Raw genomic sequence first — 71,886 nt, 5'->3', positions numbered from 1 at the left:
TATCCTCAGATGAAATCCGGAAAGAAGCTTTCTGAGAAACTTCTTAGTGTTCTGTTAATTCATCTCACAGAGTTACATGTGTATTTCGAGGATCTCTTTGCTAGCCTTCTTTCTGTGGAATCTGAGAACAGATATTTTGGATCTCTTTGAAGACTATAGGGACAAAGGAAATATCCTCTGATAAAAAATAGAAAGAAGCTTACTGAGAAACTTCTTCCTGTACTGTGAAATCATCTCACAGAGTTACAACTTTCCCCTCAAGAAGACTTTCGCTAAGACAGTTCTTGTGGAATTGGCAAAGTGATATTTGGAAGCCCATAGAGGGCTATGGTGAAAAAGGAAATATCCTCAGATGAAATCTGGAAAGAAGGTTTCTGAGAAACTGCTTAGTGTTCTGTTAATTCATCTCACAGAATTACATGTGTATTTCGAGGATCTCTTAGCTAGCCTTATTTCTGTGGAATCTGAGAACAGATATTTCGGATCCCTTTGAAGACTATAGGGCCAAAGGAAATATCCTCCGATAACAAAGAGAAAGAAGCTTTCTGAGAAACTTCTTTGTGTTCTGTGAAATCATCTCACAGAGTTACCGCTTTCCCCTCAAGAAGGCTTTCGCTAAGACAGTTCTTGTGGAATTGACAAAGTGATATTTGGAACCCCTAGAGGGCTATGGTGAAAAAGGAAATATCCCCAGATGAAATCTGGAAAGAATCTTTCTGAGAAACTGCTTAGTGTTCTGTTAATTCATCTCACAGAGTTACATATGTATTTCGAGGATCTCTTTGCTAGCCTTCTTTCTGTGGAATCTGAGAACAGATATTTTGGTTCCCTTTGAAGATTGTACGGCCAAAGGAAATATCCTCCGATAACAAAGAGAAAGAAGCTTTCTGAGAAACTTCTTTGTGTTCAGTGAAATCATCTCACAGAGTTACAGCTTTCCCCTCAAGAAGCCTTTAGATGAGGCAGTTCTTGTGGAATTGGAAAAGTGATATTTGGAAGCCAATAGAGAGCTATGGTGAGAAAGTAGATATCCTCAGATGAAATCTGGAAAGAAGCTTTCTGAGAAACTGCTTAGTGTTCTGTGAATTCATCTCACAGAGTTACATGTGTATTTCGAGGATCTCTTTGCTAGCCTTCTTTCTGTGGAATCTGAGAACAGATATTTCGGATCCCTTTGAAGACTATAGGGCCAAAGGAAATATCCTCCGATAACAAAGAGAAAGAAGCTTTCTGAGAAACTTCTTTGTGTTCTGTGAAATCATCTCACAGAGTTACCGCTTTCCCCTCAAGAAGGCTTTCGCTAAGACAGTTCTTGTGGAATTGGCAAAGTGATATTTGGAAGCCCATAGAGGGCTATGGTGAAAAAGGAAATATCCTCAGATGAAATCTGGAAAGAAGCTTTCTGAGAAACTGCTTAGTGTTCTGTTAATTCATCTCACAGGGTTACATGTGTATTTCGAGGATCTCTTTGCTAGCCTTATTTCTATGAAATCTGAGAAGAGATATTGCGGTTCCCTTTGAAGACTATAGGTCAAAGGAAATATCCTCCGATACCAAAGAGAAAGAAGCTTTCTGAGAAACTTCTTTGTGTTCTGTAAAATCATCTCACAGAGTTACAGCTTTCCCCTCAAGAAGCCTTTCGTTAAGACAGTTCTTGAGGAAATGGCAAAGCGATATCTGGAAGCCCTTAGAGGGCTGTGGTGAAAAAGGAAATATCCTCAGATGAAATCCGGAAAGAAGCTTTCTGAGAAACTTCTTAGTGTTCTGTTAATTCATCTCACAGAGTTACATGTGTATTTCGTGGATCTCTTTGCTAGCCTTCTTTCTGTGGAATCTGAGAACAGATATTTTGGATCTCTTTGAAGACTATAGGGCCAAAGGAAATATCCTCTGATAAAAAAGAGAAAGAAGCTTACTGAGAAACTTCTTCCTGTTCTGTGAAATCATCTCACAGAGTTACAACTTTCACCTCAAGAAGCCTTTCGCTAAGACAGTTCTTGTGGAATTGGCAAAGTGATATTTGGAAGCCCATGGAGGGCTATGGTGAAAAAGGAAATATCCTCAGATGAAATCTGGAAAGAAGCTTTCTGAGAAACTGCTTAGTGTTCTGTTAATTCATCTCACAGAGTTACATGTGTATTTCGAGGATCTCTTTGCTAGCCTTCTTTCTGTGGAATCTGAGAACAGATATTTCGGATCCCTTTGAAGACTATAGGGCCAAAGGAAATATCCTCCGATAACAAAGAGAAAGAAGCTTTCTGAAAAACTTCTTTGTGTTCTGTGAAATCATCTCACAGAGTTACCGCTTTCCCCTCAAGAAGGCTTTCGCTAAGACAGTTCTTGTGGAATTGGCAAAGTGATATTTGGAAGCCCATAGAGGGCTATGGTGAAAAAGGAAATATCCTCAGATGAAATCTGGAAAGAAGCTTTCTGAGAAACTGCTTAGTGTTCTGTTAATTCATCTCACAGAGTTACATGTGTATTTCGAGGATCTCTTTGCTAGCCTTATTTCTATGAAATCTGAGAAGAGATATTGCGGTTCCCTTTGAAGACTATAGGGCCAAAGGAAATATCCTCCGATAACAAAGAGAAAGAAGCTTTCTGAGAAACTTCTTTGTGTTCTGTGAAATCATCTCACAGAGTTACAGCTTTCCCCTCAAGAAGCCTTTCGCTAAGACAGTTCTTGTGGAATTGGCAAAGTGATATTTGGAAGCCCATAGACGGCTATGCTGAAAAAGGAAATATCCTCAGATGAAATCTGGAAAGAAGGTTTCTGAGAAACTGCTTAGTGTTCTGCTAATTCATCTCACAGAATTACATGTGTATTTCGAGGATCTCTTTGCTAGCCTTATTTCTGTGGAATCTGAGAACAGATATTTCGGATCCCTTTGAAGACTATAGGGCCAAAGGAAATATCCTCCGACAACAAAGAGAAAGAAGCTTTCTGAGAAACTTCTTTGTGTTCTGTGAAATCATCTCACAGAGTTACAGCTTTCCCCTCAAGAAGCCTTTCGTTAAGACAGTTCTTGAGGAAATGGCAAAGCGATATGTGGAAGCCCATAGAGGGCTGTGGTGAAAAAGGAAATATCCTCAGATGAAATCCGGAAAGAAGCTTTCTGAGAAACTTCTTAGTGTTCTGTTAATTCATCTCACAGAGTTACATGTGTATTTCGTGGATCTCTTTGCTAGCCTTCTTTCTGTGGAATCTGAGAACAGATATTTTGGATCTCTTTGAAGACTATAGGGCCAAAGGAAATATCCTCTGATAACAAAGATAAAGAAGCTTTCTGAGAAACTTCTTTCTGTTCTGTGAAATCATCTCACAGAGTTACAACTTTCCCCTCAAGAAGACTTTCGCTAAGACAGTTCTTGTGGAATTGGCAAAGTGATATTTGGAAGCCCATAGAGGGCTATGGTGAAAAAGGAAATATCCTCAGATGAAATCTGGAAAGAAGCTTTCTGAGAAACTGCTTAGTGTTCTGTTAATTCATCTCACAGAGTTACATGTGTATTTCGAGGATCTCTTTGCTAGCCTTATTTCTATGAAATCTGAGAAGAGATATTGCGGTTCCCTTTGAAGACTATAGGGCCAAAGGAAATATCCTCCGATAACAAAGAGAAAGAAGCTTTCTGAGAAACTTCTTTGTGTTCTGTGAAATCATCTCACAGAGTTACAGCTTTCCCCTCAAGAAGCCTTTCGCTAAGACAGTTCTTGAGGAAATGGCAAAGCGATATGTGGAAGCCCATAGAGGCCTGTGGTGAAAAAGGAAATATCCTCAGATGAAATCCGGAAAGAAGCTTTCTGAGAAACTTCTTAGTGTTCTGTTAATTCATCTCACAGAGTTACATGTGTATTTCGTGGATCTCTTTGCTAGCCTTCTTTCTGTGGAATCTGAGAACAGATATTTTGGTTGCCTTTGAAGATTGTACGGCCAAAGGAAATATCCTCCGATAAAAAAGAGAAAGAAGCTTTCTGAGAAACTTCTTTGTGTTCAGTGAAATCATCTCACAGAGTTACAGCTTTCCCCTCAAGAAGCCTTTCGCTGAGACAGTTCTTGTGGAATTGGAAAAGTGATATTTGGAAGCCAAAATAGAGCTATGATGAGAAAGTAAATATCCTCAGATGAAATCTGGAAAGAAGCTTTCTGAGAAACTGCTTAGTGTTCTGTTAATTCATCTCACAGAGTTACATGTGTATTTCGAGGATCTCTTTGCTAGCCTTCTTTCTGTGGAATCTGAGAACAGATATTTCGGATCCCTTTGATGACTATAGGGCCAAAGGAAATATCCTCCGATAACAAAGAGAAAGAAGCTTTCTGAGAAACTACTTTGTGTTCTGTGAAATCATCTCACAGACTTACAGCTTTCACCTCAAGAAGCCTTTCGCTAAGACAGTTCTTGTGGAATTGGCAAAGTGATATTTGGAAGCCCATGAAGGTCTATGCTGAAAAAGGAAATATCCTCAGATGAAATCTGGAAAGAAGCTTTCTGAGAAACTACTCAGTGTTCTGTGAAATCATGTCACAGAGTTACAGCTTTCCCCTCAAGAAGCCTTTCGCTGAGACAGTTCTTGTGGAATTGGAAAAGTGATATTTGGAAGCCAATAGAGAGCTATGGTGAGAAAGTAAATATCCTCAGATGAAATCTGGAAAGAAGCTTTCTGAGAAACTGCTTAGTGTTCTGTTAATTCATCTCACAGAGTTACATGTGTATTTCGAGGATCTCTTTGCTAGCCTTCTTTCTGTGGAATCTGAGAACAGATATTTCGGATCCCTTTGATGACTATAGGGCCAAAGAAATATCCTCTGATAAAAAAGAGAAAGAAGCTTACTGAGAAACTTCTTCCTGTTCTGTGAAATCATCTCACAGAGTTACAAATTTCCCCTTAAGAAGACTTTCGCTACGACAGTTCTTGTGGAATTGGCAAAGTGATATTTGGAAGCCCATAGAGGGCTATGGTGAAAAAGGAAATATCCTCAGATGAAATCTGGAAAGAAGGTTTCTGAGAAACTGCTTAGTGTTTTGTTAATTCATCTCACAGAATTACATGTGTACTTCTAGGATCTCTTAGCTAGCCTTATTTCTGTGGAATCTGAGAACAGATATTTCGGATCCCTTTGAAGACTATAGGGACAAAGGAAATATCCTCCGATAACAAAGAGAAAGAAGCTTTCTGAGAAACTTCTTTGTGTTCTGTGAAATCATCTCACAGAGTTACAGCTTTCCCCTCAAAGAGCCTTTCGTTAAGACAGTTCTTGAGGAAATGGCAAAGCGATATCTGGAAGCCCATGGAGGGCTGTGGTGAAAAAGGAAATATCCTCAGATGAAATCCGGAAAGAAGCTTTCTGAGAAACTGCTTAGTGTTCTGTATATTCATCTCACAGAGTTACATGTGTATTTCGAGGATCTCTTTGCTAGCCTTCTTTCTGTGGAATCTGAGAACAGATATTTCGGATTCCTTTGATGACTATAGGGCCAAAGGAAATATCCTCCGATAACAAAGAGAAAGAAGCTTTCTGAGAAACTTCTTTGTGTTCTGTGAAATCATCTCACAGACTTACAGCTTTCACCTCAAGAAGCCTTTCGCTAAGACAGTTCTTGTGGAATTGGTAAAGTGATATTTGGAAGCCCATGGAGGGCTATGGTGAAAAAGGAAATATCCTCAGATGAAATCTGGAAAGAAGCTTTCTGAGAAACTGCTTAGTGTTCTGTTAATTCATCTCACAGAGTTACATGTGTATTTCGAAGATCTCTTTGCTAGCCTTCTTTCTGTGGAATCTGAGAACAGATGTTTCGGATCCCTTTGAAGACTATAGGGCCAACGGAAATATCCTCCGATAACAAAGAGAAAGAAGCTTTCTGAGAAACTTCTTTGTGTTCTCTGAAATCATCTCACAGAGTTACAGCTTTCCAATCAAGAAGCCTTTCGCTAAGACAGTTCTTGTGGAATTGGTAAAGTGATATTTGGAACCCCTAGAGGGCTATGGTGAAAAAGCAAATATCTTCAGATGAAATCTGGAAAGAAGCTTTCTGAGAAACTGCTTAGTGTTCTGTTAATTCATCTCACAGAGTTACATGTGTATTTCGAGGATCTCTTTGCTAGCCTTCTTTCTGTGGAATCTGAGAACAGATATTTCGGATCCCTTTGAAGACTATAGGGCCAAAGGAAATATCCTCCGATAACAAAGAGAAAGAAGCTTTCTGAAAAACTTCTTTGTGTTCTGTGAAATCATCTCACAGAGTTACCGCTTTCCCCTCAAGAAGGCTTTCGCTAAGACAGTTCTTGTGGAATTGGCAAAGTGATATTTGGAAGCCCATAGAGGGCTATGGTGAAAAAGGAAATATCCTCAGATGAAATCTGGAAAGAAGCTTTCTGAGAAACTGCTTAGTGTTCTGTTAATTCATCTCACAGAGTTACATGTGTATTTCGAGGATCTCTTTGCTAGCCTTATTTCTATGAAATCTGAGAAGAGATATTGCGGTTCCCTTTGAAGACTATAGGGCCAAAGGAAATATCCTCCGATAACAAAGAGAAAGAAGCTTTCTGAGAAACTTCTTTGTGTTCTGTGAAATCATCTCACAGAGTTACAGCTTTCCCCTCAAGAAGCCTTTCGCTAAGACAGTTCTTGTGGAATTGGAAAAGTGATATTTGGAAGCCCATAGAGGGCTATGCTGAAAAAGGAAATATCCTCAGATGAAATCTGGAAAGAAGGTTTCTGAGAAACTGCTTAGTGTTCTGCTAATTCATCTCACAGAATTACATGTGTATTTCGAGGATCTCTTTGCTAGCCTTATTTCTGTGGAATCTGAGAACAGATATTTCGGATCACTTTGAAGACTATAGGGCCAAAGGAAATATCCTCCGACAACAAAGAGAAAGAAGCTTTCTGAGAAACTTCTTTGTGTTCTGTGAAATCATCTCACAGAGTTACAGTTTTCCCCTCAAGAAGCCTTTCGCTAAGACAGTTCTTGAGGAAATGGCAAAGCGATATGTGGAAGCCCATAGAGGGCTGTGGTGAAAAAGGAAATATCCTCAGATGACATCCGGAAAGAAGCTTTCTGAGAAGCTGCTTAGTGTTCTGTTAATTCATCTCACAGAGTTACATGTGTATTTCGTGGATCTCTTTGCTAGCCTTCTTTCTGTGGAATCTGAGAACAGATATTTTGGATCTCTTTGAAGACTATAGGGCCAAAGGAAATATCCTCTGATAACAAAGAGAAAGAAGCTTTCTGAGAAACTTCTTTCTGTTCTGTGAAATCATCTCACAGAGTTACAACTTTCCCCTCAAGAAGACTTTCGCTAAGACAGTTCTTGTGGAATTGGCAAAGTGATATTTGGAAGCCCATAGAGGGCTATGGTGAAAAAGGAAATATCCTCAGATGAAATCTGGAAAGAAGGTTTCTGAGAAACTGCTTTTGTTCTGTTAATTCATCTCACAGAATTACATGTGCATTTCGAGGATCTCTTAGCTAGCCTTATTTCTGTGGAATCTGAGAACAGATATTTCGGATCCCTTTGAAGACTATAGGGCCAAAGTAAATATCCTCCGATAACAAAGAGAAAGAAGCTTTCTGAGAAACTTCTTTGTGTTCTGTGAAATCATCTCACAGAGTTACAGCTTTCCCCTCAAGAAGCCTTTAGCTGATACAGTTCTTGTGGAATTGGAAAAGTGATATTTGGAAGCCAATAGAGAGCTATGGTGAGAAAGTAGATATCCTCAGATGAAATCTGGAAAGAAGCTTTCTGAGAAACTGCTTAGTGTTCTGTAAATTCATCTCACAGAGTTACATGTGTATTTCGAGGATCTCTTTGCTAGCCTTCTTTCTGTGGAATCTGAGAACAGATATTTTGGTTCCCTTTGAAGATTGTACGGCCAAAGGAAATATCCTCCGATAACAAAGAGAAAGAAGCTTTCTGAGAAACTTCTTTGTGTTCAGTGAAATCATCTCACAGAGTTACAGCTTTCCCCTCAAGAAGCCTTTAGCTGAGACAGTTCTTGTGGAATTGGAAAAGTGATATTTGGAAGCCAATAGAGAGCTATGGTGAGAAAGTAGATATCCTCAGATGAAATCTGGAAAGAAGCTTTCTGAGAAACTGCTTAGTGTTCTGTAAATTCATCTCACAGAGTTACATGTGTATTTCGAGGATCTCTTTGCTAGCCTTCTTTCTGTGGAATCTGAGAACAGATATTTCGGATTCCTTTGATGACTATAGGGCCAAAGGAAATATCCTCCGATAACAAAGAGAAAGAAGCTTTCTGAGAAACTTCTTTGTGTTCTGTGAAATCATCTCACAGACTTACAGCTTTCACCTCAAGAAGCCTTTCGCTAAGACAGTTCTTGTGGAATTGGCAAAGTGATATTTGGAAGCCCATGGAGGGCTATGGTGAAAAAGGAAATATCCTCAGATGAAATCTGGAAAGAAGCTTTCTGAGAAACTGCTTAGTGTTCTGTTAATTCATCTCACAGAGTTACATGTGTATTTCGAAGATCTCTTTGCTAGCCTTCTTTCTGTGGAATCTGAGAACAGATGTTTCGGATCCCTTTGAAGACTATAGGGCCAAAGGAAATATCCTCCGACAACAAAGAGAAAGAAGCTTTCTGAGAATCTTCTTTGTGTTCTGTGAAATCATCTCACAGAGTTACAGCTTTCCCCTCAAGAAGCCTTTCGCTAAGACAGTTCTTGTGGAATTGGTAAAGTGATATTTGCAAGCCCTTAGAGGGCTACGGTGAAAAAGCAAATATCCTCAGATGAAATCTGGAAAGAAGCTTTCTGAGAAACTGCTTAGTGTTCTGTGAATTCATCTCACAGAGTTACATGTGTATTTCGAGGATCTCTTTGCTAGCCTTCTTTCTGTGGAATCTGAGAACAGATATTTCGGATCCCTTTGAAGACTATAGGGCCAAAGGAAATATCCTCCGATAACAAAGAGAAAGAAGCTTTCTGAGAAACTTCTTTGTGTTCTGTGAAATCATCTCACAGAGTTACCGCTTTCCCCTCAAGAAGGCTTTCGCTAAGACAGTTCTTGTGGAATTGGCAAAGTGATATTTGGAAGCCCATAGAGGGCTATGGTGAAAAAGGAAATATCCTCAGATGAAATCTGGAAAGAAGCTTTCTGAGAAACTGCTTAGTGTTCTGTTAATTCATCTCACAGGGTTACATGTGTATTTCGAGGATCTCTTTGCTAGCCTTATTTCTATGAAATCTGAGTAGAGATATTGCGGTTCCCTTTGAAGACTTTAGGTCAAAGGAAATATCCTCCGATACCAAAGAGAAAGAAGCTTTCTGAGAAACTTCTTTGTGTTCTGTGAAATCATCTCACAGAGTTACAGCTTTCCCCTCAAGAAGCCTTTCGTTAAGACAGTTCTTGAGGAAATGGCAAAGCGATATCTGGAAGCCCATGGAGGGCTGTGGTGAAAAAGGAAATATCCTCAGATGAAATCCGGAAAGAAGCTTTCTGAGAAACTTCTTAGTGTTCTGTTAATTCATCTCACAGAGTTACATGTGTATTTCGTGGATCTCTTTGCTAGCCTTCTTTCTGTGGAATCTGAGAACAGATATTTTGGATCTCTTTGAAGACTATAGGGCCAAAGGAAATATCCTCTGATAAAAAAGAGAAAGAAGCTTACTGAGAAACTTCCTCCTGTTCTGTGAAATCATCTCACAGATTTACAAATTTCCCCTCAAGAAGACTTTCGCTAAGACAGTTCTTGTGGAATTGGCAAAGTGATATTTGGAAGCCCATAGAGGGCTATGGTGAAAAAGGAAATATCCTCAGATGAAATCTGGAAAGAAGGTTTCTGAGAAAATGCTTAGTGTTCTGTTAATTCATCTCACAGAATTACATGTGTATTTCGAGGGTCTCTTAGCTAGCCTTATTTCTGTGGAATCTGAGAACAGATATTTCGGATCCCTTTGAAGACTATAGGGCCAAAGGAAATATCCTCCGATAACAAAGTGAAAGAAGCTTTCTGAGAAACTTCTTTGTGTTCTGTGAAATCATCTCACAGAGTTACCGCTTTCCCCTCAAGAAGGCTTTCGCTAAGACAGTTCTTGTGGAATTGGCAAAGTGATATTTGGAACCCCTAGAGGGCTATGGTGAAAAAGGAAATATCCCCAGATGAAATCTGGAAAGAATCTTTCTGAGAAACTGCTTAGTGTTCTGTTAATTCATCTCACAGAGTTAAATATGTATTTCGAGGATCTCTGCTAGCCTTCTTTCTGTGGAATCTGAGAACAGATATTTTGGTTCCCTTTGAAGATTGTACGGCCAAAGGAAATATCCTCCGATAACAAAGAGAAAAAAGCTTTCTGAGAAACTTCTTTGTGTTCTGTGAAATCATCTCACAGACTTACAGCTTTCACCTCAAGAAGCCTTTTGCTAAGACAATTCTTGTGGAATTGGCAAAGTGATATTTGGAAGCCCATGGAGGGCTATGGTGAAAAAGGAAATATCCTCAGATGAAATCTGGAAAGAAGCTTTCTGAGAAACTGCTTAGTGTTCTGTTAATTCATCTCACAGAGTTACATGTGTATTTCGAAGATCTCTTTGCTAGCCTTCTTTCTGTGGAATCTGAGAACAGATGTTTCGGATCCCTTTGAAGAATATAGGGCCAACGGAAATATCCTCCGATAACAAAGAGAAAGAAGCTTTCTGAGAAACTTCTTTGTGTTCTCTGAAATAATCTCACAGAGTTACAGCTTTCCAATCAAGAAGCCTTTCGCTAAGACAGTTCTTGTGGAATTGGTAAAGTGATATTTGGAACCCCTAGAGGGCTATGGTGAAAAAGCAAATATCTTCAGATGAAATCTGGAAAGAAGCTTTCTGAGAAACTGCTTAGTGTTCTGTGAATTCATCTCACAGAGTTACATGTGTATTTCGAGGATCTCTTTGCTAGCCTTCTTTCTGTGGAATCTGAGAACAGATATTTCGGATCCCTTTGAAGACTATAGGGCCAAAGGAAATATCCTCCGATAACAAAGAGAAAGAAGCTTTCTGAAAAACTTCTTTGTGTTCTGTGAAATCATCTCACAGAGTTACCGCTTCCCCCTCAAGAAGGCTTTCGCTAAGACAGTTCTTGTGGAATTGGCAAAGTGATATTTGGAAGCCCATAGAGGGCTATGCTGAAAAAGGAAATATCCTCAGATGAAATCTGGAAAGAAGGTTTCTGAGAAACTGCTTAGTGTTCTGCTAATTCATCTCACAGAATTACATGTCTATTTCGAGGATCTCTTTGCTAGCCTTATTTCTGTGGAATCTGAGAACAGATATTTCGGATCCCTTTGAAGACTATAGGGCCAAAGGAAATATCCTCCGACAACAAAGAGAAAGAAGCTTTCTGAGAAACTTCTTTGTGTTCTGTGAAATCATCTCAGAGAGTTACAGCTTTCTCCTCAAGAAACCTTTCGCTAAGACAGTTCTTGAGGAAATGGCAAAGCGATATCTGGAAGCCCATAGAGGGCTGTGGTGAAAAAGGAAATATCCTCAGATGAAATCCGGAAAGAAGCTTTCTGAGAAACTTCTTAGTGTTCTGTTAATTCATCTCACAGAGTTACATGTGTATTTCGTGGATCTCTTTGCTAGCCTTCTTTCTGTGGAATCTCAGTACAGATATTTTGGATCTCTTTGAAGACTATAGGGCCAAAGGAAATATCCTCTGATAACAAAGAGAAAGAAGCTTTCCGAGAAACTTCTTTCTGTTCTGTGAAATCATCTCACAGAGTTACAAATTTCCCCTCAAGAAGACTTTCGCTAAGACAGTTCTTGTGGAATTGGCAAAGTGATATTTGGAAGCCCGTAGAGGGCTGTGGTGAAAAAGGAAACATCCTCAGATGAAATCTGGAAAGAAGCTTTCTGAGAAACTGCTTAGTGTTCTGTTAATTCATCTCACAGAGTTACATGTGTATTTCGAGGATCTCTTTGTTAGCCTTATTTCTGTGGAATCTGAGAACAGATATTTCGGATACCTTTGAAGGCTATAGGGCCAAAGCAAATCTCCTCTGATAGCAAAGAGAAAGAAGCTTTCTGAGAAACTTCTTTGTGTTCTGTGAAATCATCTCACAGAGTTACAGCTTTCCCCTCAAGAAGGCTTTCGCTAATACAGTTCTTGTGGAATTGGAAAAGTGATATTTGCAACCCATAGAGAGCTATGGTGAGAAAGGAAATATCCTCAGATGAAATCTGGAAAGAAGCTTTCTGAGAAACTGCTTAGTGTTTTCTTAATTCGTCTCACAGAGTGACATGTGTATTTCGAGGATCTCTTTGCTAGCCTTCTTTCTGTGGAATCTGAGAACAGATATTTCGGATCCCTTTGAAGACTATAGGGTCAAAGGAAATATCCTCCGATAACAAAGAGAAAGCTTTCTGAGAAACTTCTTTGTGTTCTGTGAAATCATCTCACAGAGTTACAGCTTTCCAATCAAGAAGCCTGTCGCTAAGACAGTTCTTGTGGAATTGGTAAAGTGATATTTGGAAGCCCTTAGAGGGCTATGGTGAAAAAGCAAATATCCTCAGATGAAATCTGTAAAGAAGCTTTCTGAGAAACTGCTTAGTGTTCTGTTAATTCATCTCACAGAGTTACATGTGTATTTCGAGGATCTCTTTGCTAGCCTTCTTTCTGTGGAATCTGAGAACAGATATTTCGGATCCCTTTGAAGACTATAGGGCCAAAGGAAATATCCTCCGATAACAAAGAGAAAGAAGCTTTCTGAGAAACTTCTTTGTGTTCTGTGAAATCATCTCACAGAGTTACCGCTTTCCCCTCAAGAAGCCTTTCGCTAAGACAGTTCTTGTGGAATTGGCAAAGTGATATTTGGAAGCCCATAGAGGGCTATGGTGAAAAAGGAAATATCCTCAGATGAAATCTGGAAAGAAGCTTTCGGAGAAACTGCTTAGTGTTCTGTTAATTCATCTCACAGAATTACATGTGTATTTCGAGGATCTCTTTGCTAGCCTTCTTTCTGTGGTATCTGAGAACAGATATTTCGGATCCCTTTGAAGACTATAGGGCCAAAGGAAATATCCTCCGATAACAAAGAGAAAGAAGCTTTCTGAGAAACTTCTTTGTGTTCTGTGAAATCATCTCACAGAGTTACCGCTTTCCCCTCAAGAAGGCTTTCGCTAAGACAGTTCTTGTGGAATTGGCAAAGTGATATTTGGAACCCCTAGAGGGCTATGGTGAAAAAGGAAATATCCCCCGATGAAATCTGGAAAGAAGCTTTCTGAGAAACTGCTTAGTGTTCTGTTAATTCATCTCACAGAGTTACATATGTATTTCGAGGATCTCTTTGCTAGCCTTCTTTCTGTGGAATATGAGAACAGATATTTTGGTTCCCTTTGAAGATTGTACGGCCAAAGGAAATATCCTCCGATAACAAAGAGAAAGAAGCTTTCTGAGAAACTTCTTTGTGTTCAGTGAAATCATCTCACAGAGTTACAGCTTTCCCCTCAAGAAGCCTTTCGCTGAGACAGTTCTTGTGGAATTGGAAAAGTGATATTTGGAAGCCAATAGAGAGCTATTGTGAGAAAGTAGATATCCTCAGATGAAATCTGGAAAGAAGCTGTCTGAGAAACTGCTTAGTGTTGTGTAAATTCATCTCACAGAGTTACATGTGTATTTCGAGGATCTCTTTGCTAGCCTTCTTTCTGTGGAATCTGAGAACAGATATTTCGGATTCCTTTCATGACTATAGGGCCAAAGGAAATATCCTCCGATAACAAAGAGAAAGAAGCTTTCTGAGAAACTTCTTTGTGTTCTGTGAAATCATCTCACAGACTTACAGCTTTCACCTCAAGAAGCCTTTCGCTAAGACAGTTCTTGTGTAATTGGCAAAGTGATATTTGAAGCCCATGGAGGGCTATGGTGAAAAAGGAAATATCCTCAGATGAAATCTGGAAAGAAGCTTTCTGAGAAACTGCTTAGTGTTCTGTTAATTCATCTCACAGAGTTACATGTGTATTTCGAAGATCTCTGTGCTAGCCTTCTTTCTGTGGAATCTGAGAACACATATTTCGGATCCCTTTGAAGACTATAGGGCCAAAGGAAATATCCTCCGATAACAAAGAGAAAGAAGCTTTCTGAGAAACTTCTTTGTGTTCTCTGAAATCATCTCACAGAGTTACAGCTTTCCAATCAAGAAGCCTTTCGCTAAGACAGTTCTTGTGGAATTGGTAAAGTGATATTTGGAACCCCTAGAGGGCTATGGTGAAAAAGCAAATATCTTCAGATGAAATCTGGAAAGAAGCTTTCTGAGAAACTGCTTAGTGTTCTGTTAATTCATCTCACAGAGTTACATGTGTATTTCGAGGATCTCTTTGCTAGCCTTCTCTCTGTGGAATCTGAGAACAGATATTTCGGATCCCTTTGAAGACTATAGGGCCAAAGGAAATATCCTCCGATAACAAAGAGAAAGAAGCTTTCTGAAAAACTTCTTTGTGTTCTGTGAAATCATCTCACATAGTTACCGCTTTCCCCTCAAGAAGGCTTTCGCTAAGACAGTTCTTGTGGAATTGGCAAAGTGATATTTGGAAGCCCATAGAGGGCTATGCTGAAAAAGGACATATGCTCAGATGAAATCTGGAAAGAAGGTTTCTGAGAAACTGCTTAGTGTTCTGCTAATTCATCTCACAGAATTACATGTGTATTTCGAGGATCTCTTTGCTAGCCTTATTTCTGTGGAATCTGAGAACAGATATTTCGGATCCCTTTGAAGACTATAGGGTCAAAGGAAATATCCTCCGACAACAAAGAGAAAGAAGCTTTCTGAGAAACTTCTTTGTGTTCTGTGAAATCATCTCAGAGAGTTACAGCTTTCCCCTCAAGAAGCCTTTCGCTAAGACAGTTCTTGAGGAAATGGCAAAGCGATATCTGGAAGCCCATAGAGGGCTGTGGTGAAAAAGGAAATATCCTCAGATGAAATCAGGAAAGAAGCTTTCTGAGAAACTTCTTAGTGTTCTGTTAATTCATCTCACACAGTTACATGTGTATTTCGTGGATCTCTTTGCTAGCCTTCTTTCTGTGGAATCTCAGTACAGATATTTTGGATCTCTTTGAAGACTATAGGGCCAAAGGAAATATCCTCTGATAACAAAGAGAAAGAAGCTTTCTGAGAAACTTCTTTCTGTTCTGTGAAATCATCTCACAGAGTTACAAATTTCCCCTCAAGAAGACTTTCGCTAAGACAGTTCTTGTGGAATTGGCAAAGTGATATTTGGAAGCCCGTAGAGGGCTGTGGTGAAAAAGGAAATATCCTCAGATGAAATCAGGAAAGAAGCTTTCTGAGAAACTGCTTAGTGTTCTGTTAATTCATCTCACAGAGTTACATGTGTATTTCGAGGATCTCTTTGTTAGCCTTATTTCTGTGGAATCTGAGAACAGATATTTCGGATCCCTTTGAAGTCTATAGGGCCAAAGCAAATCTCCTCTGATAGCAAAGAGAAAGAAGCTTTCTGAGAAACTTCTTTGTGTTCTGTGAAATCATCTCACAGAGTTACAGCTTTCCCCTCAAGAAGGCTTTCGCTAATACAGTTCTTGTGGAATTGGAAAAGTGATATTTGCAACCCATAGAGAGCTATGGTGAGAAAGGAAATATCCTCAGATGAAATCTGGAAAGAAGCTTTCTGAGAAACTGCTTAGTGTTTTCTTATTTCGTCTCACAGAGTGACATGTGTATTTCGAGGATCTCTTTGCTAGCCTTCTTTCTGTGGAATCTGAGAACAGATATTTCGGATCCATTTGAAGACTATAGGGTCAAAGGAAATATCCTCCGATAACAAAGAGAAAGCTTTCTGAGAAACTTCTTTGTGTTCTGTGAAATCATCTCACAGAGTTACAGCTTTCCAATCAAGAAGCCTTTCGCTAAGACAGTTCTTGTGGAATTGGTAAAGTGATATTTGGAAGCCCTTAGAGGGCTATGGTGAAAAAGCAAATATCCTCAGATGAAATCTGGAAAGAAGCTTTCTGAGAAACTGCTTAGTGTTCTGTGAATTCATCTCACAGAGTTACATGTGTATTTCGAGGATCTCTTTGCTAGCCTTCTTTCTGTGGAATCTGAGAACAGATATTTCGGATCCCTTTGAAGACTATAGGGCCAAAGGAAATATCCTCCGATACCAAAGAGAAAGAAGCTTTCTGAGAAACTTCTTTGTGTTCTGTGAAATCATCTCACAGAGTTACAGCTTTCCCCTCAAGAAGCCTTTCGTTAAGACAGTTCTTGAGGAAATGGCAAAGCGATATCTGGAAGCCCATAGAGGGCTGTGGTGAAAAAGGAAATATCCTCAGATGAAATCCGGAAAGAAGCTTTCTGAGAAACTTCTTAGTGTTCTGTTAATTCATCTCACAGAGTTACATGTGTATTTCGTGGATCTCTTTGCTAGCCTTCTTTCTGTGGAATCTGAGAACAGATATTTTGGATCTCTTTGAAGACTATAGGGCCAAAGGAAATATCCTCTGATAACAAAGAGAAAGAAGCTTACTGAGAAACTTCGTCCTGTTCTGTGAAATCATCTCACAGAGTTACAACTTTCCCCTCAAGAAGACTTTCGCTAAGACAGTTCTTGTGGAATTGGCAAAGTGATATTTGGAACCCCTAGAGGGCTATGGTGAAAAAGCAAATATCTTCAGATGAAATCTGGAAAGAAGCTTTCTGTGAAACTGCTTAGTGTTCTGTTAATTCATCTCACAGAGTTACATGTGTATTTCGTGTATCTCTTTGCTAGCCTTCTTTCTGTGGAATCTGAGAACAGATATTTTGGATCTCTTTGAAGACTATAGGGCCAAAGGAAATATCCTCCGATAACAAAGAGAAAGAAGCTTTCTGAGAAACTTCTTTGTGTTCTGTGAAATCATCTCACAGAGTTACCACTTTCCCCTCAAGAAGACTTTCGCTAAGACAGTTCTTGTGGAATTGGCAAAGTGATATTTGGAACCCCTAGAGGGCTATGGTGAAAAAGGAAATATCCTCAGATGAAATCTGGAAAGAATCTTTCTGAAAAACTGCTTAGTGTTCTGTTAATTCATCTCACAGAGTTACATATGTATTTCGAAGATCTCCTTGCTAGCCTTCTTTCTGTGGAATCTGAGAACAGATATTTTGGTTGCCTTTGAAGATTGTACGGCCAAAGGAAATATCCTCCGATAACAAAGAGAAAGAAGCTTTCTGAGAAACTTCTTTGTGTTCAGTGAAATCATCTCACAGAGTTACAGCTTTCCCCTCAAGAAGCCTTTCGCTGAGACAGTTCTTGTGGAATTGGAAAAGTGATATTTGGAAGCCAAAAGAGAGCTATGGTGAGAAAGTAAATATCCTCAGATGAAATCTGGAAAGAAGCTTTCTGAGAAACTGCTTAGTGTTCTGTAAATTCCTCTCACAGAGTTACATGTGTATTTCGAGGATCTCTTTGCTAGCCTTCTTTCTGTGGAATCTGAGAACAGATATTTCGGATCCCTTTGATGACTATAGGGCCAAAAGGAAATATCCTCCGATAACAAAGAGAAAGAAGCTTTCTGAGAAACTACTTTGTGTTCTGTGAAATCATCTCACAGACTTACAGCTTTCACCTCAAGAAGCCTTTCGCTAAGACAGTTCTTGTGGAATTGGCAAAGTGATATTTGGAAGCCCATGGAGGTCTATGCTGAAAAAGGAAATATCCTCAGATGAAATCTGGAAAGAAGCTTTCTGAGAAACTACTCAGTGTTCTGTGAATTCATCTCACAGAGTTACATGTGTATTTCGAGGATCTCTTTGCTAGCCTTCTTTCTGTGGAATCTGTGAACAGATATTTCGGATCCCTTTGAGGACTATAGGGTCAAAGGAAATATCCTCCGATAACAAAGAGAAAGAAGCTTTCTGAGAAACTTCTTTGTGTTCTGTGAAATCATCTCACAGAGTTACCGCTTTCCCCTCAAGAAGGCTTTCGCTAAGACAGTTCTTGTGGAATTGGCAAAGTGATATTTGGAAGCCCATAGAGGGCTATGGTGAAAAAGGAAATATCCTCAGATGAAATCTGGAAAGAAGCTTTCTGAGAAACTGCTTAGTGTTCTGTTAATTCATCTCACAGAGTTACATATGTATTTCGAGGATCTCTTTGCTAGCCTTCTTTCTGTGGAATCTGAGAACAGATATTTTGGTTCCCTTTGAAGATTGTACGGCCAAAGGAAATATCCTCCGATAACAAAGAGAAAGAACCTTTCTGAGAAACTTCTTTGTGTTCAGTGAAATTATCTCACAGAGTTACAGCTTTCCCCTCAAGAAGCCTTTCGCTGAGACACTTCTTGTGCAATTGGAAAAGTGATATTTGGAAGCCATTAGAGAGCTATGGTGAGAAAGTAAATATCCTCAGATGAAATATGGAAAGAAGCTTTCTGAGAAACTGCTTAGTGTTCTGTAAATTCATCTCACAGAGTTACATGTGTATTTCGAGGATCTCTTTGCTAGCCTTCTTTCTGTGGAATCTGAGAACAGATATTTCGGATCCCTTTGATGACTATAGGGCCAAAGGAATTATCCTCCGACAACAAAGAGAAAGAAGCTTTCTGAGAAACTTCTTTGTGTTCTGTGAAATCATCTCACAGACTTACAGCTTTCACCTCAAGAAGCCTTTCGCTAAGACAGTTCTTGTGGAATTGGCAAAGTGATATTTGGAAGCCCATGGAGGGCTATGGTGAAAAAGGAAATATCCTCAGATGAAATCTGGAAAGAAGCTTTCTGAGAAACTGCTCAGTGTTCTGTTAATTCATCTCACAGAGTTACATGTGTATTTCGAGGATCTCTTTGCCAGCCTTCTTTCTGTGGAATCTGAGAACATATATTTCGGATACCTTTGAAGACTATAGGGCCAAAGGAAATATCCTCCGATAACAAAAAGAAAGAAGCTTTCTGAGAAAATGCTTTGTGTTCTGTGAAATCATCTCACAGAGTTACAGCTTTCCAATCAAGAAGCCTTTCGCTAAGACAGTTCTTGTGGAATTGGTAAAGTGATATTTGGAAGCCCTTAGAGGGCTATGGTGAAAAAGCAAATATCCTCAGATAAAATCGGGAAAGAAGCTTTTGGAGAAACTGCTTAGTGTTCTGTGAATTCATCTCACAGAGTTACATGTGCATTTCGAGGATCTCTTTGCTAGCCTTCTTTCTGTGGAATCTGAGAACAGATATTTCGGATCCCTTTGAAGACTATAGGGCCAAAGGAAATATCCTCCGATAACAAAGAGAAAGAAGCTTTCTGAGAAACTTCTTTGTGTTCTGTGAAATCATCTCACAGAGTTACCGCTTTCCCCTCAAGAAGGCTTTCGCTAAGACAGTTCTTGTGGAATTGGCAAAGTGATATTTGGAAGCCCTTAGAGGGCTATGGTGAAAAAGGAAATATCCTCAGATGAAATCTGGAAAGAAGCTTTCTGAGAAACTGCTTAGTGTTCTGTTAATTCATCTCACAGAGTTACATGTGTATTTCGAGGATCTCTTTGCTAGCCTTATTTCTATGAAATCTGAGAAGAGATATTGCGGTTCCCTTTGAAGACTATAGGGCCAAAGGAAATATCCTCCGATAACAAAGAGAAAGAAGCTTTCTGAGAAACTTCTTTGTGTTGTGTGAAATCATCTCACAGAGTTACCGCTTTCCCCTCAAGAAGGCTTTCGCTAAGACAGTTCTTGTGGAATTGGCAAAGTGATATTTGGAAGCCCATAGAGGGCTATGGTGAAAAAGGAAATATCCTCAGATGAAATCTGGAAAGAAGCTTTCTGAGAAACTGCTTAGTGTTCTGTTAATTCATCTCACAGAGTTACATATGTATTTCGAGGATCTCTTTGCTAGCCTTCTTTCTGTGGAATCTGAGAACAGATATTTTGGTTCCCTTTGAAGATTGTACGGCCAAAGGAAATATCCTCCGATAACAAAGAGAAAGAAGCTTTCTGAGAAACTTCTTTGTGTTCAGTGAAATCATCTCACAGAGTTACAGCTTTCCCCTCAAGAAGCCTTTCGGTGAGACACTTCTTGTGGAATTGGAAAAGTGATATTTGGAAGCCATTAGAGAGCTATGGTGAGAAAGTAAATATCCTCAGATGAAATATGGAAAGAAGCTTTCTGAGAAACTGCTTAGTGTTCTGTAAATTCATCTCACAGAGTTACATGTGTATTTCGAGGATCTCTTTGCTAGCCTTCTTTCTGTGGAATCTGAGAACAGATATTTCGGATCCCTTTGATGACTATAGGGCCAAAGGAATTATCCTCCGACAACAAAGAGAAAGAAGCTTTCTGAGAAACTTCTTTGTGTTCTGTGAAATCATCTCACAGACTTACAGCTTTCACCTCAAGAAGCCTTTCGCTAAGACAGTTCTTGTGGAATTGGCAAAGTGATATTTGGAAGCCCATGGAGGGCTATGGTGAAAAAGGAAATATCCTCAGATGAAATCTGGAAAGAAGCTTTCTGAGAAACTGCTCAGTGTTCTGTTAATTCATCTCACAGAGTTACATGTGTATTTCGAGGATCTCTTTGCCAGCCTTCTTTCTGTGGAATCTGAGAACATATATTTCGGATCCCTTTGAAGACTATAGGGCCAAAGGAAATATCCTCCGATAACAAAAAGAAAGAAGCTTTCTGAGAAACTTCTTTGTGTTCTGTGAAATCATCTCACAGAGTTACAGCTTTCCAATGAAGAAGCCTTTCGCTAAGACAGTTCTTGTGGAATTGGTAAAGTGATATTTGGAAGCCCTTAGAGGGCTATGGTGAAAAAGCAAATATCCTCAGATGAAATCGGGAAAGAAGCTTTTTGAGAAACTGCTTAGTGTTCTGTGAATTCATCTCACAGAGTTACATGTGTATTTCGAGGATCTCTTTGCTAGCCTTCTTTCTGTGGAATCTGAGAACAGATATTTCGGATCCCTTTGAAGACTATAGGGCCAAAGGAAATATCCTCCGATAACAAAGAGAAAGAAGCTTTCTGAGAAACTTCTTTGTGTTCTGTGAAATCATCTCACAGAGTTACCGCTTTCCCCTCAAGAAGGCTTTCGCTAAGACAGTTCTTGTGGAATTGGCAAAGTGATATTTGGAAGCCCATAGATGGCTATGCTGAAAAAGGAAATATCCTCAGATGAAATCTGGAAAGAAGCTTTCTGAGAAACTGCTTAGTGTTCTGTAAATTCATCTCACAGAGTTACATGTGTATTTCGAGGATCTCTTTGCTAGCCTCATTCCTATGAAATCTGAGAAGAGATATTGCGGTTCCCTTTGAAGACTACAGGGCCAAAGGAAATATCCTCCGATAACAAAGAGAAAGAAGCTTTCTGAGAAACTTCTTTGTGTTCTGTGAAATCATCTCACAGAGTTACAGCTTTCCCCTCAAGAAGACTTTCGCTAAGACAGTTCTTGAGGAAATGGCAAAGCGATATCTGGAAGCCCATAGAGGGCTGTGGTGAAAAAGGAAATATCCTCAGATGAAATCCGGAAAGAAGCTTTCTGAGAAACTGCTTAGTGTTCTGTTAATTCATCTCACAGAGTTACATGTGTATTTCGTGGATCTCTTTGCTAGCCTTCTTTCTGTGGAATCTGAGAACAGATATTTTGGATCTCTTTGAAGACTATCGGGCCAAAGGAAATATCCTCCGATAACAAAGAGAAAGAAGCTTTCTGAGAAACTTCTTTGTGTTCTGTGAAATCATCTCACAGAGTTACAACTTTCCCCTCAAGAAGACTTTCGCTAACAGTTCTTGTGGAATTGGCAAAGTGATATTTGGAAGCCCATAGAGGGCTAAGGTGAAAAAGGAAATATCCTCAGATGAAATCTGGAAAGAAGGTTTCTGAGAAACTGCTTAGTGTTCTGTTAATTCATCTCACAGAATTACATGTGTATTTCGAGGATCTCTTAGCTGGCCTTATTTCTGTGGAATCTGAGAACAGATATTTCGGATCCCTTTGAAAACTATAGGGCCAAAGGAAATATCCTCCGATAACAAAGAGAAAGAAGCTTTCTGAGAAACTTCTTTGTGTTCTGTGAAATCATCTCGCAGAGTTACCGCTTTCCCCTCAAGAATCCTTTCGCTAAGACAGTTCTTGTGGAATTGGCAAAGTGATATTTGGAACCCCTAGAGGGCTATGGTGAAAAAGGAAATATCCTCAGATGATATCTGGAAACAATCTTTCTGAGAAACTGCTTAGTGTTCTGTTAATTCATCTCACAGAGTTACATATGTATTTCGAGGATCTCTTTGCTAGCCTTCTTTCTGTGGAATCTGAGAACAGATATTTTGGTTCCCTTTGAAGATTGTACGGCCAAAGGAAATATCCTCCGATAACAAAGAGAAAGAACCTTTCTGAGAAACTTCTTTGTGTTCAGTGAAATCATCTCACAGAGTTACAGCTTTCCCCTCAAGAAGCTTTTCGCTGAGACAGTTCTTGTGGAATTGGAAAAGTGATTTTTGGAGGCCAATAGAGAGCTGTGGTGAGAAAGTAAATATCCTCAGATGAAATCTGGAAAGAAGCTTTCTGAGAAACTGCTTAGTGTTCTGTAAATTCATCTCACAGAGTTACATGTGTATTTCGAGGATCTCTTTGCTAGCCTTCTTTCTGTGGAATCTGAGAACAGATATTTCGGATCCATTTGATGACTATAGGGCCAAAGGAAATATCCTCCGATAACAAAGAGAAAGAAGCTTTCTGAGAAACTTCTTTGTGTTCTGTGAAATCATCTCACAGCCTTACAGCTTTCACCTCAAGAAGCCTTTCGCTAAGACAGTTCTTGTGGAATTGGCAAAGTGATATTTGGAAGCCCATAGAGGGCTATGGTGAAAAAGGAAATATCCTCAGATGAAATCTGGAAAGAAGCTTTCTGAGAAACTGCTTAGTGTTCTGTTAATTCATCTCACAGAATTACAGGTGTATTTCGAGGATCTCTTTGCTAGCCTTCTTTCTGTGGAATCTGAGAACAGATATTTCGGATCCCTTTGAAGACTATAGGGCCAAAGGAAATATCCTCCGATAACAAAGAGAAAGCTTTCCGAGAAACTTCTTTGTGCTCTGTGAAATCATCTCACAGAGTTACAGCTTTCCCCTCAAGAAGCCTTTCGCTAAGACAGTTCTTGTGGAATTGGCAAAGTGATATTTGGAAGCCCTTAGAGGGCTATGGTGAAAAAGCAAATATCCTCAGATGAAATATGGAAAGAAGCTTTCTGAGAAACTGCTTAGTGTTCTTTTAATTCATCACATAGAGTTACATGTGTATTTCGAGGATCTCTTTGCTAGCCTTATTTCTATGAAATCTGAGAGGAGATATTTCGGATCCCTTTGAAGACCATAGGGCCAAAGGAAATATCCTCCGATAACAAAGAGAAAGAAGCTTTCTGAGAAACTTCTTTGTGTTCTGTGAAATCATCTCACAGAGTTACAGCTTTCCCCTCAAGAAGGCTTTCGCTAAGACAGTTCTTGTGGAATTGGCAAAGTGATATTTGGAAGCCCATAGAGGGCTACGGTGAAAAAGGAAATATCCTCAGATGAAATCTGGAAAGAAGCTTTCTGAGAAACTGCTTAGTGTTCTGTTAATTCATCACACAGAATTACATGTGTATTTCGAGGATCTCTTTGCTAGCCTTACTTCTATGAAATCTGAGAAGAGATATTGCGGTTCCCTTTGAAGACTATAGGGCCAAAGGAAATATCCTCCGATAACAAAGAGAAAGAAGCTTTCTGAGAAACTTCTTTGTGTTCTGTGAAATCATCTCACAGAGTTACAGCTTTCCCCTCAAGAAGCCTTTCGCTAAGACAGTTCTTGTGGAATTGGCAAAGTGATATTTGGAAGCCCATAGACGGCTATGCTGAAAAAGGAAATATCCTCAGATGAAATCTGGAAAGAAGGTTGCTGAGAAACTGCTTAGTGTTCTGCTAATTCATCTCACAGAATTACATGTGTATTTCGAGGATCTCTTTGCTAGCCTTATTTCTGTGGAATCTGAGAACAGATATTCGGATCCCTTTGAAGACTATAGGGTCAAAGGAAATATCCTCCGACAACAAAGAGAAAGAAGCTTTCTGAGAAACTTCTTTGTGTTCTGTGAAATCATCTCACAGAGTTACAGCTTTCCCCTCAAGAAGCCTTTCGCTAAGACAGTTCTTGAGGAAATGGCAAAGCGATATCTGGAAGCCCATAGAGGGCTGTGGTGAAAAAGGAAATATCCTCAGATGAAATCCGGAAAGAAGCTTTCTGAGAAACTGCTTAGTGTTCTGTTAATACATCTCACATAGTTACATGTGTATTTGGTGGATCTCTTTGCTAGCCTTCTTTCTGTGGAATCTGAGAACAGATATTTTGGTTCCCTTTGAAGATTGTACGGCCAAAGGAAATATCCTCCGATAACAAAGAGAAAGAAGCTTTCTGAGAAACTTCTTTGGGTTCAGTGAAATCATCTCACAGAGTTACAGCTTTCCCCTCAAGAAGCCTTTCTCTGAGACAGTTTTTGTGGAATTGGAAACGTGATATTTGGAAGCCAATAGAGAGCTATGGTGAGAAAGTAAATATCCTCAGATGAAATCTGGAAAGAAGCTCTCTGAGAAACTGCTTAGTGTTCTGTAAATTCATCTCACAGAATTACATGTGTATTTCGAGGATCTCTTTGCTAGCCTTCTTTCTGTGGAATCTGAGAACAGATATTTCGGATCCCTTTGAAGACTATAGGGCCAAAGGAAATATCCTTCGATAACAAAGAGAAAGCTTTCTGAGAAAATTCTTTGTGTTCTGTGAAATCATCTCACAGAGTTACAGCTTTCCAATCAAGAAGCCTTTCGCTAAGACAGTCCTTGTGGAATTGGCAAAGTGATATTTGGAAGCCCTTAGAGGGCTAAGGTGAAAAAGCAAATAGCCTCAGATGAAATCTGGAAAGAAGCTTTCTGAGAAACTGCTTAGTGTTTTGTTAATTCATCTCACAGAGTTACATGTGTATTTCGAGGATCTCTTTGCTAGCCTTCTTTCTGTGGAATCTGAGAACAGATATTTCGGATCCCTTTGAAGACTATAGGGCCAAAGGAAATATACTCCGATAACAAAGAGAAAGAAGCTTTCTGAGAAACTTCTTTGTGTTCTGCGAAATCATCTCACAGAGTTACCGCTTTCCCCTCAAGAAGGCTTTCGCTAAGACAATTCTTGTGGAATTGGCAAAGTGATATTTGGAAGCCCATAGAGGGCTATGGTGAAAAAGGAAATATCCTCAGATGAAATCTGGAAAGAAGCTTTCTGAGAAACTGCTTAGTGTTCTGTAAATTCATCTCACAGAGTTACATGTGTATTTCGAGGATCTCTTTGCTAGCCTTATTCCTATGAAATCTGAGAAGAGATATTGCGGTTCCCTTTGAAGACTATAGGGCCAAAGGAAATATCCTCTTATAACAAAGAGAAAGAAGCTTTCTGAGAAACTTCTTTGTGTTCTGTGAAATCATCTCACAGAGTTACAACTTTCCCCTCAAGAAGACTTTCGCTAAGACAGTTCTTGTGGAATTGGCAAAGTGATATTTGGAAGCCCATAGAGGGCTAAGGTGAAAAGGGAAATATCCTCAGATGAAATCTGGAAAGAAGTTTTCTGAGAAACTGCTTAGTGTTCTGTTAATTCATCTCACAGAATTACATGTGTATTTCGAGGATCTCTTAGCTGGCCTTATTTGTGTGGAATCTGAGAACAGATATTTCGGATCCCTTTGAAGACTATAGGGCCAAAGGAAATATCCTCCGATAACAAAGAGAAAGAAGCTTTCTGAGAAACTTCTTTGTGTTCTGTGAAATCATCTCACAGAGTTACCGCTTTCCCCTCAAGAAGCCTTTCGCTAAGACAGTTCTTGTGGAATTGGCAAAGTGATATTTGGAACCCCTAGAGGGCTATGGTGAAAAAGGAAATATCCTCAGATGATATCTGGAAAGAATCTTTCTGAGAAACTGCTTAGTGTTCTGTTAATTCATCTCACAGAGTTACATATGTATTTCGAGGATCTCTTTGCTAGCCTTCTTTCTGTGGAATCTGAGAACAGATATTTTGGTTCCCTTTGAAGATTGTACGGCCAAAGGAAATATCCTCCGATAACAAAGAGAAAGAAGCTTTCTGAGCAACTTCTTTGTGTTCAGTGAAATCATCTCACAGAGTTACAGCTTTCCCCTCAAGAAGCTTTTCGCTGAGACAGTTCTTGTGGAATTGGAAAAGTGATATTTGGAGGCCAATAGAGAGCTATAGTGAGAAAGTAAATATCCTCAGATGAAATCTGGAAAGAAGATTTCTGAGAAACTGGTTAGTGTTCTGTAAATTCATCTCACAGAGTTACATGTGTATTTCGAGGATCTCTTTGCTAGCCTTCTTTCTGTGGAATCTGAGAACAGATATTTCGGATCCATTTGATGACTATAGGGCCAAAGGAAATATCCTCCGATAACAAAGAGAAAGAAGGTTTCTGAGAAACTTCTTTGTGTTCTGTGAAATCATCTCACAGCCTTACAGCTTTCACCTCAAGAAGCCTTTCGCTAAGACAGTTCTTGTGGAATTGGCAAAGTGATATTTGGAAGCCCATGGAGGGCTATGGTGAAAAAGGAAATATCCTCAGATGAAATCTGGAAAGAAGCTTTCTGAGAAACTGCTTAGTGTTCTGTTAATTCATCTCACAGAATTACAGGTGTATTTCGAGGATCTCTTTGCTAGCCTTCTTTCTGTGGAATCTGAGAACAGATATTTCGGATCCCTTTGAAGACTATAGGGCCAAAGGAAATATCCTCCGATAACAAAGAGAAAGCTTTACGAGAAACTTCTTTGTGTTCTGTGAAATCATCTCACAGAGTTACAGCTTTCCCCTCAAGAAGCCTTTCGCTAAGACAGTTCTTGTGGAATTGGTAAAGTGATATTTGGAAGCCCTTAGAGGGCTATGGTGAAAAAGCAAATATCCTCAGATGAAATCTGGAAAGAAGCTTTCTGAGAAACTGCTTAGTGTTCTGTTAATTCATCACACAGAGTTACATGTGTATTTCGAGGATCTCTTTGCTAGCCTTATTTCTATGAAATCTGAGAAGAGATATTGCGGTTCCCTTTGAAGACTATAGGGCCAAAGGAAATATCCTCCGATAACAAAGAGAAAGAAGCTTTCTGAGAAACTTCTTTGTGTTCTGTGAAATCATCTCACAGAGTTACAGCTTTCCCCTCAAGAAGCCTTTCGCTAAGACAGTTCTTGAGGAAATGGCAAAGCGATATCTGGAAGCCCATAGAGGGCTGTGGTGAAAAAGGAAATATCCTCAGATGAAATCCGGAAAGAAGCTTTCTGAGAAACTGCTTAGTGTTCTGTTAATTCATCTCACAGAGTTACATGTGTATTTCGTGGATCTCTTTGCTAGCCTTCTTGCTGTGGAATCTGAGAACAGATATTTTGGATCTCTTTGAAGACAATAGGGCCAAAGGAAATATCCTCTGATAACAAAGAGAAAGAAGCTTTCTGAGAAACCTCTTTGTGTTCTGTGAAATCATCTCACAGAGTTACAACTTTCCCCTCAAGAAGACTTTCGCTAAGACAGTTCTTGTGGAATTGGCAAAGTGATATTTGGAAGACAATAGCGGGCTATGGTGAAAAAGGAAATATCCTCAGATCAAATCTGGAAAGAAGGATTCTGAGAAACTGCTTAGTGTTCTGTTAATTCATCTCACAGAATTACATGTGTATTTCGAGGATCTCTTAGCTAGCCTTATTTCTGTGGAATCTGAGAACAGATATTTCGGATCCCTTTGAAGACTATAGAGCCAAAGGAAATACCCTCCGATAACAAAGAGAAAGAAGCTTTCTGAGAAACTTCTTTGTGTTCTGTGAAATCATCTCACAGAGTTACCGCTTTCCCCTCAAGAAGCCTTTCGCTAAGACAGTTCTTGTGGAATTGGCAAAGTGATATTTGGAACCCCTAGAGGGCTATGGTGAAAAAGGAAACATCCTCAGAAGTAATCTGGAGAGAATCTTTCTGAGAAACTGCTTAGTGTTCTGTTAATTCATCTCACAGAGTTACATATGTATTTGAGGATCTCTTTGCTAGCATTCTTTCTGTGGAATCTGAGAACAGATATTTTGATTCCCTTTGAAGATTATACGGCCAAAGGAAATATCCTCCGATAACAAAGAGAAAGAAGCTTTCTGAGAAACTTCTTTGTGTTCAGTGAAATCATGTCACAGAGTTAAAGCTTTCCCCTCAAGAAGCCTTTCGCTGAGACAGTTCTTGTGGAATTGGAAAAGTGATATTTGGAAGCCAATAGAGAGCTATGGTGAGAAAGTAAATATCCTCAGATGAAATCTGGAAAGAAGCTTTCTGAGAAACTGCTTAGTGTCTGTAAATTCATCTCACAGAGTTACATGTGTATTTCGAGGATCTCTTTGCTAGCCTTCTTTCTGTGGAATCTGAGAACAGATATTTCGGATCCCTTTGATGACTATAGGGCCAAAGGAATTATCCTCCGATAACAAAGAGAAAGAAGCTTTCTGAGAAACTTCTTTGTGTTCTGTGAAATCATCTCACAGAGTTCCAGCTTTCTCCTCAAGAAGCCTTTCGCTAAGACAGTTCTTGCGGAATTGGCAAAGTGATATTTGGAAGCCCATGGAGGGCTATGGTGAAAAAGGAAATATCCTCAGATGAAACCTGGAAAGAAGCTTTCTGAGAAACTGCTTAGTGTTCTGTTAATTCATCTCACAGAGTTACATGTGTATTTCGAGGATCTCTTTGCTAGCCTTCTTTCTGTGGAATCTGAGAACAGATATTTCGGATCCCTTTGAAGACTATAGGGCCAAAGGAAATATCCTCCGATAACAAAGAGAAAGAAGCTTTCTGAGAAACTTCTTTGTGTTCTGTGAAATCATCTCACAGAATTACCGCTTTCCCCTCAAGAAGGCTTTCGCTAAGACAGTTCTTGTGGAATTGGCAAAGTGATATTTGGAAGCCCATACAGGGCTATGGTGAAAAAGGAAATATCCTCAGATGAAATCTGGAAAGAAGCTTTCTGAGAAACTGCTTAGTGTTCTGTTAATTCATCTCACAGAGTTACATGTGCATTTCGAGGATCTCTTTGCTAGCCTTATTTCTTTGAAATCTGAGAAGAGATATTGCGGTTCCCTTTGAAGACTATGTGGCCAAAGGAAATATCCTCTGATAACAAAGAGAAAGAAGCTTTCTGAGAAACTTCTTTGTGTTCTGTGAAATCATCTCACAGAGTTACAGCTTTCCCCTCAAGAAGCCTTTCGCTAAGACAGTTCTTGTGGAATTGGCAAAGTGATATTTGGAAGCCCATAGATGGCTATGCTGAAAAAGGAAATATCCTCAGATGAAATCTGGAAAGAAGGTTTCTGAGAAACTGCTTAGTGTTCTGCTAATTCATCTCACAGAATTACATGTGTATTTCGAGGATCTCTTTGCTAGCCTTATTTCTGTGGAATCTGAGAACAGATATTTCGGATCCCTTTGAAGACTATAGGGCCAAAGGAAATATCCTCCGAAAACAAAGAGAAAGAAGCTTTCTGAGAAACTTCTTTGTGTTCTGTGAAATCATCTCACAGAGTTACAGCTTTCTCCTCAAGAAGCCTTTCGCTAAGACAGTTCTTGAGGAAATGGCAAAGCGATATCTGGAGCCCATAGAGGGCTGTGGTGAAAAAGGAAATATCCTCAGATGAAATCTGGAAAGAAGCTTTCTGAGAAACTGCTTAGTGTTCTGTTAATTCATCTCACAGAGTTACATGTGTATTTCGAGGATCTCTTTGCTAGCCTTCTTTCTGTGGAATCTGAGAACAGATATTTCGGATCCCTTTGAAGACTATAGGGCCAAAGGAAATATCCTCCGATAACAAAGAGAAAGAAGCTTTCTGAGAAACTTCTTTGTGTTCTGTGAAATCATCTCACAGAGTTACAGCTTTCCCCTCAAGAAGCCTTTCGCTAAGACAGTTCTTGTGGAATTGGCAAAGTGATATTTGGAAGCCCATAGAGGGCTATGCTGAAAAAGGAAATATCCTCAGATGAAATCTGGAAAGAAGGTTTCTGAGAAAATGCTTAGTGTTCTGTTAATTCATCTCACAGAATTACATGTGTATTTCGAGGATCTCTTTGCTAGCCTTATTTCTGTGGAATCTGAGAACAGATATTTCGGATCCCTTTGAAGACTATAGGGCCAAAGGAAATATCCTCCGACAACAAAGAGAAAGAAGCTTTCTGAGAAACTTCTTTGTGTTCTGTGAAATCATCTCACAGAGTTACCGCTTTCCCCTCAAGAAGCCTTTCGCTAAGACAGTTCTTGTGGAATTGGCAAAGTGATATTTGGAACCCCTAGAGGGCTATGGTGAAAAAGGAAATATCCTCAGATGAAATCTGGAAAGAATCTTTCTGCGAAACTGCTTAGTGTTCTGTTAATTCATCTCACATAGTTACATATGTATTTCGAGGATCTCTTTGCTAGCCTTCTTTCTGTGGAATCTGAGAACAGATATTTTGGTTCCCTTTGAAGATTGTACGGCCAAAGGAAATATCCTCCGATAACAAAGAGAAAGAAGCTTTCTGAGAAACTTCTTTGTGTTCAGTGAAATCATCTCACAGAGTTACAGCTTTCCCCTCAAGAAGCCTTTCGCTGAGACAGTTCTTGTGGAATTGGAAAAGTGATATTTGGAAGCCAATAGAGAGCTATGGTGAGAAAGTAAATATCCTCAGATGAAATCTGGAAAGAAGCTTTCTGAGAAACTGCTTAGTGTTCTGTAAATTCATCTCACAGAGTTACATGTGTATTTCGAGGATCTCTTTGCTAGCCTTCTTTCTGTGGAATCTGAGAACAGATATTTCGGGTCCCTTTGATGACTATAGGCCCAAAGGAAATATCCTCCGATAACAAAGAGAAAGAAGCTTTCTGAGAAACTTCTTTGTGTTCTGTGAAATCATCTCACAGAGTTACAGCTTAACCCTCAAGAAGCCTTTCGCTAAGACAGTTCTTGTGGAATTGGCAAAGTGATATTTGGAAGCCCATGGAGGGCTATGGTGAAAAAGGAAATATCCTGAGATGAAATCTGGAAAGAAGCTTTCTGAGAAACTGCTTAGTGTTCTGTTAATTCATCTCACAGAATTACATGTGTATTTCGAGGATCTCTTTGCTAGCCTTCTTTCTGTGGAATCTGAGAACAGATATTTCGGATCCCTTTGAAGACTATAGGGCCAAAGGAAATATCCTCCGATAACAAAGAGAAAGCTTTCTGAGAAACTTCTTTGTGTTCTGTGAAATCATTTCACAGAGTTACAGCTTTCCAATCAAGAAGCCTTTCGCTAAGACAGTTCTTGTGGAATTGGTAAAGTGATATTTGGAAGCCCTTAGAGGGCTATGGTGAAAAAGCAAATATCCTCAGATGAAATCTGGAAAGAAGCTTTCTGAGAAACTGCTTAGTGTTCTGTTAATTCATCTCACAGAGTTACATGTGTATTTCGAGGATCTCTTTGCTAGCCTTCTTTCTGTGGAAACTGAGAACAGATATTTCGGATCCCTTTGAAGACTATAGGGCCAAAGGAAATATCCTCCGATAACAAAGAGAAAGAAGCTTTCTGAGAAACTTCTTTGTGTTCTGTGAAATCATCTCACAGAGTTACAGCTTTCCCCTCAAGAAGCCTTTCGCTAAGACAGTTCTTGTGGAATTGGCAAAGTGATATTTGGAAGCCCATAGAGGGCTATGCTGAAAAAGGAAATATCCTCAGATGAAATCTGGAAAGAAGGTTTCTGAGAAACTGCTTAGTGTTCTGTTAATTCATCTCACAGAATTACATGTGTATTTCGAGGATCTCTTTGCTAGCCTTATTTCTGTGGAATCTGAGAACAGATATTTCGGATCCCTTTGAAGACTATAGGGCCAAAGGAAATATCCTCCGACAACAAAGAGAAAGAAGCTTTCTGAGAAACTTCTTTGTGTTCTGTGAAATCATCTCACAGAGTTACCGCTTTCCCCTCAAGAAGCCTTTCGCTAAGACAGTTCTTGTGGAATTGGCAAAGTGATATTTGGAACCCCTAGAGGGCTATGGTGAAAAAGTAAATATCCTCAGATGAAATCTGGAAAGAATCTTTCTGCGAAACTGCTTAGTGTTCTGTAAATTCATCTCACAGAGTTACATGTGTATTTCGAGGATCTCTTTGCTAGCCTTCTTTCTGTGGAATCTGAGAACAGATATTTCGGATCCCTTTGAAGACTATAGGGCCAAAGGAAATATCCTCCGATAACAAAGAGAAAGCTTTCTGAGAAACTTCTTTGTGTTCTGTGAAATCATCTCACAGAGTTACAGCTTTCCAATCAAGAAGCCTTTCTCTAAGAGAGTCCTTGTGGAATTGGCAAAGTGATATTTGGAAGCCCTTAGAGGGCTAAGGTGAAAAAGCAAATAGCCTCAGATGAAATCTGGAAAGAAGCTTTCTGAGAAACTGCTTAGTGTTCTGTGAATTCATCTCACAGAGTTACATGTGTATTTCGAGGATCTCTTTGCTAGCCTTCTTTCTGTGGAATCTGAGAACAGATATTTCGGATCCCTTTGAAGACTATAGGGCCAAAGGAAATATCCTCCGATAACAAAGAGAAAGAAGCTTTCTGAGCAACTTCTTTGTGTTCTGTGAAATCATCTCACAGAGTTACCGCTTTCCCCTCAAGAAGGCTTTCGCTAAGACAATTCTTGTGGAATTGGCAAAGTGATATTTGGAAGCCCATAGATGGCTATGGTGAAAAAGGAAATATCCTCAGATGAAATCTGGAAAGAAGCTTTCTGAGAAACTGCTTAGTGTTCTGTAAATTCATCTCACAGAGTTACATGTGTATTTCGAGGATCTCTTTGCTAGCCTCATTCCTATGAAATCTGAGAAGAGATATTGCGGTTCCCTTTGAAGACTATAGGGCCAAAGGAAATATCCTCCGATAACAAAGAGAAAGAAGCTTTCTGAGAAACTTCTTTGTGTTCTGTGAAATCATCTCACAGAGTTACAGCTTTCCCCTCAAGAAGACTTTCGCTAAGACAGTTCTTGAGGAAATGGCAAAGCGATATCTGGAAGCCCATAGAGGGCTGTGGTGAAAAAGGAAATATCCTCAGATGAAATCCGGAAAGAAGCTTTCTGAGAAACTGCTTAGTGTTCTGTTAATTCATCTCACAGAGTTACATGTGTATTTCGTGGATCTCTTTGCTAGCCTTCTTTCTGTGGAATCTGAGAACAGATATTTTGGATCTCTTTGAAGACTATAGGGCCAAAGGAAATATCCTCTTATAACAAAGAGAAAGAAGCTTTCTGAGAAACTTCTTTGTGTTCTGTGAAATCATCTCACAGAGTTACAACTTTCCCCTCAAGAAGACTTTCGCTAACAGTTCTTGTGGAATTGGCAAATTGATATTTGGAAGCCCATAGAGGGCTAAGGTGAAAAAGGAAATATCCTCAGATGAAATCTGGAAAGAAGGTTTCTGAGAAACTGCTTAGTGTTCTGTTAATTCATCTCACAGAATTACATGTGTATTTCGAGGATCTCTTAGCTGGCCTTATTTCTGTGGAATCTGAGAACAGATATTTCGGATCCCTTTGAAGACTATAGGGCCAAAGGAAATATCCTCCGATAACAAAGAGAAAGAAGCTTTCTGAGAAACTTCTTTGTGTTCTGTGAAATCATCTCGCAGAGTTACCGCTTTCCCCTCAAGAAGCCTTTCGCTAAGACAGTTCTTGTGGAATTGGCAAAGTGATATTTGGAACCCCTAGAGGGCTATGGTGAAAAAGGAAATATCCTCAGATGATATCTGGAAACAATCTTTCTGAGAAACTGCTTAGTGTTCTGTTAATTCATCTCACAGAGTTACATATGTATTTCGAGGATCTCTTTGCTAGCCTTCTTTCTGTGGAATCTGAGAACAGATATTTTGGTTCCCTTTGAAGATTGTACGGCCAAAGGAAATATCCTCCGATAACAAAGAGAAAGAAGCTTTCTGAGAAACTTCTTTGTGTTCAGTGAAATCATCTCACAGAGTTACAGCTTTCCCCTCAAGAAGCTTTTCGCTGAGACAGTTCTTGTGGAATTGGAAAAGTGATTTTTTCAGGCCAATAGAGAGCTGTGGTGAGAAAGTAAATATCCTCAGATGAAATCTGGAAAGAAGCTTTCTGAGAAACTGCTTAGTGTTCTGTAAATTCATCTCACAGAGTTACATGTGTATTTCGAGGATCTCTTTGCTAGCCTTCTTTCTGTGGAATCTGAGAACAGATATTTCGGATCCATTTGATGACTATAGGGCCAAAGGAAATATCCTCCGATAATAAAGAGAAAGAAGCTTTCTGAGAAACTTCTTTGTGTTCTGTGAAATCATCTCACAGCCTTACAGCTTTCACCTCAAGAAGCCTTTCGCTAAGACAGTTCTTGTGGAATTGGCAAAGTGATATTTGGAAGCCCATAGAGGGCTATGGTGAAAAAGGAAATATCCTCAGATGAAATCTGGAAAGAAGCTTTCTGAGAAACTGCTTAGTGTTCTGTTAATTCATCTCACAGAATTACAGGTGTATTTCGAGGATCTCTTTGCTAGCCTTCTTTCTGTGGAATCTGAGAACAGATATTTCGGATCCCTTTGAAGACTATAGGGCCAAAGGAAATATCCTCCGATAACAAAGAGAAAGCTTTCCGAGAAACTTCTTTGTGTTCTGTGAAATCATCTCACAGAGTTACATCTTTCCCCTCAAGAAGCCTTTCGCTAAGACAGTTCTTGTGGAATTGGCAAAGTGATATTTGGAAGCCCTTAGAGGGCTATGGTGAAAAAGCAAATATCCTCAGATGAAATATGGAAAGAAGCTTTCTGAGAAACTGCTTAGTGTTCTTTTAATTCATCACATAGAGTTACATGTGTATTTCGAGGATCTCTTCGCTAGCCTTATTTCTATGAAATCTGAGAAGAGATATTTCGGATCCCTTTGAAGACTATAGGGCCAAAGGAAATATCCTCCGATAACAAAGAGAAAGAAGCTTTCTGAGAAACTTCTTTGTGTTCTGTGAAATCATCTCACAGAGTTACAGCTTTCCCCTCAAGAAGCCTTTCGCTAAGACAGTTCTTGTGGAATTGGCAAAGTGATATTTGGAAGCTCATAGAGGGCTATGCTGAAAAAGGAAATATCCTCAGATGAAATCTGGAAAGAAGGTTTCTGAGAAACTGCTTAGTGTTCTGCTAATTCATCTCACAGAATTACATGTGTATTTCGAGGATCTCTTTGCTAGCCTTATTTCTGTGGAATCTGAGAACAGATATTTCGGATCCCTTTGAAGACTATAGGGCCAAAGGAAATATCCTCCGACAACAAAGAGAAAGAAGCTTTCTGAGAAACTTCTTTGTGTTCTGTGAAATCATCTCACAGAGTTACAGCTTTCCCCTCAAGAAGCCTTTCGCTAAGACAGTTCTTGAGGAAATGGCAAAGCGATATCTGGAAGCCCATAGAGGGCTGTGGTGAACAAGGAAATATCCTCAGATGAAATCTGGAAAGAAGCTTTCTGAGAAACTGCTTAGTGTTCTGTTAATTCATCTCACAGAATTTCATGTGTATTTCGAGGATCTCTGTGCTAGCCTTCTTTCTGTGGAATCTCAGAACAGATATTTCGGATCCCTTTGAAGACTATAGGGCCAAAGGAAATATCCTCCGATAACAAAGAGAAAGCTTTCTGAGAAACTTCTTTGTGTTCTGTGAAATCATCTCACAGAGTTACAGCTTTCCAATCAAGAAGCCTTTCGCTAAGACAGTCCTTGTGGAATTGGCAAAGTGATATTTGGAAGCCCTTAGAGGGCTAAGGTGAAAAAGCAAATAGCCTCAGATGAAATCTGGAAAGAAGCTTTCTGAGAAACTGCTTAGTGTTCTGTGAATTCATCTCACCGAGTTACATGTGTATTTCGAGGATCTCTGTGCTAGCCTTCTTTCTGTGGAATCTGAGAACAGATATTTCGGATCCCTTTGAAGACTATAGGGCCAAAGGAAATATCCTCCGATAACAAAGAGAAAGAAGCTTTCTGAGAAACTTCTTTGTGTTCTGTGAAATCATCTCACAGAGTTACAGCTTTCCCCTCAAGAAGGCTTTCGCTAAGACAGTTCTTGTGGAATTGGCAAAGTGATATTTGGAAGCCCATAGAGGGCTATGGTGAAAAAGGAAATATCCTCAGATGAAATCTGGAAAGAAGCTTTCTGAGAAACTGCTTAGTGTTCTGTTAATTCATCACACAGAATTACATGTGTATTTCGAGGATCTCTTTGCTAGCCTTATTTCTGTGGAATCTGAGAACAGATATTCGGATCCCTTTGAAGACTATAGGGTCAAAGGAAATATCCTCCGACAACAAAGAGAAAGAAGCTTTCTGAGAAACTTCTTTGTGTTCTGTGAAATCATCTCACAGAGTTACAGCTTTCCCGTCAAGAAGCCTTTCGCTAAGACAGTTCTTGAGGAAATGGCAAAGCGATATCTGGAAGCCCGTAGAGGGCTGTGGTGAAAAAGGAAATATCCTCAGATGAAATCCGGAAAGAAGCTTTCTGAGAAACTGCTTAGTGTTCTGTTAATACATCTCACATAGTTACATGTGTATTTGGTGGATCTCTTTGCTAGCCTTCTTTCTGTGGAATCTGAGAACAGATATTTTGGTTCCCTTTGAAGATTGTACGGCCAAAGGAAATATCCTCCGATAACAAAGAGAAAGAAGCTTTCTGAGAAACTTCTTTGTGTTCAGTGAAATCATCTCACAGAGTTACAGCTTTCCCCTCAAGAAGCCTTTCTCTGAGACAGTTCTTGTGGAATTGGAAACGTGATATTTGGAAGCCAATAGAGAGCTATGGTGAGAAAGTAAATATCCTCAGATGAAATCTGGAAAGAAGCTCTCTGAGAAACTGCTTAGTGTTCTGTAAATTCATCTCACAGAATTACATGTGTATTTCGAGGATCTCTTTGCTAGCCTTCTTTCTGTGGAATCTGAGAACAGATATTTCGGATCCCTTTGAAGACTATAGGGCCAAAGGAAATATCCTTCGATAACAAAGAGAAAGCTTTCTGAGAAAATTCTTTGTGTTCTGTGAAATCATCTCACAGAGTTACAGCTTTCCAATCAAGAAGCCTTTCGCTAAGACAGTCCTTGTGGAATTGGCAAAGTGATATTTGGAAGCCCTTAGAGGGCTAAGGTGAAAAAGCAAATAGCCTCAGATGAAATCTGGAAAGAAGCTTTCTGAGAAACTGCTTAGTGTTCTGTTAATTCATCTCACAGAGTTACATGTGTATTTCGAGGATCTCTTTGCTAGCCTTCTTTCTGTGGAATCTGAGAACAGATATTTCGGATCCCTTTGAAGACTATAGGGCCAAAGGAAATATACTCCGATAACAAAGAGAAAGAAGCTTTCTGAGAAACTTCTTTGTGTTCTGCGAAATCATCTCACAGAGTTACCGCTTTCCCCTCAAGAAGGCTTTCGCTAAGACAATTCTTGTGGAATTGGCAAAGTGATATTTGGAAGCCCATAGAGGGCTATGGTGAAAAAGGAAATATCCTCAGATGAAATCTGGAAAGAAGCTTTCTGAGAAACTGCTTAGTGTTCTGTAAATTCATCTCACAGAGTTACATGTGTATTTCGAGGATCTCTTTGCTAGCCTTATTCCTATGAAATCTGAGAAGAGATATTGCGGTTCCCTTTGAAGACTATAGGGCCAAAGGAAATATCCTCTTATAACAAAGAGAAAGAAGCTTTCTGAGAAACTTCTTTGTGTTCTGTGAAATCATCTCACAGAGTTACAACTTTCCCCTCAAGAAGACTTTCGCTAAGACAGTTCTTGTGGAATTGGCAAAGTGATATTTGGAAGCCCATAGAGGGCTAAGGTGAAAAGGGAAATATCCTCAGATGAAATCTGGAAAGAAGGTTTCTGAGAAACTGCTTAGTGTTCTGTTAATTCATCTCACAGAATTACATGTGTATTTCGAGGATCTCTTAGCTGGCCTTATTTGTGTGGAATCTGAGAACAGATATTTCGGATCCCTTTGAAGACTATAGGGCCAAAGGAAATATCCTCCGATAACAAAGAGAAAGAAGCTTTCTGAGAAACTTCTTTGTGTTCCGTGAAATCATCTCACAGAGTTACCGCTTTCCCCTCAAGAAGCCTTTCGCTAAGACAGTTCTTGTGGAATTGGCAAAGTGATATTTGGAAGCCCATAGACGGCTATGCTGAAAAAGGAAATATCCTCAGATGAAATCTGGAAAGAAGGTTGCTGAGAAACTGCTTAGTGTTCTGCTAATTCATCTCACAGAATTACATGTGTATTTCGAGGATCTCTTTGCTAGCCTTATTTCTGTGGAATCTGAGAACAGATATTCGGATCCCTTTGAAGACTATAGGGTCAAAGGAAATATCCTCCGACAACAAAGAGAAAGAAGCTTTCTGAGAAACTTCTTTGTGTTCTGTGAAATCATCTCACAGAGTTACAGCTTTCCCGTCAAGAAGACTTTCGCTAAGACAGTTCTTGAGGAAATGGCAAAGCGATATCTGGAAGCCCATAGAGGGCTGTGGTGAAAAAGGAAATATCCTCAGATGAAATCCGGAAAGAAGCTTTCTGAGAAACTGCTTAGTGTTCTGTTAATACATCTCACATAGTTACATGTGTATTTGGTGGATCTCTTTGCTAGCCTTCTTTCTGTGGAATCTGAGAACAGATATTTTGGTTCCCTTTGAAGATTGTACGGCCAAAGGAAATATCCTCCGATAACAAAGAGAAAGAAGCTTTCTGAGAAACTTCTTTGTGTTCAGTGAAATCATCTCACAGAGTTACAGCTTTCCCCTCAAGAAGCCTTTCTCTGAGACAGTTCTTGTGGAATTGGAAACGTGATATTTGGAAGCCAATAGAGAGCTATGGTGAGAAAGTAAATATCCTCAGATGAAATCTGGAAAGAAGCTCTCTGAGAAACTGCTTAGTGTTCTGTAAATTCATCTCACAGAATTACATGTGTATTTCGAGGATCTCTTTGCTAGCCTTCTTTCTGTGGAATCTGAGAACAGATATTTCGGATCCCTTTGAAGACTATAGGGCCAAAGGAAATATCCTTCGATAACAAAGAGAAAGCTTTCTGAGAAAATTCTTTGTGTTCTGTGAAATCATCTCACAGAGTTACAGCTTTCCAATCAAGAAGCCTTTCGCTAAGACAGTCCTTGTGGAATTGGCAAAGTGATATTTGGAAGCCCTTAGAGGGCTAATGTGAAAAAGCAAATAGCCTCAGATGAAATCTGGAAAGAAGCTTTCTGAGAAACTGCTTAGTGTTCTGTTAATTCATCTCACAGAGTTACATGTGTATTTCGAGGATCTCTTTGCTAGCCTTCTTTCTGTGGAATCTGAGAACAGATATTTCGGATCCCTTTGAAGACTATAGGGCCAAAGGAAATATACTCCGATAACAAAGAGAAAGAAGCTTTCTGAGAAACTTCTTTGTGTTCTGCGAAATCATCTCACAGAGTTACCGCTTTCCCCTCAAGAAGGCTTTCGCTAAGACAATTCTTGTGGAATTGGCAAAGTGATATTTGGAAGCCCATAGAGGGCTATGGTGAAAAAGGAAATATCCTCAGATGAAATCTGGAAAGAAGCTTTCTGAGAAACTGCTTAGTGTTCTGTAAATTCATCTCACAGAGTTACATGTGTATTTCGAGGATCTCTTTGCTAGTCTTATTCCTATGAAATCTGAGAAGAGATATTGCGGTTCCCTTTGAAGACTATAGGGCCAAAGGAAATATCCTCTTATAACAAAGAGAAAGAAGCTTTCTGAGAAACTTCTTTGTGTTCTGTGAAATCATCTCACAGAGTTACAACTTTCCCCTCAAGAAGACTTTCGCTAAGACAGTTCTTGTGGAATTGGCAAAGTGATATTTGGAAGACAATAGCGGGCTATGGTGAAAAAGGAAATATCCTCAGATGAAATCTGGAAAGAAGGATTCTGAGAAACTGCTTAGTGTTCTGTTAATTCATCTCACAGAATTACATGTGTATTTCGAGGATCTCTTTGCTAGCCTTCTTTCTGTGGAATCTGAGAACAGATATTTCGGATCCCTTTGAAGACTATAGAGCCAAAGGAAATACCCTCCGATAACAAAGAGAAAGAAGCTTTCTGAGAAACTTCTTTGTGTTCTGTGAAATCATCTCACAGAGTTACCGCTTTCCCCTCAAGAAGCCTTTCGCTGAGACAGTTCTTGTGGAATTGGAAAAGTGATATTTGGAGGCCAATAGAGAGCTATATAGAGAAAGTAAATATCCTCAGATGAAATCTGGAAAGAAGATTTCTGAGAAACTGGTTAGTGTTCTGTAAATTCATCTCACAGAGTTACATGTGTATTTCGAGGATCTCTTTGCTAGCCTTCTTTCTGTGGAATCTGAGAACAGATATTTCGGATCCATTAGATGACTATAGGGTCAAAGGAAATATCCTCCGATAACAAAGAGAAAGAAGGTTTCTGAGAAACTTCTTTGTGTTCTGTGAAATCATCTCACAGCCTTACAGCTTTCACCTCAAGAAGCCTTTCGCTAAGACAGTTCTTGTGGAATTGGCAAAGTGATATTTGGAAGCCCATGGAGGGCTATGGTGAAAAAGGAAATATCCTCAGATGAAATCTGGAAAGAAGCTTTCTGAGAAACTGCTTAGTGTTCTGTTAATTCATCTCACAGAATTACAGGTGTATTTCGAGGATCTCTTTGCTAGCCTTCTTTCTGTGGAATCTGAGAACAGATATTTCGGATCCCTTTGAAGACTATAGGGCCAAAGGAAATATCCTCCGATAACAAAGAGAAAGCTTTACGAGAAACTTCTTTGTGTTCTGTGAAATCATCTCACAGAGTTACAGCTCTCCCCTCAAGAAGCCTTTCGCTAAGACAGTTCTTGTGGAATTGGTAAAGTGATATTTGGAAGCCCTTAGAGGGCTAAGGTGAAAAAGCAAATAGCCTCAGATGAAATCTGGAAAGAAGCTTTCTGAGAAACTGCTTAGTGTTCTGTGAATTCATCTCACCGAGTTACATGTGTATTTCGAGGATCTCTGTGCTAGCCTTCTTTCTGTGGAATCTGAGAACAGATATTTCGGATCCCTTTGAAGACTATAGGGCCAAAGGAAATATCCTCCGATAACAAAGAGAAAGAAGCTTTCTGAGAAACTTCTTTGTGTTCTGTGAAATCATCTCACAGAGTTACAGCTTTCCCCTCAAGAAGGCTTTCGCTAAGACAGTTCTTGTGGAATTGGCAAAGTGATATTTGGAAGCCCATAGAGGGCTATGGTGAAAAAGGAAATATCCTCAGATGAAATCTGGAAAGAAGCTTTCTGAGAAACTGCTTAGTGTTCTGTTAATTCATCACACAGAATTACATGTGTATTTCGAGGATCTCTTTGCTAGCCTTACTTCTATGAAATCTGAGAAGAGATATTGCGGTTCCCTCTGAAGACTATAGGGCCAAAGGAAATATCCTCCGATAACAAAGAGAAAGAAGCTTTCTGAGAAACTTCTTTGTGTTCTGTGAAATCATCTCACAGAGTTACAGCTTTCCCCTCAAGAAGCCTTTCGCTAAGACAGTTCTTGTGGAATTGGCAAAGTGATATTTGGAAGCCCATAGACGGCTATGCTGAAAAAGGAAATATCCTCAGATGAAATCTGGAAAGAAGGTTGCTGAGAAACTGCTTAGTGTTCTGCTAATTCATCTCACAGAATTACATGTGTATTTCGAGGATCTCTTTGCTAGCCTTATTTCTGTGGAATCTGAGAACAGATATTCGGATCCCTTTGAAGACTATAGGGTCAAAGGAAATATCCTCCGACAACAAAGAGAAAGAAGCTTTCTGAGAAACTTCTTTGTGTTCTGTGAAATCATCTCACAGAGTTACAGCTTTCCCCTCAAGAAGCCTTTCGCTAAGACAGTTCTTGAGGAAATGGCAAAGCGATATCTGGAAGCCCATAGAGGGCTGTGGTGAAAAAGGAAATATCCTCAGATGAAATCCGGAAAGAAGCTTTCTGAGAAACTGCTTAGTGTTCTGTTAATACATCTCACATAGTTACATGTGTATTTGGTGGATCTCTTTGCTAGCCTTCTTTCTGTGGAATCTGAGAACAGATATTTTGGTTCCCTTTGAAGATTGTACGGCCAAAGGAAATATCCTCCGATAACAAAGAGAAAGAAGCTTTCTGAGAAACTTCTTTGTGTTCAGTGAAATCATCTCACAGAGTTACAGCTTTCCCCTCAAGAAGCCTTTCTCTGAGACAGTTCTTGTGGAATTGGAAACGTGATATTTGGAAGCCAATAGAGAGCTATGGTGAGAAAGTAAATATCCTCAGATGAAATCTGGAAAGAAGCTCTCTGAGAAACTGCTTAGTGTTCTGTAAATTCATCTCACAGAGTTACATGTGTATTTCGAGGATCTCTTTGCTAGCCTTCTTTCTGTGGAATCTGAGAACAGATATTTCGGATCCCTTTGAAGACTATAGGGCCAAAGGAAATATCCTCCGATAACAAAGAGAAAGCTTTCTGAGAAAATTCTTTGTGTTCTGTGAAATCATCTCACAGAGTTACAGCTTTCCAATCAAGAAGCCTTTCGCTAAGACAGTCCTTGTGGAATTGGCAAAGTGATACTTGGAAGCCCTTAGAGGGCTAAGGTGAAAAAGCAAATAGCCTCAGATGAAATCTGGAAAGAAGCTTTCTGAGAAACTGCTTAGTGTTCTGTTAATTCATCTCACAGAGTTACATGTGTATTTCGAGGATCTCTTTGCTAGCCTTCTTTCTGTGGAATCTGAGAACAGATATTTCGGATCCCTTTGAAGACTATAGGGCCAAAGGAAATATACTCCGATAACAAAGAGAAAGAAGCTTTCTGAGAAACTTCTTTGTGTTCTGCGAAATCATCTCACAGAGTTACCGCTTTCCCCTCAAGAAGGCTTTCGCTAAGACAATTCTTGTGGAATTGGCAAAGTGATATTTGGAAGCCCATAGAGGGCTATGGTGAAAAAGGAAATATCCTCAGATGAAATCTGGAAAGAAGCTTTCTGAGAAACTGCTTAGTGTTCTGTAAATTCATCTCACAGAGTTACATGTGTATTTCGAGGATCTCTTTGCTAGCCTTATTCCTATGAAATCTGAGAAGAGATATTGCGGTTCCCTTTGAAGACTATAGGGCCAAAGGAAATATCCTCTTATAACAAAGAGAAAGAAGCTTTCTGAGAAACTTCTTTGTGTTCTGTGAAATCATCTCACAGAGTTACAACTTTCCCCTCAAGAAGACTTTCGCTAAGACAGTTCTTGTGGAATTGGCAAAGTGATATTTGGAAGCCCATAGAGGGCTAAGGTGAAAAGGGAAATATCCTCAGATGAAATCTGGAAAGAAGGTTTCTGAGAAACTGCTTAGTGTTCTGCTAATTCATCTCACAGAATTACATGTGTATTTCGAGGATCTGTTTGCTAGCCTTATTTCTGTGGAATCTGAGAACAGATATTTCAGATCCCTTTGAAGACTATAGGGCCAAAGAAAATATCCTCCGACAACAAAGAGAAAGAAGCTTTCTGAGAAACTTCTTTGTGTTCTGTGAAATCATCTCACAGAGTTACCGCTTTCCCCTCAAGAAGCCTTTCGCTAAGACAGTTCTTGTGGAATTGGCAAAGTGATATTTGGAACCCCTAGAGGGCTATGGTGAAAAAGGAAATATCCTCAGATGATATCTGGAAAGAATCTTTCTGAGAAACTGCTTAGTGTTCTGTTAATTCATCTCACAGAGTTACATATGTATTTCGAGGATCTCTTTGCTAGCCTTCTTTCTGTGGAATCTGAGAACAGATATTTTGGTTCCCTTTGAAGATTGTACGGCCAAAGGAAATATCCTCCGATAACAAAGAGAAAGAAGCTTTCTGAGCAACTTCTTTGTGTTCAGTGAAATCATCTCACAGAGTTACAGCTTTCCCCTCAAGAAGCCTTTCGCTGAGACAGTTCTTGTGGAATTGGAAAAGTGATATTTGGAAGCCTATAGAGAGCTATGGTGAGAAAGTAAATATCCTCAGATGAAATCTGGAAAGAAGCTTTCTGAGAAACTGCTTAGTGTTCTGTAAATTCATCTCACAGAGTTACATGTGTATTTCGAGGATCTCTTTGCTAGCCTTCTTTCTGTGGAATCTGAGAACAGATATTTCGGATCCCTTTGATGATTATAGGGCCAAAGGAAATATCCTCCGATATCAAAGAGAAAGAAGCTTTCTGAGAAAGTTCTTTGTGTTCTGTGAAATCATCTCACAGCCTTACAGCTTTCACCTCAAGAAGCCTTTCGCTAAGACAGTTCTTGTGGAATTGGCAAAGTGATATTTGGAAGCCCATGGAGGGCTATGGTGAAAAAGGAAATACCTTCAGATGAAATCTGGAAAGAAGCTTTCTGAGAAACTGCTTAGTGTTCTGATAATTCATCTCACAGAATTACAGGTGTATTTCGAGGATCTCTTTGGTAGCCTTCTTTCTGTGGAATCTGAGAACAGATATTTCGGACCCTTTGAAGACTATAGGGCCAAAGGAAATATCCTCCGATAACAAAGAGAAAGCTTTCTGAGAAACTTCTTTGTGTTCTGTGAAATCATCTCACAGAGTTACAGCTTTCCAATCAAGAAGCCTTTCGCTAAGACAGTTCTTGTGGAATTGGTAAAGTGATATTTGGAAGCCCTTAGAGGGCTATGGTGAAAAAGCAAATATCCTCAGATGAAATCTGGAAAGAAGCTTTCTGAGAAACTGCTTAGTGTTCTGTTAATTCATCTCACAGAGTTACATGTGTATTTTGAGGATCTCTTTGCTAGCCTTATTTCTATGAAATCTGAGAAGAGATATTGCGGTTCCCTTTGAAGACTATAGGGCCAAAGGAAATATCCTCCGATAACAAAGAGAAAGAATCTTTCTGAGAAACTTCTTTGTGTTCTGTGAAATCATCTCACAGAGTTACAGCTTTCCCCTCAAGAAGCCTTTCGCTAAGACAGTTCTTGTGGAATTGGCAAAGTGATATTTGGAAGCCCATAGAGGGCTATGCTGAAAAAGGAAATATCCTCAGATGAAATCTGGAAAGAAGGTTTCTGAGAAACTGCTTAGTGTTCTGCTAATTCATCTCACAGAATTACATGTGTATTTCGAGGATCTGTTTGCTAGCCTTATTTCTGTGGAATCTGAGAACAGATATTTCAGATCCCTTTGAAGACTATAGGGCCAAAGAAAATATCCTCCGACAACAAAGAGAAAGAAGCTTTCTGAGAAACTTCTTTGTGTTCTGTGAAATCATCTCACAGAGTTACAGCTTTCCCCTCAAGAAGCCTTTCGCTAAGACAGTTCTTGAGGAAATGGCAAAGCGATATCTGGAAGCCCATAGAGGGCTGTGGTGAACAAGGAAATATCCTCAGATGAAATCTGGAAAGAAGCTTTCTGAGAAACTGCTTAGTGTTCTGTTAATTCATCTCACAGAGTTACATGTGTATTTCGAGGATCTCTTTGCTAGCCTTCTTTCTGTGGAATCTGAGAACATATATTTCGGATCCCTTTGAAGACTATAGGGCAAAAGGAAATATCCTCCGACAACAAAGAGAAAGAAGCTTTCTGAGAAACTTCTTTGTGTTCTCTGAAATCATCGCACAGAGTTACAGCTTTCCCCTCAAGAAGCCTTTCGCTAAGACAGTTCTTGAGGAAATGGCAAAGCGATGTCTGGAAGCCCATAGAGGGCTGTGGTGAAAAAGGAAATATCCTCAGATGAAATTCGGAAAGAAGCTTTCTGAGAAACTGCTTAGTGTTCTGTTAATTCATCTCACAGAGTTACATGTGTATTTCGAGGATCTCTTAGCTAGCCTTATTTCTGTGGAATCTGAGAACAGATATTTCGGATCCCTTTGAAGACTATAGGGCCAAAGGAAATATCCTCCGATAACAAAAAGAAAGAAGCTTTCTGACAAACTTCCTTGTGTTCTGTGAAATCATCTCACGGAGTTACCGCTTTCCCCTCAAGAAGCCTTTCGCTAAGACAGTTCTTGTGGAATTGGCAAAGTGATATTTGGAACCCCTAGAGGGCTATGGTGAGAAAGTAAATATCCTCAGATGAAATCTGGAAAGAAGCTTTCTGAGAAACTGCTTAGTGTTCTGTTAATTCATCTCACCGAGTTACATGTGTATTTCGAGGATCTCTTTGCTAGCCTTCTTTCTGTGGAATCTGAGAACAGATATTTCGGATCCATTTGATGACTATAGGGCCAAAGGAAATATCCTCCGATAACAAAGAGAAAGAAGCTTTCTGAGAAACTTCTTTGTGTTCTATGAAATCATCTCACAGCCTTACAGCTTTCCCCTCAAGAAGCCTTTCCCTAAGACAGTTCTTGTGGAATTGGCAAAGTGATATTTGGAAGCCCATGGAGGGCTATGGTGAAAAAGGAAATATCCTCAGATGAAATCTGGAAAGAAGCTTTCTGAGAAACTGCTTAGTGTTCTGTTAATTCATCTCACAGAATTACAGGTGTATTTCGAGGATCTCTTTGCTAGCCTTCTTTCTGTGGAATCTGAGAACAGATATTTCGGATCCCTTTGAAGACTATACGGCCAAAGGAAATATCCTCCGATAACAAAGAGAAGGAAGCTTTCTGAGGAACTTCTTTGTGTTCTGTGAAATCATCTCACAGAGTTACAGCTTTCCAATCAAGAAGCCTTTCGCTAAGACAGTTCTTGTGGAATTGGTAAAGTGATATTTGGAAGCCCTTAGAGGGCTATGGTGAAAAAGCAAATATCCTCAGATGAAATCTGGAAAGAAGCTTTCTGAGAAACTGCTTAGTGTTCTGTTAATTCATCTCACAGAGTTACATGTGTATTTCGAGGATCTTTTTGCTAGCCTTATTTCTATGAAATCTGAGAAGAGATATTGCGGTTCCCTTTGAAGACTATAGGGCCAAAGTAAATATCCTCCCATAACAAAGAGAAAGAAGCTTTCTGAGAAACTTCTTTGTGTTCTGTGAAATCATCTCACAGAGTTACAGCTTTCCCCTCAAGAAGCCTTTCGCTAAGACAGTTCTTGTGGAATTGGTAAAGTGATATTTGGAAGCCCTTAGAGGGCTATGGTGAAAAAGCAAATATCCTCAGATGAAATCTGGAAAGAAGCTTTCTGAGAAACTGCTTAGTGTTCTGTTAATTCATCTCACAGAGTTACATGTGTATTTTGAGGATCTCTTTGCTAGCCTTGTTTCTATGAAATCTGAGAAGAGATATTGCGGTTCCCTTTGAAGACTATAGGGCCAAAGGAAATATCCTCCGATAACAAAGAGAAAGAAGCTTTCTGAGAAACTTCTTTGTGTTCTGTGAAATCATCTCACAGAGTTACAGCTTTCCCCTCAAGAAGCCTTTCGCTAAGACAGTTCTTGTGGAATTGGCAAAGTGATATTTGGAAGCCCATAGAGGGCTATGCTGAAAAAGGAAATATCCTCAGATGAAATCTGGAAAGAAGGTTTCTGAGAAACTGCTTAGTGTTCTGCTAATTCATCTCACAGAATTACATGTGTATTTCGAGGATCTGTTTGCTAGCCTTATTTCTGTGGAATCTGAGAACAGATATTTCAGATCCCTTTGAAGACTATAGGGCCAAAGGAAATATACTCCGACAACAAAGAGAAAGAAGCTTTCTGAGAAACTTCTTTGTGTTCTGTGAAATCATCTCACAGAGTTACAGCTTTCCCCTCAAGAAGACTTTCGCTAAGACAGTTCTTGAGGAAATGGCAAAGCGATATCTGGAAGCCCATAGAGGGCTGTGGTGAACAAGGAACTATCCTCAGATGAAATCTGGAAAGAAGCTTTCTGAGAAACTGCTTAGTGTTCTGTTAATTCATCTCACAGAGTTACATGTGTATTTCGAGGATCTCTTTGCTAGCCTTATTTCTGTGGAATCTGAGAACATATATTTCGGATCGCTTTGAAGACTATAGGGCCGAAGGAAATATCCCCCGACAACAAAGAGAAAGAAGCTTTCTGAGAAATTTTTTTGTGTTCTCTGAAATCATCACACAGAGTTACAGCTTTCCCCTCAAGAAGCCTTTCGCTAAGACAGTTCTTGAGGAAATGGCAAAGCGATGTCTGGAAGCCCATAGAGGGCTGTGGTGAAAAAGGAAATATCCTCAGATGAAATCCGGAAAGAAGCTTTCTGAGAAACTGCTTAGTGTTCTGTTAATTCATCTCACAGAGTTACATGTGTATTACGTGGATCTCTTTGCTAGCCTTCTTTCTGTGGAATCTGAGAACAGATATTTTGGATCTCTTTGAAGACTATAGGTCCAAAGGAAATATCCTCTGATAACAAAGAGAAAGAAGCTTTCTGAGAAACTTCTTTGTGTTCTGTGAAATCATCTCACAGAGTTACAACTTTCCCCTCAAGAAGACTTTCGCTAAGACAGTTCTTGTGGAATTGGCAAAGTGATATTTGGAAGCCCATAGACGGCTATGGTGAAAAAGGAAATATCATCAGATGAAATCTGGAAAGAAGGTTTCTGAGAAACTGCTTAGTGTTCTCTTAATTCATCTCACAGAATTACATGTGTATTTCGAGGATCTCTTAGCTAGCCTTATTCCTGTGGAATCTGAGAACAGATATTTCGGATCCCTTTGAAGACTATAGGGCCAAAGGAAATATCCTCCGATAACAAAGAGAAAGAAGCTTTCTGACAAACTTCCTTGTGTTCTGTGAAATCATCTCATGGAGTTACCGCTTTCCCCTCAAGAAGCCTTTCGCTAAGACAGTTCTTGTGGAATTGGCAAAGTGATATTTGGAACCCCTAGAGGGCTATGGTGAGAAAGTAAATATCCTCAGATGAAATCTGGAAAGAAGCTTTCTGAGAAACTGCTTAGTGTTCTGTTAATTCATCTCACAGAGTTACATGTGTATTTCGAGGATCTCTTTGCTAGCCTTCTTTCTGTGGAATCTGAGAACAGATATTTCGGATCCATTTGATGACTATAGGGCCAAAGGAAATATCCTCTGATAACAAAGAGAAAGAAGCTTTCTGAGAAACTTCTTTGTCTTCTGTGAAATCATCTCACAGCCTTACAGCTTTCACCTCAAGAAGCCTTTCGCTAAGACAGTTCTTGTGGAATTGGCAAAGTGATATTTGGAAGCCCATGGAGGGCTAAGGTGAAAAAGGAAATATCCTCAGATGAAATCTGGAAAGAAGCTTTCTGAGAAACTGCTTAGTGTTCTGTTAATTCATCTCACAGAATTACAGGTGCATTTCGAGGATCTCTTTGCTAGCCTTCTTTCTGTGGAATCTGAGAACAGATATTTCGGATCCCTTTGAAGACTATAGGGCCAAAGGAAATATCCTCCGATAACAAAGAGAAGGAAGCTTTCTGAGAAACTTCTTTGTGTTCTGTGAAATCATCTCACAGAGTTACAGCTTTCCAATCAAGAAGCCTTTCGCTAAGACAGTTCTTGTGGAATTGGTAAAGTGATATTTGGAAGCCCTTAGAGGGCTATGGTGAAAAAGCAAATATCCTCCGATGAAATCTGGAAAGAAGCTTTCTGAGAAACTGCTTAGTGTTCTGTTAATTCAACTCACAGAGTTACATGTGCATTTCAGGATCTTTTTGCTAGCCTTATTTCTATGAAATCTGAGAAGAGATATTGCTGTTCCCGTTGAAGACTATAGGGCCAAAGGAAATATCCTCCGATAACAAAGAGAAAGAAGCTTTCTGAGAAACTTCTTTGTGTTCAGTGAAATCATCTCACAGAGTTACAGCTTTCCCTCAAGAAGCCTTTCGCTGAGACAGTTCTTGTGGAATTGGAAAAGTGATATTTGGAAGCCAATAGAGAGCTATGGTGAGAAAGTAAATATCCTCAGATGAAATCTGGAAAGAAGCTTTCTGAGAAACTGCTTAGTGTTCTGTATATTCATCTCACAGAATTACATGTGTATTTCGAGGCTCTCTTTGCTAGCCTTCTTTCTGTGGAATCTGAGAACAGATATTTCGGATCCCTTTGATGACTATAGGGCCAAAGGAAATATCCTCTGATATCAAAGAGAAAGAAGCTTTCTGAGAAACTTCTTTGTGTTCTGTGAAATCATCTCACAGCCTTACAGCTTTCCCCTCAAGAAGCCTTTCTCTAAGACAGTTCTTGTGGAATTGGCAAAGTGATATTTGGAAGCCCATGGAGGGCTATGGTGAAAAAGGAAATATCCTCAGATGAAATCTGGAAAGAAGCTTTCTGAGAAACTGCTTAGTGTTCTGTTAATTCATCTCACAGAATTACATGTGTATTTCGAGGATCTCTTAGCTAGCCTTCTTTCTGTGGAATCTGAGAACAGATATTTTGGTTCCCTTTGAAGATTGTACGGCCAAAGGAAATATCCTCCGATAACAAATAGAAAGAAGCTTTCTGAGAAACTTCTTTGTGTTCAGTGAAATCATCTCACAGAGTTACAGCTTTCCCCTCAAGAAGCCTTTCGCTGAGACAGTTCTTGTGAAATTTGCAAAGTGATATTTGGAAGCCCATAGAGGGCTATGCTGAAAAAGGAAATATCCTCAGATGAAATCTGGAAAGAAGCTTTCTGAGAAACTGCTTAGTGTTCTGTTAATTCATCTCACGAGTTACATGTGTATTTCGAGGATCTCTTTGCTAGCCTTCTTTCTGTGGAATCTGAGAACAGATACTTCGGATCCCTTTGAAGACTATAGGGCCAAAGGAAATATCCTCCAATAACAAAGAGAAAGAAACTTTCTGAGAAACTTCTTTGTGTTCTGTGAAATCTACTCACAGAGTTACATCTTTCCCCTCAAGAAGCCTTTCGCTAAGACAGTTTTTGAGGAATTGGTAAAGCGATATCTGGAAGCCCATAGAGGGCTGTGGTGAAAAAGGAAATATCCTCAGATGAAATCTGGAAAGAAGCTTTCTGAGAAACTGCTTAGTGTTCTGTTAATTCATGTCACAGTGTTACATGTGTATTTCGTGGATCTCTTTGCTAGCCTTCTTTCTGTGGAATCTGAGAAGAGATATTTCGGATCCCTTTGAAGACCATAGGGCCAAAGGAAATATCCTCCGATAACAAAGAGAAAGAAGCTTTCTGAGAATCTTCTTTGTGGTTTGTGAAATCATCTCACAGAGTTACAGCTTTCCCCTCAAGAAGCCTTTCGCTAAGACAGTTCTTGTGGAATTGGCAAAGTGATATTTGGAAGCCCATAGAGGGCTATGGTGAAAAAGGAAATATCCTCAGATGAAATCTGGAAGGAAGATTTCCGAGAAACTGCTTAGTGTTCTGTTAATTCATCTCACAGTGGTACATGTGTATTTCGAGGATCTCTTTGCTAGCCTTCTTTCTGTGGAATCTGAGAACAGATATTTCGGACCCCTTTGAAGACTATAGGGCCAAAGGAAATATCCTCCGATAACAAAGAGAAAGAAGCTTCTGAGAAACTTCTTTGTATTCTGTGAAATCATCTCACAGAGTTACAGCTTTCCCCTCAAGAAGCCTTTCGCTAAGACAGTTCTTGTGGGATTGGCAAAGTGATATTTGGAAGCCCATAGAGGGCTATGGCGAAAAAGGAAATATCCTCAGATGAAATCTGGAAAGAAGCTTTCTGAGAAACTGCTTAATATTCTGTTAATTCATCTCACAGAGTTACATGTGTATTTCGAGGATCTCCTTGCTAGTCTTCTTTCTGTGGAATCTGAGAACAGATATTTCGGATCCCTTTGAAGACTATAGGGCCAAAGGAAATATCCTCCGATAACAAAGAGAAAGAAGCTTTCTGAGAAACTTCTTTGTGTTCTGTGAAATCATCACACAGAGTTACAGCTTTCCCCTCAATAAGCCTTTCGCTAAGACAGTTCTTGTGGAATTGGCAAAGTGATACTTGGCAGCCTACAGAGGGTTATGACGATAAAGGAAATATCCTCAGATGAAATATAGAAGGAAACTTTCTGAGAAACTGCTTAGTGTTCTGTTAATTCATCTCACAGAGTTACATGTGTATTTCGAGGATCTCTTTGCTATCCTTCTTTCTGTGGAATCTGAGAACCGATATTTCGGTTCCCTTTGAAGACTATAGGGCCAAAGGAAATATCCTCCGGTAACAAAGAGAAAGAAGCTTTTTGAGAAACTTCTTTGTGTTCTGTGAAATCATCTCACAGAGTTACTGCTTTCCCCTCAAGAAGCCTTTCGCTATGACAGTTCTTGTGGAATTGGCTAAGTGATATTTGGCAGTCCATAGATGGCTATGGTGAAAAAGGAAATATTCTCAGATGAAATCTGGAAAGAAGCTTTCTGAGAAACTGCTTAGTGTTCTGTTAATTCATCTCACAGAGTTGCATGTGTATTTCGTGGATCTCTTTGCTAGTCTTATTTCTGTGCAATCTGAGAACAGATATTTCGGATCTCTTTGAAGACTATAGGGTCAAAGGAAATATCCTCCGATAACAAAGAGAAAGAAGCTATCTGAGAAAGTTCTTTGTGTTCTGTGAAATCATCTCACAGAGTTACAGCTTTCCCCTCAAGAAGCCTTTCCCTAAGACATTTCTTGAGGAATTGGCAAAGCGATATCTGGAAGCCCATAGAGGGCTCTGGTGAAAAAGGAAATATCCTCAGAGAAATCTGGAAAGAAGCTTTCTGAGAAACTGCTTAGTGTTCTGTTAATTCATCTCACAGAGTTGCATGTGTATTTCGTGGATCTCTTTGCTAGTCTTATTTCTGTGCAATCTGAGAACAGATATTTCGGATCTCTTTGAAGACTATAGGGCCAAAGGAAATATCCTCCGATAACAAAGAGAAAGAAGATTTCTGAGAAACTTCTTTGTGTTCTGTGAAATCATCTCAGAGAGTTACTACTTTCCCCTCAAGAAGACTTTCGCTAAGACAGTTCTTGTGGAATTGGAAAAGTGATATTTGGAAGCCCATAGAGGGCTATGGTGAAAAAGGAAATATCCTCAGATGAAAACTGGAAAGAAGGGTTCTGAGAAACTGCTTAGTGTTCTGTTAATTCCTCTCACAAAATTACATGTGTATTTCGAGGATCTCTTAGCTAGCGTTATTTCTGTGGAATCTGAGAGCAGATATTTCGGATCCCTTTGAAGACTATAGGGCCAAAGGAAATATCCTCCGATAACAAAGAGAAAGAAGCTTTCTGAGAAACTTCTTTGTGTTCTGTGAAATCATCTCACAGAGTTTCAGCTTTCCCCCACAGAAGCCTTTCGCTAAGACAGTTCTTGTGGAATTGGCAAAATGATATTTGGAAGCCCATAGAGGGCTATGGTGAAAAAGGAAATATCCTCAGATGAAATCTGCAAAGAAGCTTTCTGAGAAACTGCTTAGTGTTCTGTGAATTCATCTCACAGAGTTACATGTGTATTTCGAGGATCTCTTTGCTAGCCTTCTTTCTATGGGATCTGAGAACAGATATTTCGTTTCCCTTTGAAGACTATAAGGCCAAAGGAAATATCCTCCGATAACAAAGAGAAAGAAGCTTTCTGAGAACCTTCTTACTGTTCTATGAATTCATCTCACAGAGTTACAGCTTTCCCCTCAAGAAGCCTTTCGCTAAGACAGTTCTTGTGGAATTGGCAAAGTGATATTTGGAAGCCCATAGAGGGCTATGGTGAAAACGGAAATATCCTCAGATGAAATCTGGAAAGAAGCTTTCTGAGAAACTGCTTAGTGTTCTGTTAATTCATCTCACAGAGTTACATGTCTATTTCGAGGATCTCTTTGCTAGCCTTATTTCTGTGCAATCTGAGAACAGATATTTCGGATCTCTTTGAAGACTATAGGGCCAAAGGCAATATACTCCGATAACAAAGAGAAAGAAGATTTCTGAGAAACTTCTTTGTGTTCTGTGAAATCATCTCACAGAGTTACCACTTTCCCCTCAAGAAGACTTTCGCTAAGACAGTTCTTGTGGAATTGGAAAAGTGATATTTGGAAGCCCATAGAGGGCTATGGTGAAAAAGGAAATATCCTCAGATGAAATCTGGAAAGAAGGTTTCTGAGAAACTGCTTAGTGTTTTATTAATTCATCTCAGAGAATTACATGTGAATTTCGAGGATCTCTTAGCTAGCCTTATTTCTGTGGAATCTGAGAGCAGATATTTCGGATCCCTTTGAAGACTATAGGGCCAAAGAAATATCCTCCGATAACAAAGAGAAAGAAACTTTCTGAGAAACTTCTTTGTGTTCTGTGAAATCATCTCACAGCGTTTCAGCTTTCCCCCACAGAAGCCTTTCGCTCAGACAGTTCTTGTGGAATTGGCAAAATGATATTTGGAAGCCCATAGAGGGCTATGGTGAAAAAGGAAATATCCTCAGATGAAATCTGGAAAGAAGCTTTCTGAGCAACTGCTTAGTGTTCTGTTAATTCATCTCACAGTGTTACATGTGTATTTCGAGGATCTCTTTGCTAGCCTTCTTTCTATGGAATCTGAGAACAGATATTTCGGTTCCCTTTGAAGACTATAGGGCGAAAGGAAATATCCTCCGATAGCAAAGAGAAAGAAACTTTCTGAGAAACTTCTTTGTGTTCTGTGAAATCATCTCACAGAGTTACAGCTTTCCCCTCAAGAAGCCTTTCGCTAAGACAGTTCTTGTGGAATTGACAAAGTGATACTTGGAAGCCCATAGAGGGCTATGGTGAAAAAGGAAATATTCTCAGATGAAATCTGGAAAGAAGCTTTCTGAAAAACTGCTTAGTGTTCTGTTAATTCATCTCACAGAGTTACATGTGTATTTCGTGAATCTCTTTGCTAGCCTTAATTCTGTGCAATCTGAGAACCGATATTTCGGATCTCTTTGAAGACTATAGGGCCAAAGGAAATATCCTCCAGTAACAAAGAGAAAGAAGCTTTCTGAGAATCTTCTTTGTGTTCTGTGAAATCATCTCACAGAGTTACAGCTTTCCCCTCAAGAAGCCTTTCCCTAAGACATTTCTTGAGGAATTGGCAAAGCGATATCTGGAAGCCCATAGAGGGCTGGGGTGAAAAAGGAAATATCCTCAGAGAAATCTGGAAAGAATCTTTCTGAGAAACTGCTTAGTGTTCTGTTAATTCATCTCACAGAGTTGCATGTTTATTTCGTGGATCTCTTTGCTAGTCTTATTTCTGTGCAATCTGAGAACAGATATTTCGGATCTCTTTGAAGACTATAGGGCCAAAGGAAATATCCTCCGATAACAAAGAGAAAGAAGATTTCTGAGAAACTTCTTTGTGTTCTGTGAATTCATCTCACAGAGTTACAACTTTCCCCTCAAAATGAGTTTCGCTTAGACAGTACTTGTGGAATTGCAAAAGTTATATTTGGAAGCCCGTAGAGGGCTATCGTGAAAAAGGAAGTATCCTCAGATGAAAAATGGAAAGAAGGTTTCTGAGAAACTGCTTAGTGTTCTGTTAATTCATCTCACAGAATTACATGAGTATTTCGAGGATCTCTTAGCTAGCCTTATTTCTGTGGAATCTGAGAACAGATATTTCGGATCCCTTTGAAGATTATAGGGCCAAAGGATATATCCGCCGATAACAAAGAGAAAGAAGCTTTATGAGAACCTTCTTTGTGTTCTGTGAAATCATCTCACAGAGTTACAGCTTTCCCCTCAAGAAGCCTTTCGCTAAGACAGTTCTTGTGGAATTGGCAAAGTGATATTTGTAAGCCCATAGAGGGCTATGGTGAAAAAGGAAATATCCTCAGATGTAATCTGGAAAGAAGCTTTCTGAGAAACTGCTTAGTGTTCTGTTAATTCATCTCACAGAGTTACATGTGTATTTCGAGGATCTCTTTGCTAGCCTTGTTTGTGTTCAATCTGAGAACAGATATTTCGGATCCCTTTGAAGACTATAGGGCCAAAGGAAATATCCTCCGATAACAAAGAGAAAGAAGCTCTCTGAGAAACTTCTTTGTGTTCTGTGAAATCATCTCACAGAGTTACAGCTTTCCTCTCAAGAAACCTTTCGCTAAGACAGTTCTGGTGGAATTGACAAAGTGATATTTGGAAGCCCATAGAGGGCTATGGTGAGAAAGGAAATATCCTCAGATGAAATCTGGAAAGAAGCTTTCTAATTAACTGCTTAGTGTTCTGTTAATTCATCTCACAGAGTTACATGTGTATTTCGAGGATTTCTTTGCTAGCCTTATTTCTGTGGATTCTGAGAACAGATATTTCGGATCCCTTTGAAGACAATAGGTCCAAAGGAAATATCCTCCGATAACAAAGAGAAAGAAGCTTTCTGAGAAACTTCTTTGTGTTCTGTGAAATCATCTCACAGAGTTACAGCTTTCCCCTCAAGAAGCCTTTCTCTAAGACAGTTCTTGTGGAATTTGCAAAGTGATATTTCGCAGCACATAGAGGGCTATGGTGAAAAAGTAAATATCCTCAGATGAAATCTGGAAGGAAGCTTTCTGAGAAACTTCTTAGTGTTCTGTTAATTCATCTCACAGAGTTACATGTGTATTTCGAGGATCTCTTTGCTAGCCTTATTTCTGTGGAATCTGAGAACAGGTATTTCGGATCCCTTTGAAGACTATAGGGCCAAAGGGAATATCCTCCGATAACAATGAGAAAGAAGCTTTCTGAGAAACTTCTTTGTGTTCTGTGAAATCATCTCACAGAGTTACAGCTTTCCCCTCAAGAAGCCTTTCGCTAAGACAGTTCTTGTGGAATTGGCAAAGTGATATTAGGAACCCCTTAGAGAGCTATGGTGAAAAAGGAAATATCCTCAGATGAAATCTGGAAAGAAGATTTCTGAGAAACTGCTTAGTGTTCTGTTAATTCATCTCACAGGGTTACATGTGTATTTCGATGATCTCTTTGCTAGCCTTATTTCTGTGGAATCTGAGAACAGATATTTCGGATTCCTTTGAAGACTATAGGTCCAAAGGAAATATCCTCCGATAACAAAGAGAAAGAAGCTTTCTGAGAAACTTCTTTGTGTTCTGTGAAATCATCTCACAGAGTTACAGCTTTCCTCTCAAGAAACCTTTCGCTAAGACAGTTCTGGTGGAATTGGCAAAGTGATATTTGGAAGACCATAGAGGGGTATGGTGAAAAAGGAAATATCCTCAGATGAAATCTGGAAAGAAGCTTTCTGAGAAACTGCTTAGTGTTCTGTTAATTCATCTCACAGAGTTACATGTGTATGTCGAGGATTTCTTTGCTAGCCTTATTTCTGTGGAATCTCAGAACAGATATTTCGGATTCCTTTGAAGACAATAGGTCCAAAGGAAATATCCTCCGATAACAAAGAGAAAGAAGCTTTCTGAGAAACTTATTTGTGTTCTGTGAAATCATCTCACAGAGGTACAGCTTTCCCCTCAAGAAGCCTATCGCTAAGACAGTTCTTGTGGAATTGGCAAAGTGATATTTGGAAGCCCATAGAGGGCTATGGTGAAAAAGGAAATATCCTCAGATGAAGTCTGGAAAGAAGCTTTCTGAGAAACTGCTTAGTGTTCTGTTAATTCATCTCACAGGGTTACATGTGTATTTCGATGATCTCTTTGCTAGCCTTATTTCTGTGGAATCTGAGAACAGATATTTCGGATCCCTTTGAAGACTATCGGGCCAAAGGAAATATCCTCCGATAACAAAGAGAAAGAAGCTTTCTGAGAAACTTCTTTGTGTTCTGTGAAATCATCTCTCAGAGTTACAGCTTCCCCCTCAAGAAGCCTTTCGCTAAGACACTTCTTGTGGAATTGGCAAAGTGATATTTGGAAGCCCATAGAGGGCTACGGTGAAAAAGTAAATATCCTCAGATGAAATCTGGAAAGAAGCTTTCTGAGAAACTGCTTAGTGTTCTGTTAATTCATCTCACAGAGTTACATGTGTATTTCGAGGATCTCTTTGCTAGCCTTCTTTCTGTGGAATCTCAGAACAGATATTTCGGATCCCTTTGAAGACTCTAGGGCCAAAGGGAATATCCTCCGATAACAAAGAGAAAGAAGCTTTCTGTGAAACTTCTTTGTGTTCTGTGAAATCATCTCACAGAGTTACAGCTTTCCCCTCAAGAAACCTTTCGCTAAGACAGTTCTTGTGGAATTGGCAAAGTGATATTTGGAACCCCTTAGAGAGCTATGGTGAAAAAGGAAATATCCTCAGATGAAATCTGGAAAGAAGTTTCTGAGAAACTGTTTAGTGTTCTATTAATTCATCTCACAGGGTTACATGTGTATTTCGATGATCTCTTTGCTAGCTTTATTTCTGTGGAATCTGAGAACAGATATTTCGGATCCCTTTGAAGACTATAGGGCCAAAGGAAATATCCTCCGAAAACAAAGAGAAAGAAGCTTTCTGAGAAACTTCTCCGTGTTCTGTGAAATCATCTGACAGAGTTACAGCTTTCCCCTCAAGAAACCTTTCGCTAAGACAGGTCTTGTGGAATTGGAAAAGTGATATTTGGCAGCCCATAGAGGGCTAATGTGAAAAAGGAAATATCCTCAGATGAAAGCTGGAAAGAAGCTTTCTGATTAACTGCTTAGTGTTCTGTTAATTCATCTCACAGAGTTACATGTGTATTTCGAGTATTTCTTTGCTAGCCTTATTTCTGTGGAATCTGAGAACAGATATTTCGGATTCCTTTGAAGACAATGGGTCCAAAGGAAATATCCTCCGATAACAAAGAGAAAGAAGCTTTATGAGAAACTTCTTTGTGTTCTGTGAAATCATCTCACAGAGTTACAGCTTTCCCCTCAAGAAGCCTTTCTCTAAGACAGTTCTTGTGGAATTGGCAAAGTGATATTTGGCAGCCCATAGAGGGCTAGGGTGAAAAAGGAAATATCCTCAGATGAAATCTGGAAAGAAGCTTTCTGAGAAACTGCTAAGTGTTCTGTTAATTCATCTCACAGAGTTACATTTGTATTTCGAGGATCTCTTTGCTAGCCTTATTTCTGTGGAATCTGAGAACAGATATTTCGGATCCCTTTGAAGACTATAGGGCCAAAGGAAATATCCTCCGATAACAAAGAGAAAGAAGCTTTCTGAGAAACTTCTTTGTGTTCTGTGAAATCATCTCACAGAGTTACAGCTTTCCCCTCAAGAAGCCTTTCGTTAATACAGTTCTTGTGGAATTGGCAAAGTGATGTTTGGAAGCCCATAGACGGCTATGGTGAAAAAGGAAATATCCTCAGATGAAATCTGGAAAGAAGCTTTCTGAGAAACTGCTTAGTGTTCTGTTAATTCATCTCACAGAGTTACATGTGTATTTCGAGGATCTCTTTGCTTGCCTCATTACTGTGGAATCTGAGAACAGATATTTCGGATCCCTTTGAAGACAATAGGGCCAAAGGAAATATCCTCCGATAACAAAGAGAAAGAAGCTTTCTGAGAAACTTCTTTGTGTTCTGTGAAATCATCTCACAGAGTTACAGCTTTCCCCTCAAGAAGCCTTTCGTTAATACAGTTCTTGTGGAATTGGCAAAGTGATGTTTGGAAGCCCATAGACGGCTATGGTGAAAAAGGAAATATCCTCAGATGAAATCTGGCAAGAAGCTTTCTGAGAAACTGCTTAGTGTTCTGTTAATTCATCTCACAGAGTTACATTTGTATTTCGTGCATCTCTTTGCTAGCCTTCCTTCTGTGGAATCTCAGAACAGATAATTCGGATCCCTTTGAAGACTATAGGGCCAAAGGAAATATCCTCCGATAACAAAGAGAAAGAAGCTTTCGGAGAAACTTAGTTGTGTTCTGTGAAATCATCTCTCAGGGTTTCACCTTTCCCGTCAAGAAGCCTTTCGCTGAGACAGTTCTTGTGGAAATGGCAAAGTGATATTTGGAAGCCCATAGAGGGCTATGTTGAAAAAGGAAATATCTTCAGATGAAATCTGGAAAGAAGCTTTCTGAGAAACTGCTTAGTGTTCTCTTAATTCATCTCACAGGGTTACATGTGTATTTCGAGGATCTCTTTGATAGCCTTATTTCTGTGGAATCTGAGAACAGATATTTCGGATTCCTTTGAAGATTATAGGGCAAAAGGAAATATCTTCCGATAACAAAGAGAAAGAAGCTTTCTGAGAAACTTCTTTGTGTTCTGTGAAATCATCTCACAGAGTTACAGCTTTCCCCTCGAGAAGCCTTTCGCTATGATAGTTCTTGTGGAATTGGCAAAGTGATATTTGGCAGCCCATAGAGGGCTATGGTGAAAAAGGAAATATCCTCAGATGAAATCTGGAAAGCAGCTTTCTGAGAAACTGCTTAGTGTTCTGTTAATTCATCTCACAGAGTTACATGTGTATTTCGAGGATCTCTTTGCTAGCCTCATTTCTGTGGAATCTGAGAACAGATATTTCGGATCCCTTTGAAGACTATAGGGCCAAAGGAAATATCCTCCGATAACAAAGAGATAGAAGCTTTCTGAGAATCTTCTTTGTGTTCCGTGAAATCGTCTCACAGAGGTACAGCTTTCCCCTAAAGAAGCCTTTCGCTAAGACAGTTCTTGTGGAATTGGCAAAGTGATATTTGGAAGCCCATAGAGGGCTATGGTGAAAAAGGAAATATCCTCAGATGAAATATGGAAAGAAGCTTTCTGAGAAACTGCTTAGTGTTCTGTTAATTCATCTCAAAGAGTTACATGTGTATTTCGAGGATTTCTTTGCTAGCCTTCTTTCTGTGGAATCTGAGAACAGATATTTCGGATTCCTTTGAAGGCAATAGGTCCAAAGGAAATATCCTCCGATAACAAAAAGAAAGAAGCTTTCTGAGAAACATCTTTGTGTTCTGTGAAATCATCTCACAGAGTTACAGCTTTCCCCTCAAGAAGCCTTTCTCTAAGACAGTTCTTGTGGAATTGGCAAAGTGATATTTGGCAGCTCATAGAGGGCTATGGTGAAAAAGGAAATATCCTCAGATGAAATCTGGAAAGAAGCTTTCTGAGAAACTGCTTAGTATTCTGTTAATTCATCTCACAGAGTTACATGTGTATTTCGAGCATCTCTTTGCTAGCCTTCCTTCTGTGGAATCTGAGAACAGATATTTCGGATCCCTTTGAAGACTATAGGGCCAAAAGAAATATCCCCCGATAACAAAGAGAAAGAAGCTTTCTGAGAAACTTCTTTGTGTTCTGTAAAAACATCTCACAGAGTTACACGTGTATTTTGAGGATCTCTTTGCTAGCCTTCTTTCTGTGGAATCTGAGAACAGATATTTCGGATCCCTTTGAAAAATATAGGGCCAAAGGAAATATCCTCCGATAACAAAGAGAAAGAAGCTTTCTGAGAAACTTCTTTCTGTTCTGTGAAATCATCTCACAGAGTTACGCCTTTCCCCTCAAGAAACCTTTCGCTAAGACAGTTCTTGCGGAATTGGCAAAGTGATATTTGAAAGGCCATAGGGGGCGACGGTGAAAAAAGAAATATCCGCAGATGAAATCTGGAAAGAAGCTTTCTGAGAAAAGGCTTAGTGTTCTGTTAATAAATCTCACAGAGTTACATGTGTATTTCGAGGATCTCTTTGCTAGCCTTATTTCTGTGGAATCTGAGAACAGATATTTCGGATTCCTTTGAAGACAATAGGTCCAAAGGAAATATCCTCCGATAACAAAGAGAAAGAAGCTTTCTGAGAAAATTTTTTGTGTTCTGTGAAAACATCTCACAGAGATACAGCTTTCCCTTCAAGAAGCCTTTCTCTAAGACAGTTCTTGTGGAATTGGCAAAGTGATATTTGGCAGCACATAGAGGGCTATGGTGAAAAAGGAAATATCCTCAGATGAAATCTGGGAAGAAGCTTTCTGAGAAACTGCTTAGTGTTCTGTTAATTCATCTCAGAGAGTTAAATTTATATTTCGAGGATCTCTTTGCTAGCCTTCTTTCTGTGGAATCTGAGAACAAATATTTCGGATCCCTTTGAAGACTACAGGGCCAAAGGAAACATCCTCCGATAACAAAGAGAAAGAAGCTTTCTGAGAAACTTCTTTGTGTTCTGTGAAATCATCTCACAGAGTTACAGCTTTCCCCTCAAGAAGCCTTTCGCTAAGACAGTTCTTGTGGAATTGGGAAAGTGATATTTATCAGCCCATAGAGGGCTAAGGTGAAAAAGGAAGTATCCTCAGATGAAATCTGGAAAGAAGCTTTCTGAGAAACTGCTTAGTGTTCTGTTAATTCATCTCAAAGAGTTACATGTGTATTTCGAGGATTTCTTTGCTAGCCTTCTTTCTGTGGAATCTGAGAACAGATATTTCGGATTCCTTTGAAGGCAATAGGTCCAAAGGAAATATCCTCCGATAACAAAAAGAAAGAAGCTTTCTGAGAAACATCTTTGTGTTCTGTGAAATCATCTCACAGAGTTACAGCTTTCCCCTCAAGAAGCCTTTCTCTAAGACAGTTCTTGTGGAATTGGCAAAGTGATATTTGGCAGCTCATAGAGGGCTATGGTGAAAAAGGAAATATCCTCAGATGAAATCTGGAAAGAAGCTTTCTGAGAAACTGCTTAGTATTCTGTTAATTCATCTCACAGAGTTACATGTGTATTTCGAGCATCTCTTTGCTAGCCTTCCTTCTGTGGAATCTGAGAACAGATATTTCGGATCCCTTTGAAGACTATAGGGCCAAAAGAAATATCCCCCGATAACAAAGAGAAAGAAGCTTTCTGAGAAACTTCTTTGTGTTCTGTAAAAACATCTCACAGAGTTACACGTGTATTTTGAGGATCTCTTTGCTAGCCTTCTTTCTGTGGAATCTGAGAACAGATATTTCGGATCCCTTTGAAGAATATAGGGCCAAAGGAAATATCCTCCGATAACAAAGAGAAAGAAGCTTTCTGAGAAACTTCTTTCTGTTCTGTGAAATCATCTCACAGAGTTACGCCTTTCCCCTCAAGAAACCTTTCGCTAAGACAGTTCTTGCGGAATTGGCAAAGTGATATTTGAAAGGCCATAGGGGGCGACGGTGAAAAAAGAAATATCCGCAGATGAAATCTAGAAAGAAGCTTTCTGAGAAAAGGCTTAGTGTTCTGTTAATAAATCTCACAGAGTTACATGTGTATTTCGAGGATCTCTTTGCTAGCCTTATTTCTGTGGAATCTGAGAACAGATATTTCGGATTCCTTTGAAGACAATAGGTCCAAAGGAAATATCCTCCGATAACAAAGAGAAAGAAGCTTTCTGAGAAAATTTTTTGTGTTCTGTGAAAACATCTCACAGAGATACAGCTTTCCCTTCAAGAAGCCTTTCTCTAAGACAGTTCTTGTGGAATTGGCAAAGTGATATTTGGCAGCACATAGAGGGCTATGGTGAAAAAGGAAATATCCTCAGATGAAATCTGGGAAGAAGCTTTCTGAGAAACTGCTTAGTGTTCTGTTAATTCATCTCAGAGAGTTAAATTTATATTTCGAGGATCTCTTTGCTAGCCTTCTTTCTGTGGAATCTGAGAACAAATATTTCGGATCCCTTTGAAGACTACAGGGCCAAAGGAAACATCCTCCGATAACAAAGAGAAAGAAGCTTTCTGAGAAACTTCTTTGTGTTCTGTGAAATCATCTCACAGAGTTACAGCTTTCCCCTCAAGAAGCCTTTCGCTAAGACAGTTCTTGTGGAATTGGGAAAGTGATATTTATCAGCCCATAGAGGGCTAAGGTGAAAAAGGAAGTATCCTCAGATGAAATCTGGAAAGAAGCTTTCTGAGAAACTGCTTCGTGTTCTGTTAATTCATCTCACAGGGTTACATGTGTATTTCGAGGATCTCTTTGCTAGCCTTGTTTCTGTGGAATCTGAGAACAGATATTTCGGATTCCTTTGAAGACTGTATTGCAAAAGGAAATATCCTCCGATAACAAACAGAAAGAAGCTTTCTGAGAAACCTCTTTGTGTTCCGTGAAATCATCTCACAGAGTTACACCTTTCCCTTCAAGAATCCTTTCGCTAAGACAGTTCTTGCGGAATTGGCAAAGTGATATTTGGAAGGCCATAGGGGGCTATGGTGAAAAAGGAAATATCCTCAGATGAAATCTGGAAAGAAGCTTTCTGAGAAACTGCTTAGTGTTCTGTTAATTCATCTCACAGAGTTACATGTGTATGTCGAGGATCTCTTTGCTACCCTTATTTCTGTGGAATCTGAGAAGAGATATTTCGGATCCCTTTGAAGACTATAGGGCCAAAGGAAATATCCTCCGATAACAAAGAGAAAGAAGCTTTCTGAGAAACTTCTTTGTGTTCGGTGAAATCATCTGACAGAGTTACAGCTTTCCCCTCAAGAAGCCTTTCGCTAAGACAGTTCTTGTGGAATTGGCAAAGTGATATTTGGCAGCCTATAGAGGGCTATGGTGAAAAAGGAAATATCCTCAGATGAAATCTGGAAAGAAGCTTTCTGAGAAACTGCTTAGTGTTCTGTTAATTCATCTCACAGAGTTATATGTGTATTTCGAGGATCTCTTTGCTAGCCTTATTTCTGTGGAATCTGAGAACAGATATTTCGGATCCCTTTGAAGAGGATAGGGCCAAAGGAAATATCCTCCGATAACAAAGAGAAAGAAGCTTTCTGAGAAACTTCTCAGTGTTCTGTGAAATCATCTCACGGAGTTACAGCTTTTCCCCAAGAAGCCTTTCGCTAAGACAGTTCTTGTGGAATTCGCAAAGTGATATTTGGAAGCCCATAGAGGGCTATGGTGAAAAAGGAAATATCCTCAGATGAAATCTGGAAAGAAGCTTTCTGAGAAACTGCTTAGAGTTCTGTTAATTCATCTCACGGATTTACATATGTATTTCGAAGATCTCTTTGCTAGCCTTATTTCTGTGGAATCTGAGAACAGATATTTCGGATTCCTTTGAAGACTGTAGGGCAAAAGGAAATATCCTCCGATAACAAAGAGAGAGAAGCTTTCTGAGAAACTTCTTTGTGTTCTGTGAAATCATCTCACAGAGTTACAGCTTTTCCCTCAAAAAGCCTTTCGCTAAGTCAGTTCTTGTGGAATTGGCAAAGTCATATTTGGCAGCCCATAGAAGGCTATGGTGAAAAAGGAAATATCCTCAGATGAAATCTGGAAAGAAGCCTTCTGAGAAACTGCTTAGTGTTCTGTTAATTCATCTCACAGAGTTACATGTGTATTTCGAGTATCTCTTTGCTAGCCTACCTTCTGTGGAATCTGAGAACAGATATTTCGGATCCCTTTGAAGACTATAGGGCCAAAAGAAATATCCTCCGATAACAAAGCGAAAGAAGCTTTCTGAGAAACTTCTTTGTGTTCTGTGAAAACATCTCACAGAGTTACATGTGTATTTCGAGGATCTCTTTGCTAGCCTTCTTTCTGTGGAATCTGAGACCAGATATTTCGTATCCCTTTGAAGACTACAGGGCCATAGGAAATATCCTCCGATAACAAAGAGAAAGAAGCATTCTGAGAAACTTCTTAGTGTTCTGTGAAATCATCTCACAGAGTTACACATTTCCCCTCAAGAATCCCCTCGCTAAGACAGTTCTTGCGGAATTGGCAAAGTGATATTTGGAAGCCCATAGGGGGCTATGGTGAAAAAGGAAATATCCTCAGATGAAATCTGGAAAGAAGCTTTCTGAGAAACTGCCTAGTGTTCTGTTAATTCATCTCACAGAGTTACATGTGTATTTCGAGGATCTCTTTGCTAGCCTTATTTCTGTGGATTCTGAGAACAGATATTTCGCATGCCTTTGAAGACTATAGGGCCAAAGGAAATATCCTCCAATAACAAAGAGAAAGAAACTTTCTGAGAAACTTCTCAGTGTTCTGTGAAATCATCTCACGGAGTTACAGCTTTCCCCCAAGAAGCCTTTCGCTAAGACAGTTCTTGTGGAATTGGCAAAGTGATATTTGGAAGCCCATAGAGGACTATGGTGAAAAATTAAATATCCTCAGATGAAATCTGGAAAGAAGCTTTCTGAGAAACTGCTTAGTGTTCTGTTAATTCATCTCACAGAGTTACATGTGTATTTCGATGATGTCTTTGCTTGCCTCATTACTGTGGAATCTGAGAACAGATATTTCGGATCCCTTTGAAGACTATAGTGCCAAAGGAAACATCCTCCGATAACAAATAGAAAGAAGCTTTCTGAGAAACTTCTTTGTGTTCTGTGAAATCATCTCACAGAGTTAAAGCTTTCCCTTCATGAAGACTTTCGCTAAGACAGTTCTTATGGAATTGGCAATGTGATATTTGGAAGCCCATAGAGGGCTATGGTGAAAAAGGAAATATCCTCAGATGAAATCTGGAAAGAAGCTTTCTGAGAAACTGCTTAGTGTTCTGTTAATTCATCTCACAGAGTTACATGTGTATTTCGTGGATCTCTTTGCTAGCCTTATTTCTGTGGAATCTGAGAACAGATATTTCGGATCCCTTTGAAGACTACAGGGCCAAAGGAAATATCCTCCGATAACAAAGAGAAAGAAGCTTTCTGAGAAACTTCTTTGTGTTCTGTGAAATCATCTCACAGAGTTACAGCTTTCCCCTCAAGAAGCCTTTCGCTAAGACAGTTCTTGTGGAATTGGAAAAGTGATATTTGGCAGCCCTTTGAGGGCTAAGGCGAAAAAGGAAATAGCCTCAGATGAAATCTGGAAAGAAGCTTTCTGAAAAACTGCTTAGTGTTCTGTTAATTCATCTCACAGAGTTACATGTGAATTTCGAGGATCTCTTTGCTAGCTTTCTTACTGTTTAATCTGAGAACAGATATTTCGGATCCCTTTGAAGACTATAGGGCCAAAGGAAATATCCTCCGATAACAAAGAGAAAGAAGCTCTCTGAGAAACTCCTTGTGTTCTGTGAAATCATCTCACAGAGTTACAGCTTTCCCCTCAAGAAGCCTTTCGTTAATACAGTTCTTGTGGAATTGGCAAAGTGATGTTTGGAAGCACATAGACGGCTATGGTGAAAAAGGAAATATCCTCAGATGAAATCTGGAACGAAGCTTTCTGAGAAACTGCTTAGTGTTCTTTTAATTCATCTCACAGAGTTACATGTGTATTTCGAGGATCTCTTTGCTAGCCTTCCTTCTGTGGAATCTCAGAAGAGATATTTCGGATCCCTTTGAAGACTATAGGGCCAAAGGAAATATCCTCCGATAACAAAGAGAAAGAAGCTTTCTGAGAAATATCTTTGTGTTCTGTGAAATCATCTCACAGAGTTACAGCTTTCCCCTCAAGAAGCCTTTCGCTATGATAGTTCTTGTGGAATTGGCAAAGTGATATTTGGCAGCCCATAGAGGGCTATGGTGAAAAAGGAAATATCCTCAGATGAAATCTGGAAAGCAGCTTTCTGAGAAACTGCTTAGTGTTCTGTTAATTCATCTCACAGAGTTACATGTGTATTTCGAGGATCTCTTTGCTAGCCTCATTTCTGTGGAATCTGAGAACAGATATTTCGGATCCCTTTGAAGACTATCGGGCCAAAGGAAATATCCTCCGATAACAAAGAGATAGAAGCTTTCTGAGAATCTTCTTTGTGTTCCGTGAAATCGTCTCACAGAGGTACAGCTTTCCCCTAAAGAAGCCTTTCGCTAAGACAGTTCTTGTGGAATTGGCAAAGTGATATTTGGAAGGCCATAGGGGGCGACGGTGAAAAAGGAAATATCCGCAGATGAAATCTGGAAAGAAGCTTTCTGAGAAAAGGCTTAATGTTCTGTTAATTCATCTCACAGACTTACATGTGTATTTCGAGGATCTCTTTGCTAGCCTTATTTCTGTGGAATCTGAGAACAGATATTTCGGATTCCTTTGAAGACTATAGGGCCAAAGGAAATATCCTCCGATAACAAAGAGAAAGAAGCTTTCTGAGAAAATTCTTTGTGTTCTGTGAAAACATCACACAGAGTTACAGCTTTCCCTTCAAGAAGCCTTTCTCTAAGACAGTTCTTGTGGAATTGGCAAAGTGATATTTGGCAGCCCATAGAGGGCTATGGTGAAAAAGGAAATATCCTCAGATGAAATCTGGGAAGAAGCTTTCTGAGAAACTGCTTAGTGTTCTGTTAATTCATCTCAGAGAGTTAAATTTATATTTCGAGGATCTCTTTGCTAGCCTTCTTTCTGTGGAATCTGAGAACAAATATTTCGGATCCCTTTGAAGACTACAGGGCCAAAGGAAATATCCTCCGATAACAAAGAGAAAGAAGCTTTCTGAGAAACTTCTTTGTGTTCTGTGAAATCATCTCACAGAGTTAAAGCTTTCCCTTCAAGAAGACTTTCGCTAAGACAGTTCTTATGGAATTGGCAATGTGATATTTGGAAGCCCATAGAGGGCTATGGTGAAAAAGGAAATATCCTCAGATGAAATCTGGAAAGAAGCTTTCTGAGAAACTGCTTAGTGTTCTGTTAATTCATCTCACAGAGTTACATGTGTATTTCGAGGATCTCTTTGCTAACCTTATTTCTGTGGAATCTGAGAACAGATATTTCGGATCCCTTTGAAGACTGTAGGGCCAAAGGAAATATCCTCCGATAACAAAGAGAAAGAAGCTTTCTAAGAAACTTCTTTGTGTTCTGTGAAATCATCTCACAGAGTTACAGCTTTCCCCTCAAGAAGCCTTTCGCTAAGACAGTTCTTGTGGAATTGGAAAAGTGATATTTGGCAGCCCTTAGAGGGCTAAGGCGAAAAAGGAAATAGCCTCAGATGAAATCTGGAAAGAAGCTTTCTGAAAAACTGCTTAGTGTTCTGTTAATTCATCTCACAGAGTTACATGTGAATTTCGAGGATCTCTTTGCTAGCTTTCTTTCTGTTGAATCTGAGAACAGATATTTAGGATCACTTTGAAGACTATAGGGTCAAAGGAAATATCCTCCGATAATAAAGAGAAAGAAGCTCTCTGAGAAACTTCTTTGTGTTCTGTGAAATCATCTCACAGAGTTACAGCTTTCCCCTCAAGAAGCCTTTCGTTAATACAGTTCTTGTGGAATTGGCAAAGTGATGTTTGGAAGCCCATAGACGGCTATGGTGAAAAAGGAAATATCCTCAGATGAAATCTGGAACGAAGCTTTCTGAGAAACTGCTTAGTGTTCTTTTAATTCATCTCACAGAGTTACATGTGTATTTCGAGGATCTCTTTGCTAGCCTTCCTTCTGTGGAATCTCAGAACAGATATTTCGGATCCCTTTGAAGACTATAGGGCCAAAGGAAATATCCTCCGATAACAAAGAGAAAGAAGCTTTCTGAGAAACTTAGTTGTGTTCCGTGAAATCATCTCTCAGGGTTACACCTTTCCCCTCAAGAAGCCTTTCGCTGAGACAGTTCTTGTGGAAATGGCAAAGTGATATTTGGAAGCCCATAGAGGGCTATGTTGAAAAAGGAAATATCTTCAGATGAAATCTGGAAAGAAGCTTTCTGAGAAACTGCTTAGTGTTCTCTTAATTCATCTCACAGGGTTACATGTGTATTTCGAGGATCTCTTTGATAGCCTTATTTCTGTGGAATCTGAGAACAGATATTTCGGATTCCTTTGAAGATTATAGGGCAAAAGGAAATATCTTCCGATAACAAAGAGAAAGAAGCTTTCTGAGAAACTTATTTGCGTTCTGTGAAATCATCTCACAGAGTTACAGCTTTCCCCTCAAGAAGCCTTTCGCTATGATAGTTCTTGTGGAATTGGCAAAGTGATATTTGGCAGCCCATAGAGGGCTATGGTGAAAAAAGGAAATATCCTCAGATGAAATCTGGAAAGCAGCTTTCTGAGAAACTGCTTAGTGTTCTGTTAATTCATCTCACAGAGTTACATGTGTATTTCGAGGATCTCTTTGCTAGCCTCATTTCTGTGGAATCTGAGAACAGATATTTCGGATCCCTTTGAAGACTATCGGGCCAAAGGAAATATCCTCTGATAACAAAGAGATAGAAGCTTTCTGAGAATCTTCTTTGTGTTCCGTGAAATCGTCTCACAGAGGTACAGCTTTCCCCTAAAGAAGCCTTTCGCTAAGACAGTTCTTGTGGAATTGGCAAAGTGATATTTGGAAGGCCATAGGGGGCGACGGTGAAAAAGGAAATATCCGCAGATGAAATCTGGAAAGAAGCTTTCTGAGAAAAGGCTTAGTGTTCTGTTAATTCATCTCACAGAGTTACATGTGTATTTCTAGGATCTCTTTGCTAGCCTTATTTCTGTGGAATCTGAGAACAGATATTTCGGATTCCTTTGAAGACAATAGGTCCAAAGGAAATATCCTCCGATAACAAAGAGAAAGAAGATTTCTGAGAAAATTCTTTGTGTTCTGTGAAAACATCTCACAGAGTTACAGCTTTCCTTTCAAGAAGCCTTTCTCTAAGACAGTTCTTGTGGAATTGGCAAAGTGATATTTGGCAGCCCATAGAGGGCTATGGTGAAAAAGGAAATATCCTCAGATGAAATCTGGAAAGAAGTTTTCTGAGAAACTGCTTAGTGTCCTGTTAATTCGTCTCACAGAGTTACATTTGTATTTCGAGGATCTCTTTCCTAGCCTTATTTCTGTGCAATCTGAGAACAGATATTTCGGATCCCTTTGAAGACTATAGGGCCAAAGGAAATATCCTCCGATAACAAAGAGAAAGAAGCTTTCTGAGAAACTTCTTTGTGTTCTGTGAAATCATCTCACAGAGTTACAGCTTTCCCCTCAAGAAGCCTTTCGCTAAGACAGTTCTTGTGGAATTGGCAAAGTGCTATTTGGAAGCCCATAGAGGGCTATGGTGAAAAAGGAAATATCCTCAGATGAAATCTGGAAAGAAGCTTTCTGAGAAACTGCTTAGTGTTCTGTTAATTCATCTCACAGAGTTACATGTGTATTTCGAGGATCTCTTTGTAAGCCTACCTTCTGTGGAATCTGAGAACAGATATTTCGGATCCCTTTGAAGACTATAGGGCCAAAAGAAATATTCTCCGATAAGAAAGAGAAAGAAGCTTTCTGAGAAACTTCTTTGTGTTCTGTGAAACCATCTCAAAGAGTTACATGTGTATTTCGAGGATATATTTGCTAGCCTTCTTTCTGTGGAATCTGAGAACAGATATTTCGGATCCCTTTGAAGACTACAGGGCCAAAGGAAATATCCTCCGATAACAAAGAGAAAGAAGCTTTCTGAGAAACTTCTTAGTGTTCTGTGAAATCATCTCACAGAGTTACACATTTCCCCTCAAGAATCCTTTCGCTAAGACAGTTCTTGCGGAATTGGCAAAGTGATATTTGGAAGCCCTTAGGGGGCTATGGTGAAAAAGGAAATATCCTCAGATGAAATCTGGAAAGAAGGTTTCTGAGAAACTGCTTAGTGTTCTGTTAATTCATCTCACAGAGTTATATGTGTATTTCGAGGATCTCTTTGCTATCCTTATTTCTGTGGAATCTGAGAACAGATATTTCGGATTCCTTCGAAGACAATAGGTCCAAAGGAAATATCCTCCGATAACAAAGAGAAAGAAGCTTTCTGAGAAACTTCTTTGTGTTCTGTGAAATCATCTCACAGAGTTACAGCGTTCTCCTCAAGAAGCCTTTCGCTAAGACAGATTTTATGGAATTGACAAAGTGATATTTGGAAGCCCATAAGGGCTATGGTGAAAAAGGAAATATCCTCAGATGAAATTTGGAAAGAAGCTTTCTGAGAAACTGCTTAGTGTTCTGTTAATTCATCTCACAGAGTTACATGTGTATTTCGAGGATCTCTTTGCTAGCCTACCTTCTGTGGAATCTGAGAACAGATATTTCGGATCCCTTTGAAGACTGTCGGGCCAAAGGAAATATCCTCCGATAACAAAGAGGAAGAAGCTTACTGAGAAAGTTCTTTTTGTTCTGTGAAATCATCTCACAGAGTTACAGCTTTCCCCTCAAGAAGCCTTTCGATAAGACAGTTCTTGTGGAATTGGCAAAGTGATATTTGGAAGCCCTTAGAGAGCTATGGTGAAAAAGGAAATATCCTCAGATGAAATCTGGAAAGAAGCTTTCTGAGAAACTTCTTTTTGATCTGTGAAAACATCTCAAAGAGTTACATGTGTATTTCGAGGATCTCTTTGCTAGCCTTCTTTCTGTGGA

This window comes from Macaca nemestrina, chromosome 11 (genome assembly GCF_043159975.1).
Source record: "Macaca nemestrina isolate mMacNem1 chromosome 11, mMacNem.hap1, whole genome shotgun sequence".
NCBI lineage: Eukaryota > Metazoa > Chordata > Mammalia > Primates > Cercopithecidae > Macaca > Macaca nemestrina.
The sequence above is the reverse complement of the archived record's forward strand: the minus strand, read 5'-3'. Positions refer to the sequence as shown.